We start from the raw sequence: 69257 nt of genomic DNA, 5'->3' as shown, positions 1-69257 counted from the left end.
GCACTGGAAATAGAACCCAGGGGGATTCCTCCAAGCTACACCCCAGCCCTATTTTTTTTATTTATTTTTATTTTTTATTATTTTTATTTTATTTTATTTTATTAATTTATTTTTTAAATTGGTGCATTGTAGTCATATATCAATCACATTGGAGTACAAGACTTGAGAGGATATACAAGCACACATCATCCAATTAGCCCTCCTCCAGCCCCCATCCCATTCCCTCCCCCTCCCTCCATCCCACGCTTCTTTGGTGATTTACTTTGATACATTTGTTTATGTACCTCCTGAGTTTTAAAGAGGCTCCGTCCTCCAGTATTACATACCCTCTGATTGGTCACATTAGTTGCTTCACTATAGGGCCCTTTCTATAGCTCAACTTCTTCCTGTTGCCCTTTTCCTCCTAGTTATTGCTGATTAAGAGAAGCGTCTGATTTATATTTTCTGCGATATTTCTCTGTGCATGCTGCGTTGCAAGTACCCAGCCCTATTTTTTTATTCCTTACTTTGAAACTGAGTTGTGGAGGCTCTCACAAAGTAGCTGAGGCTGGCCATGAACCGTGATCCTCCTGTCCCAGCCTCCTGCATGGTGGAATTAAAAGCGTGTGCCACCACGCCTGGCTTGTCTCATTTTTATTGTAGTAAAAATGCTGCTTACAGCTGCAGTCATCTAAAAGCTTGACTGAGCCTAGAGGAGCCACTTCCAAGATGGCTCCCTAAGACAGCTATTGGCGGGAACCCTATTTCCCCCCACATGGGCTTCTACATGGGATTGCTTGTGTGTCTTCCCAAAAAAGGCTGGTGGTTTCCACCAGAGTTATCCAAGAAAGAGAGACTAAAGAGGTGCAAACCTTTAATTTTATTTACTTTTGTGGTACTAGGGATTGAACCCAGGGGTGTTTTTACAAACTCTGAGGTACATCCCCAGCCCTATTTTTTACTATGAAACAAGGTCTCATGAATTTACAGGGGCCTCACTAAGTTTCTGAGGCTTCTGGCCTCTGGTATTGAACCTGCAACCCTACTATCTCAGCCTCCCAAGTACTGGGATTACAAATGTGCACCACCAGACCCAGTTTTATTTTTTATTTTGAAACAGGATCTCACTTAGTTGCTGAGGACCTCACTAAGTTGCCAAGGTTGGTGGAGAACCTGTCATCCTCCTCCCAGCCTCCCAAGTACTAGGATTACAGGTATGTACTACCATGCTTGGCATGTAGCAATGCTTTTTTTTTTTTTGGTACTGGGGATTGAACCCAGAGGCATTCTACCTCTGAGATACACCCCCACTCCTATCTTATTTATTTAATTTTTTCGGGGTACTGGGAATGTAACTCAGGGGCATTCTACCTCCTCTGAGCCATACCTGCAGCCCTATTTTTTTATTTTTTATTTTGAAACAGGGTCTCATTGAGTTGCAAGGGCCTAAGTAGCTGAGGTTGGCCACAAACCTGGATCCTCCTGTCCCAGCCTCCCAAATGCTGAGATTACAAGTGTATGCCACCACACCTAGCTCCTTATTTTTTAATTTGAAACAGGGTCTTACTAGGTTGATGAGCATGTCACTACTTGCTGAGGCTGTCCTTGAACCTGTGATCCTCCTGTTTCAACCTTGCAAGTACTGGGATTACAGGTGTGCACCACAAAGTCTGGCTGCGGCAATGCTTTTTATGGCCTAATTCTAGAAGTCACACACTGTCATTTCTGCAATACATTAATTGTTAAAGTACTACTGTACTTTTACCTAGTCCACACTGAAGGGGAGGGAAAATAGGCTTAGCCTTTTGAACAGAGAAGTATCAAATTATTTTGAGCCAAGCATAGTGGCACACGCTTGTAATCCCTGTACCTGAGAGGCTGAGACAGGAGGATCACAAGTTCGAAGACAGCCTCAGCAACTTAGTGAAGTTGTTAGCAACTTAGAGACACTGTTTCTGAATAAAAAAATAAAATAGGGCTGGGTGTGTAGCTTGGAAATAGTATGCCTCTGGCTTCAATCCTCAGCACTACAACAAATAAAAATAAAACAAAACAGAGCTGGGGTGCAGTTCAGATATACTATGCCTCTGGGTTCAATATCCAGCACCACAAAAATAAATAAAAGGGGTGGTCATGTAGCTTGTTGGCAGAGTAGCCCTGGCTTCAATCCCTGGTATAGAAAAAACAAAAACAAAACAAAAAAAATAAACAGACTTGTTGGTGGATTGGATATAGGATGTAAAAGAACGAGAGGTGCCCACGAGAACACCAAGGTTTGGGGTAAAGGGCTAGGGGTGCAGCTCAGGCATAGAATGCCCCTGGATTCAATCCCCATTACCATATCCACACTAATTTTTTTTTAAATTGAAAAGGGGATGGGGGTGTAACTCAGAAGTAGAATGCCCCTGGGTTCCTCTGGGCATGGTCGTGCATACTTGTAATCCCAGTACTTAGGAAGCTGAGACAGGAGGATCACAGGTTCAAGGACAACCTCTTCAACTTCATGAAGCCCTCTTCAACTTAGGGAGACCCTGTTTCAAAATAAAACAAACAAGTCAGGCGAGGTGGCACATGCTTATAATTCCAGTACTTGGGAGGTTGAGACAGGAGGATCACAGGTTTGCAGCCAGCCTCAGCTACTTAGTGAGGCTTTCTACAATTTAGTGAGAAACTCTTTCAAAATAAAGAATAAAAAATAGGGCTGGGGGTGTAGCTCAGATCCTGGGTTCCATCCCCAGTACTGCAAACAAACAAACAAACAAACAAAAAAAGAAAAAAGAAAAATAGGTCATGAAGTGTGTAGCTTAGAGGTAGAATGCCCTTGGATTCAACTCCTAGTAATATATTTAAAAAAAAAAAAAACACCTTGGCAAAATTGGCAAAGAAGGCAATAAAGGGGGAAAAAAAAAAGGCCCTAGAATCTAGGTGTTTTAGGAGTGATTACCTGTGTCAAAAGTTGAGACCTATGAAATGACAACAGAGATGGGGTGAGGCTTGGGAACGTAGTTCTTTATGGAAGGGAGGCAGAAAGGGGCACAGGGCCATTCCTCACAGACTTATGCGCTCAGCCTAGAAGAGTTGGGTTACCAGGTGGAAGAAATCCAAGGAGATATGATTTTGCAAACCCAGGGCTTTTGTCAGCCAACAGAGTGGTGGGGTGGTTTGAGATGGCCAACTTGCCTGGGATCCATAGTTGTTCTAATTATTCAGAGCCATACTTTTAGAATTTTTTTTCATCTAGACATTTGATATTTCGTGTGTGTGTGTGTGTGTGTGTGTGTGTGTGTGTGTTAATGAGAATTGAACCCAGAGGCATTCTTACTCCAAGCTATACCCTCAGTCCCCTTTTTTAATTTGTTTTGAAACAGGGTCTCACAAAGTTGCTGAGAATCTCATTAAGTTGCTGAAGCTGGTCTCATACCTGCAATCTTCCTGTCTCAGCCTCTCAAGTACTGGAATTACAGGTATATGCCACCACACCCAGCTGATATTCATTCTTTCTTTCGTTCTTCCTTCCTTTCTTCTTTCTTTTTTTTGGTGGTACTAGGGTTCCTGGAAGCCCTTCTACTTCCAGGCTACACTCCCAGACCTATTTTATATTTTTTATTTGGAAACAGGGTCTGTTAAGCCAGCGAGGCTGGCTCCGGACCAGCGCGATTCTCCTGTCTCTGCCTCCCAAGCACGGGGATTACAAACGTAAGCCACCATGCCCGGCTTTTTTTCTCTTTCTTTCTTCCTTCCTTCTTTTTTTTTTTTTTTGGTACTGGTGATCAAACTCAAGGACATTCTACCTCTCATCTATACCCCCAGCCTTTTATTCTTATTTTTTTTCGGGTCTGGGGATGGAATGCAGGAGCATACAACTACGGAGCTACACTCCCTGCCCAATTTTTTATTCTTTATTTTGAAACAGTGTCTCGCTAAGTTGTGGAGGGCCTAAGTAGCTGAGGCTGTCCGTGAACTGCAATCCTCCAATCTTAGCCTCCCAAATGCTGGATTACAAGCGTGTGCCACCACGCCTGCCTTATTTATATTTTATTTTTGTGGTACTGGGGGTGGAACCCAGGGGCTTTTCTACCTCTGGGCTATACTCCCAGACATCATCATCATCATCATCATCATCATCATTATTTTTTTTTTGTGTGTGTGTGTGTGGTACTGGGGGTGGAACCCAGAGGCTTTCTACCTCCAGGCTATACTCCCAGACCTATTTTCTATTTTATTTGGAAACAGGGTCTCACTGAGTTGCTGAGAGCCTCACTAAGTAGCTGAGGCTGGCTTTGAACCTGTGCAATCCTCCTGTCTCACCCTCCCAAGTACTGGGATTACAGACACGCACTTGTTTCATTTTTTTTTTTAACACATCAGAAATTCTTAATGGAAGTGGTCTAGGCCTTACTCAGCCTCAGAAGAGGGCCAGGATGAGGGTGAGGAAAGCTTGGTGCCTAGGCTACAATGTTAAGCAGGCAGGAGCAGGATCCTTGGGTATGAGTCCACTATAGGCCCCTCTCTTACCTACCCTAATCCTAGCCCTAGCTAATTCCCATACCACCAAGTCTTGTACCTACTCCTACTCCAGAAGTGTTGGTTCTTGCAGAAGGTAGGCCAAATTGGAGGAACTCCTGCTGAATAGGATTGGGTGCCAGACCCCAGGAAAAAAATCAGACTGAGAATGAAGCCTTTTAGCTCAAAAGTGGATGTACACTGCCACCCTGTGGCTGTCCTGCTCTGGATTCTCAGGACTAGTCCCAGAACTGCACTGGCAGAGTAATACCCAAATATATACCTCCAGCCATGGCATGGTGGACACACGCTTGTAATCCCAGCATTTGGGAGGCTGAGACAGGAGGATGGTGGTTCACGGCCAGCCTCAGCTACTTAGGCTCTTTGCAACTCAGTGAGAACCTGTTTCAAATTAAAGAATAAAAAAATAGGGCTAGAGGTGTAGCTTGGAGGTAGAATGACCCTGGGTTCCATCCCCAGTACCCTCCCACATACACACACACAACCCTCCACATCCAAGTCTAAATTTCTTAAATTGTGACATTCACAACTGTGTCTGAGGAGCTTACTACACATACTCATTTCAAGGCCTCAACTCAGAAAAAACTGATCTCTGGGAATGGAGCCCAGTGATCTGTAGACCCAGTGAGCCTCCTAGGTCATTCTTATGCACACTCAAGTATATAGTCCCTACTATAGTTCAAAGTCACTATCTTATAAACTTATTTACAGCATGTGAGAACCCTTCTGAGGTCCCCTGAGAGTTTAGCGACCTTTTCTGCTTCTCAGAACACACCACACACACATAGCTGTTTGACAGGTTTTTATTAACAGACAGATGGACAGAGAATGCAGCAGGGGCTGTGTCTGAAACAGTAACTGGGGTGCATACACACATCCACAGAGAAAGCCTTCTCCGAGCCAGGGATGGCTCCTTCACCATCCTCTCCAGGTTAGCCTACCTCCAGGTCCTCTCCTCAGTGGTGGGCCCTGGGCTGAGGCCGGCTTTCCCATCATACCCCAAAGGAAGAATGAGGGCCTTTCAGGGATGGAAGCCCTTCACTTTAGCATTCTCTACATTCCTCTGGTTCCCCAGCGACTTGGTTGCTGAGGGGGTAGGGAACAAGCCACAGGGGTGCTTGCATAGCAGGGAAGTGGAGTGGGGATAAGGCATATGGTGCGGGCAGGGGGGATGAAGGGGAAGGGCACTGGAGCTTAAGGAAAAGGAGGCCTCCAAAGGGCAGTTCTTTTTCCCCCTTACCACCCCTCCCCAGATAACTGCTGGACCCCAGGGAAAAAAAAAACAAATGAAGAGTCAGACTGAGGCAGAGTGTAATACCCACCCCCATCCTTAACTCCAGAGCCCTGACTGCAGGCAGGAGTCTCTGGAAAGGCCTGAGTTAGTGAGTCAAACTTGTGATATGTGTGTTGAAACATGACTGGCCCCTTGGTATAAGTGGGACTCTCTCTGGATGGGTGAGTGCATGATCCTGTACTACTCACAGGTCTTGGCATCTATATATACATATCTCATTTGTTCCCATGGGTCTTTGTGTCTGGATGTATAAGCATGTGTCCCTCCTCCTGCAGCAGGAACTTGGTATCTGTGTGGTGTGAGAACGTCCCTATCTGCACATGGTCTCCAGCATGTGGATGTCTGTGGGCCTGCCCGTTCCTGTCCATCCACAGATCTTCTTTCAGGCCTGGCTGGTCAGGCATCTTGGCCAAAGAGGTAGGTGGTGAGCTCCAGCCGGAGGCCCCGGGCATAGGAACGGAGGGTATAGAAGAGGGTGAGGAAGTCCTGGGTGCTGAAGACAGTGTCAGCCAGTGCGAATGCCAGGGTGGACGGGATGACGCCCCGGCCATACTCCACCATCCATGTGTTTGGCCCCCATTCCACAGCCGTGGCCTCACCAGGCCCGTGTACCACTGTTTCCCCTGAAGGAAAGGCAGCAGCCAGGTGAGAAGCCCCGCTCTGTCCTGCCCTCCCATTGCTGTGCTTCCCTGGCCACGGGCAGTGTGGCCTTATCTGAGGGTGCAGGAAAAGACAGTCTCAGGAAAGGAAAAGGCCTGGCCAGGTTTCCTATCTGGCAGTGAGAGACCCAGACAGCCTTTTCTTTCTTCTTCCTTTTTTTTTCTTTCTCTACTTTATGCTAGGGATTGAATCCAGGGGCATATATATATATTTTTTTTCTTCAGTAACTCAGGGGTATTCTACTCTGAGCTATACCCCCAGCCCTATTTTTTATTCTTTATTTTGAAACAGGGTCTCTCTAAGTTGCTGACAACTTTACTAAGTTGCTGAGGTTGGCTTCAAATTTCAATCCTCCTGTCTCAGCCTCCCAACTACTGGGATTACAAACCCAGTTAAATCCCAGGGACCTCTTACCTCTGAGTTATACCCCCAGCTTTTTTTTTTTTTTTTAGTTTATTTTTGAGACAATGTGTTGATAAAATTGCTCAGGCTGGCTTGGAACTTCTAATCCTATCAGAAGTACTGGGATTACAGGACTATACGGGGCCCCAAATAGACACTTTTACTAAACCTAGTCATAAGCCCTTGTATGAAAAACCATTATTTCCAAGCCTCACCAATGTCAAATGAAAATTTAGCTAAACCTCAGCTGGGCTGGTTAGATAGGGACAGGACGGGTAGTGAGTATGTGGTTATAAGACTTGTAAGGCTTTCTGAGAATGCCCCACCCCCTACACTTATACTCAACCTCAAACTCATTTGGAAGTCCAAATCTCTACTTTTTATGTAAGTTAATTGTTTCAATAAAATAAAACAGGGCAGGGAACAGTCTGTATTATCTTTTGTGTATGAGAAAGCATTGTCTAGGCAGATGAAAACCAGCCATGTTTAACAGGAAGCTGTTGTGTTTTGTATCCCTTTAACACAGGAAAGCAGTGGGGTCCTTCAGCTCTGGCCCAACTAACCATTTGAGGGGAGGAAGGAAAGAAACTATGGAGAAGGTCCCAACACTCCCCTTCCCGTTCTCTGCTCCCTTCCCCAACTGAGGACACACACCTCTTTGACAAAGCCTCCTTACTCACCTGGATAGAAGACCTCACTTTTGGTGGTACCCTCTCTCCACTGGTGGAAAGTGCCAGAGATGATGGTGTCTGAGATCTCAGCCCAATAGCGCCCTGAGTGACAATCAGATGGACACCGACTATCAGGGTATCCGTACCATCATGAGGCCCAGCCAAATACCAGAACGGAGGGCATGGGCCCTGTACAGCCCCGGCCTCCCAGTCCGACCCGCCGCAAGCACTGACCCGAGTGGCCGCGGGAGCCCAGGGCGGTGCCGAAGAGCAGCACGTACTCAGACAGCGAGGCGTGCAGAAGGCACATGGCACCCATCCAGCCGCCCGCGTTCACGAACACCCACTGCAGCTCCTCGTCCGGCAGCACGTGGCCTGGATGCAGCCGCCGCAACTCCACGATCAGCCGCGAGAAGGCCAGCTCGTGGTCCAGCCCTGGCGGAAACAGAGGAGCGGCGGGGTCAGGGCCAGCTCGGGGACGGCGCCCGCCCTCGGAGGCCGCGGCGGGGCTCCCGGGCCGCCCGCCCCGCTCCCGCCCTCGGCCAGCTCACCGGCGTACTGCCGCGCCAGCTGCGCGATCTCTTCGCGCTCGAAGACGAAGCTCTGCGCACCCAGCGAGAGCCAGACGACCTGGGTCAGCACCGCCACGGCGACCAGAAGCAGCGCCACCCACAACCACCGGCGGCCCATGGCCCACTGCATCCCGGCGGCCGGGCGGGCGGGCGGCCGGGCTCAGCGCTGCACCGAAGGGAGCCTGCGCCCGAGGCCTGGGCTCTCGCCACCTCCGAGCCCGCCGCCGCCGCCGCTCACTCCCCCGCCGCCTCCGTGGTCTGGCTCGCCCCGGCCAATAGGAACCGGCCTGGCGCCGTGGCCCCGCCCCCCGGCTGAGCCACGGCGCGGAGAGGGCGTACGGGGGTGGGGCGGCGCCACGTACGTGAGGTGAGGGGGTGGGGCTAGCATCCCGGCCACCGCCTAGGACCTTAAACCAGGGTCTCTCCAAGCTCAACGCGATGCCAGGTGGGGATAGGCTCGGCCGCAGGGAAGCTCGGGATGGACTGGCCTGCCTCGCCTCACTGCCTGCTAAATAAAGTCTTGGGACTCGTGATCGTCAGGGCCGCCTTTGACAACACAGGCGTGGGAAGGAGTGCAAACGGAGCGGTGCCTTTAGGAGACTAGAGAAGCTGGGACCAGGTGGCACGCGCCCGTAATCTCAGTACTTGGCAGACTGTGACAGAATGATGGCAGGTTGGAGACCAGCCTCAGCAATTTAGTGAGACTCTCATCAACCTAGCAAGACTCTGGTTCAAAACAAAAAGTAAACGGGTCGTGGTGGTGCAGGCTTGTAATCTCAGCATTCGGGAGACTAAGACGAAGATCGCGGTTCACCGACAGCCTCAGCTACTTAGTGAGGCCCTTCCCAATTTAGTAAGACCCTGTTTCAAAATAAAGAATAAAAAATAGGGCAGGGGGTGTAGCTCGGAGGCCAAACACCTCTAGGTTCCATCCCCAGACCCGCAAATAAATAAATAAAAGACTAAAAAATAGGGCTGGGGTGTACCTCGGAGGTAGAATGCCGTGGATTAAATCCCCAGTACCACAAAAACAAAAACAAAGAATAATAAATAGGGTTGGGAGTGTAGCTTGGGATTGTAGCTTGGAGGTAGAATGTTCTGGGTTCAATCCCCAGTAAAACACACACACACACACACACACACACACACACACACACACAGTTGGTTCAAAGTCTGGCTCTTGCCACCTACCAGTTGTGTAATTTGGACAAATTATTTAAACTGTGATTCCGTTTTCTTACCTGTAAAATGGAATAAATAATGTAATCTTCATTGTAATGAAGATTAAAGGAGTTAATGTTTTTAAAGCAATTAGTGCCTGGCACATAGTGAGTATTATATATATATAAGATACATAAATAAAACATAAAGGGATAGGAAGAGAAGCTTCACACATGGGAGATAGAATGAAGGGCCAATGTAGTCAAATGTGATTGAGAGGTTCAATAAGATGATGGGAGATGCTCATTAGATTTCTCAGTAGGGGCATGTGACAGAGACAACATTACATTCACAAATTTCCTCTTGCACTTAGGCAGCCAAAATACATTTCCCAGTCTATTTTGTAGTAGATGGAGCTATGTGGTTGTATTCTGGGCAATGAAATATAGGCAGAAATGATGTATGCCACTTCTAGTTCTGGCTTCTATATTTTTAAATTTCATACCTGGCTCTGTATTTTTACTTTATTTATTTATTTATTTATTTATTTATTTATTTATTTGGTGGTGGTGAAACTAGGGATTGAATCCAGGGGAATTCTACCTATGGGCTACATCCCTGGCCCTATTTTATTTTTTCTTTTGCAACATGGTTGCTGAGGGCCTTGCTAAGTTCCTGAGGCTGGCCACTAACCTGCAATTCTCCAGTCTCAGCATCCCAAGTACTGGGATTATAAGCATGCACCACCATGGCTGGCTACCAGCCCCCCCCCCCTTTTTTATTGGCGGTACTAGGGTTCCTGGAAGGCCTTCTATCTCCGGGCTACACTTCCAGACCTATTTTATATTTTTTATTTCAAAACAGGGTCTCTTAAGCCAGCGAGGCTGGCTCCGAACCAGCGCGATCCTCCTGTCTCTGCCTCCCAAGCGCGGGGATTACAAGCGTGCGCCACCACGCCCGGCCTTACCAGCCCCTTTTATTTTTTGTGACAGGGCCTTGCTAAGTCCCCCATGCTGGCCTCAAATTTGCCATTCTCCTGCCTCAGCTTTCTCAGTAGCTGGGAATACAGCCATGTACCACCAGGCCCAGCTACATTTTCTTTTCTCATCTTTTATCATAGTTATAGAGGATCTAGTAGAGAATTCTGAGGTCACTAGACAGTCAGAGAATAAGTACCCAAATACTGTATGGAACAAAGCTTACCCCATCCTAAATACACTCACAATGGATTGTGGTACGAAGCCACTGAGCTTTGGGGATTGTTTTCCCCTGAGTCCCGGGGGGCTACAGCATCTAAGATAACTGACTAATACAGGGCAGAGGCATACTACAATATATTATTAAGCCTAGAGTAGAGGCTAGGAAGACATACTATTTTTTTTTCTTTAGAAACTTAGTACAAAAAAAAGTGTTTTATGCAGGGTGTGGTGGCACATGCTTGTAACCCCAGTACTTAGGAGGCTGAGACAGGAGGATTGTAGGTTCACCTCAGCTACTTAGTGAGGCCCTCTGCAACTTAGTGAGACCCTATTTCAAAATAAAGAATAAAAAAATAGGGCTGGGGGTGTAGCTCAAAGGTAGAATGCCTCTGGGTTCCATCCCCAGTACTGCAAAAAAAAAAAAAAAAAGCTTTATGACCTTGAGTGACCAGGGGAACTAAGTGACTGAAGGTCACAGCTACCTTTCCTAGATGTCATAGATAGCAGAGATCATACCTATGGGATCTGGGAAGGAGAAAGCTGGGTAGGCCCCATCTAGGCCATTCTTCTCTTCCCCCAAAAAAGTGACCTGAGGACTCACAGAAAAGAGGTATGGAGATGTTCTTGAAGGGGGCAGAGTCAGTTGTAATATTGGAGCACTCATGCTCCTGAGAAAATCCAGTCACTTAAGCAAAGTCACCTGAAAGAGTAGAAAAACAGGTCTCCTATCCCTGCTGCCACCCCTTTTGTACTATAAGAAACCAGTGGGACAGGTAAAACTTTAATCTCAGTCAGCCATGGTGCTGTACGCCTGTAGGAGGATCACAGGTTCAAGGACAGCCTCCGTAAGTAGTGAGACTCTCAACAGCCTAGTGAGGCTTTTTTTCAAAATAAAAATAAAAGCTGGGCGTGGTGGTACCTACTTGTAATCCCAGTACTTGGGATACTGAGACAGGAGAATAGCAAGTTCGAAGCCACTCTCAGCAACTTAGTGAGGCTGCCAGTAACTTAGTGAGACTCTGTTTCCAAATAATAAAAAGGGCTGGGGGTATAGCTTGGAGGTCAAATGCCCCTGAGTTCAATCCCTAGTAACACACACACACACACACACACACACACACACACACACACACATGCCTGGTGGTGTAGCTCAGAGATAGAATGCCCCTGGATTCAATCCCTAATACCATAAAAACAAAAACCAAAAGGGCTGTGTGTATAGCTCAGGTAGAGTTCCTCTGGGTTCAATTCCTGATACTATAAAAACAAATACCTTCCCTCATCTCTTGGTCCCTGTTCTCTGCCCCCAACCTAGTGGCCTCTTTAGATTTTAGTCTGGGAACTCAAGGGCAAAGATCAGGTAAATAACCAGCTAGTCAGTGTTTGTAGCTCAGTTGCAGAATACATAGCCAGGCCTGCCCTGGCTTGGGGGAAGGGGAGTCCCTGTCATGGCCCAGCCCCTTGCTCACTAGGTTTCTGTCCCAAATCCCACTGAGGTCTCACGGCACTGGGAATTTTCTTGGAAACCTGCATTCAAATTTCAGCATATTCACTCATTTTCTGGGAAATCATGAGGATTCTGCTTCCCAATGTAAACTAGGGAAGAAGTTTAGAAGACATTAGATGGCTCTTTAACTGGGATTTGATAGTACAGACCTGTCATCCCAGTACTTGGGAGGCTGAGACAGGAGGTTACAAGTTCAAGCCAATCTCTCTTGAGACCTTGTTTCAAAAATAAATAAATAAATAAATAAATAAATAAAATAGGGTTATGGTGGTGTGGTTCAGAAGTAGAACACCCCTGGGTTCAACCCTCAGCACCAAAAGAAAAAAAGAAAACCCCTTTTTGAAGTGCTAGGGGAGGAATTAATTTTAATTCTATTCTAGTGTTAGCTAATTGGTCTGATAGAAGAAAAATTTGGAGAAGGGAAAGGGATGTGGAAAGGGAACGAAAATCTCTGGTCCCTCCCATATCCTGACTGGAGCTACTGGCAGACCAGACCTCATTGCCTTTCTCTTCTCTTCCTCTATTTCCCCAGGCTGGTCTTGAATTTGGGGGGGGGGGGAGTTGGAGATGAAACCCAGGGGCATTCGACCTCTGAGCTACACCCCCTGCCCAATTTTTTATTCTTTATTTTGAAACAGGGTCTCACTAAATTGCAGAGGGCCTAAGTAGCTGAGGCTGTCCGTGAACCGCGATCCTCCGGTCTCAGCCTCCTGAATGCTGGGATTACAAGCGTGCGCCACTATGCCGGGCTTTGAATTCTTGAACTCAAGTGATCCTCCCACCTCAGTCTTCCCGAGTAGCTGGAACTACAAGGTGTGTCCTCCCTCCCTCCCTTCCTTCCTCCTTTCCTCCTCTCTCTTTTCTTTCTTCTCTCTTTTTGTGGTACTGAGAATTTAATATGAGGGCGCTCCAAACTGAACTATGTCACCACCCCCTATTTGAGACCGGGTCTGGCTAAATTGCCAAGGCTGGCCTTCAATTTGTGATCATTCCGCCGCAGCCTCTCAAATCGCTCCAATTACAGCCGTGCGCCACCACGCGGCTCATTTTTATATTTCTTAACCCTCTTACTCCTCCCATTTCGTGTGTGTGTGTGTGTGTGTGTGTGTGTGTGTGTGTGTGTGTGTGTGTGTAATTTTTCAGTGCGCGAAAATACCGTTACTTAGCTGTAACCCAAAACCTGTTCCTGCTGCATTCCTGCAGGTAACACCTGAGGGGCCGGGGTTCCGCTGTAGCCGATAAAGGCCCACCTGAACCCCCAAGGTGGCCTCTCTTGCATCAAAGCTACGAAGCAGGTGACTGAGGTAATTGTGGGTCCAGGGTCAGAACTTGGCCAGGAATGAAACTCCGAGAGAGCAGAGGCCATGCCTGACGTGTGCACGCGAGGGCACCCCTAGGTTCCACAGAGAGCCTAGCTGCCTGTCACGTGGTAGATACCCAGCAAGTATTTCCTGAATGAATGGCCAAAGGAATAACTGAGTGCGGCAGAGAAGTCTTGTAAGCGGCCTGGAGCAGGACCCTGCAGAGGTCTTCACAGAGGATCTTCCGGAGTAGTAGCTCCAGCCCTGGAAGGTGAGCCGGCCAGAGCCCTGCGCGGAGCTCCGCGGTCCTGAGCCCCGCCCCCAGCGCTGTCACGTGCTGGCGTCTGGCCAATCACCGGGGGGCAGGGCGGGGCAGACAAATGATAGGGTCTGAAGCTGCGCCTTGACTTCCCTGAGGATCCCTCCTCGGTGGCCTCATGTCGTGCGTCGGGACTGACCTTGAACAGCGCCAGCAGGCGTTAAAGGCGGACGCCGCAGCCGCCACCTTCCGGGCCAGCGGTAATTGCGGGGCGGCCGCGGCTGGCTGGGACGCGGAGCGAGCCCCCCTCCTTCCTTGGGAAGTTCTGGTCCGTACGCAGGGTCGGCGCGCCCACCCCAAAGCTAGGCCCTTGGGAAGAGCGAGGGGCTGCGGGCTAACTGGCCCTCGGAAGAGTCATCCAGTCCTGGGCCTTTTGCTCCTGAGTAGGGCGGCGCCTGCTGGTGGGTGAGAGCTAAGGGAGAGGGAGACCAAGAGTTTTGCTGACTGATCTTGACTGTCTGTCCCCAGAGCACCAGCATATCCGCTACAACCCACTGCAGGATGAGTGGGTGCTGGTGTCAGCTCACCGCATGAAGCGGCCTTGGCAAGGGCAAGTGGAGCCCCAGCTTCTGAAGACAGTGCCCCGCCATGACCCCCTCAACCCTCTGTGTCCCGGGGCCACACGAGCCAATGGAGAGGTAAGCCAGTCAGTAGAGCCCACATCCACAGGGTGGGCCAGGAGAATAGCTCCCCCATAGAGTTGTTCTTCCCCCACAGAAACAGCGGACCCTCCTCTGGGTCATATCCTACCTTGCCTTTTGGTTCCCTCCAGTGGACCTTCCCCACCCCTTTGCACCCTGTGCAGCCCCTGAAGCCCACTGGATGGTGCACTGGGGCAGTGGATGCTTCTAGCCCATCCTTGTCAGTAGGTGAATCCCCACTACCATGGCACCTTCCTGTTTGATAACGACTTCCCAGCTCTGCAGCCTGATGCCCCAGATCCAGGTACTCTGGCTCTAACCATTCTTGGGGAGGAGGGAGGCTAAACCTCTTGGGAAATTTTTGCTGTAGAGAGTGATGTCCCTTTCTCAGGACCCAGCGATCACCCTCTTTTCCAAGCAGAGGCCGCTCGAGGAGTTTGGTAACTATGGCTTTCCCCTTTTATATTCAACAGCACAGAGTTGAAGACCAAGCCCCGGAGTTGGGTTGGGTCCAGCCCTTAGCACCGAAGCCCTAGCACCCTTTCATTCCTTCCTCCCTCACCACCTAGTAAGGTCATGTGCTTCCACCCCTGGTCGGATGTGACGTTACCACTCATGTCAGTCCCTGAGATCCGAGCTGTCGTGGATGCCTGGGCCTCAGTCACAGAGGAGCTGGGTGCCCAGTACCCTTGGGTGCAGGTCTGTGAATTCACTTTGTTTCCTAGAAGAGCAGGGAGGGGGTGGTGTAGTTTTGGTTCAGGGGAGTGGCATTCCTGTTTCCACAGGGTGTGGTGTCATTTTGGCTATTAAAGCTCCTTACCCCTACCCAATAGATCTTTGAAAACAAAGGAGCCATGATGGGCTGTTCTAACCCCCATCCCCACTGCCAGGTAAGTATGTCAGGGGAATCCAGTGACTTTCTTGGCTGGGTCCAAGCCAGCATCATAGGCAAAGGAACTCGACTAAGAGTTGGGACAAAGGAAATATGGTAGTGATGTGGGGACATCTGAGTAGTCTCCACATAACCCTGCTCTTCTCCACTACTCCACTTGACAGGTGTGGGCCAGCAGTTTTCTGCCAGATGTTGCCCAGCGTGAGGAGCGGTCTCAGCGGGCCTATCAGAGTCAACATGGAGAGCCTCTGCTAATGGAGTATGGCCGCCAGGAGCTACTCAGGAAGGTAAGAGAGCAGCCCTGTGTCCCCAAGGAGTCCTTAGCCTTCTTACCCCAAAAGAGGTGTGTGAAGAAGGGTAGGAGGGAACTAATGGAGAGACTTGATAGAAGGCACTAGCCATAATCTAAAGGGAAGACGATGATGGCTTAGACTAGGGCCATAGCATGGAAGTGGGGAGAACCCACCAGATTCTTTTCTTCTGCTTCCCCTGCCTCTTTTCTGGACCTCCCCAACACCTGCTTCCACATAGCCACTTTGATGACCTCATTTCCATTCTGTGTACTTAGGAACGTTTGGTCCTAGCCAGTGAGCACTGGTTAGTCCTGGTCCCCTTCTGGGCAGTGTGGCCCTTCCAGACACTACTGCTGCCCCGTCGGCATGTACGGCGGCTGCCTGAGCTGACCCACGCTGAGCGTGATGGTATGTCTCAGTTGGAAAACCAGGGTTGGGCTCCAGACAGGATGGCTTCCATAGGGCCAGAACCTGGCTCCCAGACTGACAGTCAGGTTTTGATTTCAGATCTAGCCTCCGTCATGAAGAAGCTCCTGACCAAGTATGACAACCTATTTGAGACGTCCTTTCCTTACTCCATGGGCTGGCATGGTGAGGCTTTTTGAGTACCTATGTCTATTCCAACACCATTTCTGGGCTCCCTAGCAAGCCTCAAAACACTTGCCTGGGGGCTGGGCGTGGTGGTGCATGCTTGTAATCCCAGTGCTTGGGAGGCAGAGACAGGAGAATCTCGCAGGTTCGAAGCCAGTCTTGCTGGTTTAAAGAGACCCTGTTCCCAAATAAAAGTATAAAAATAGGTCTGGGAGTGTAGCCCAGAGGTAGAAGGGCTTCCAGGAACCCCAGTACCACCAAAAAAACCCCATTTGCCTGGGATGTGTTCTGTGCAGGGATGCTGGCCTTGAGATTGGGGCTGCAAACTTGGTATAAGTGTCATCAGGGTGCTCTCTGGTGGAAGATGGTTGGAAGTGTAGTTTTCATGTATCTAGCCTGGTTTGGGGTTAGGGGTTAAACCGAAGAACTGAGAAGGGCCCTTCCCACCATCTCTGCCTCTTCTTCCTGGCAGGGGCTCCTACCGGACCAGAGACTGATGCCAACTGGGACCACTGGCAGCTGCATGCTCATTACTACCCTCCACTCCTACGTTCTGCTACTGTCCGGAAATTCATGGTTGGCTATGAAATGCTTGCCCAGGCTCAGCGGGATCTCACTCCTGAGCAGGTCAGGATTTGGAGCATCCCAGAGCCCCACTTCCCCTTTTCCCTCCTGCTTATTCAAGGAATCCCAATAATCATAACCCCAAGAGAGCCCCAGAAAACTTAGGTATTCCTAGGGTAGCTCAACTCCATCCTATGGTGACTCCAGCAATCTTGTCACCAGTCTCTCAGTCTCCCAAGCCGTCCCCCAGGGTCTTCTGGGTGCCCACTAGGAGTCATGGTGGAAATGATGAGAGCCACTGAATGGCCCTTACCTCCCCCCATTGTCCCTTTTCCCTTTCCAGGCTGCTGAGAGACTAAGGGCACTTCCTGAGGTACATTACAGCCTGGGGCAGAAGGACAGGGAGACAGCAGCCATCGCCTGACCACGCTGGCCACAGGGCCTTGAATCCTTCCGCCTGAGGGAACTGGGGCCTGGAGTTTTTGCAGATATAGCATTAATAAAACTGTGTTTCTCAAACTTTTACTCACATTTTGATACTGGAGGAGTGTAAACTCTAAACCTCAGGGATCTGGGATTAAAGGCTAAGGGCACATCTCTAGCCACAACTTTTCCTTGCCTCTAAATGTATAAGAACTCCAAATGTGCCAAAATTTGATGCAAAAATTTACCCCAGATACACCCCCACCCCCCCACCCCCGGTACTGGGGATTGAATCCAGGGGCATTCTACCTCTGAGCTATACCCCAGCCCTATTTTATTTTTTTATTTGGAAACAGGGTCTTGCTAAGTTGCTAGAGCCTTGATTAATTGCTGAGGCTGGCTTTGAACCTGCAATACTCCTGTCTCAGCCTCCCAGGTACTGAGATTACAGGTGTGTGCCACCGCTCCCAGCTCCACCCCAAATCTCTGAACAAAATATTCAGTATTGCATCTGGCCTATAGATTCTCTTACTTGTATAAATGACATTCCAGTTTAGAAAACTTATTTTAAACCGGGCAAATTGGTACCGGCCTATAATCCCAGGAATTCCTGTAATCGCAGGAGACTGAGGCAGTAGAATCAGGAGTGAGGCCAGTCTGGGTAATTTAGTGAGACCCTGTCTCAAAATAAGAATAAAAACGCCGAGGATGTAACTCAGTGGTAGAATGAAATAGGCTTGCCATACATGAAGCCCTGGGTTCAATCCCCAGTACTGAAAGAAAAAAAAAAAAAAAAAAAACCCAGAAACTTAAAAAATCTTGTGTTCTTAGCTGTGGCTGAGGCTTTGGAAAGGCCAGAGCCCCCTTTACCACCAAGCCTCGTGTCTATTCACCAATTCTGGGCCTGAGGGTTTGGTGGGAAGAGGGTGAGCAGGATTCTGGTCTCAGTGGTCAGTGGCCAGACCTTGGGCTGCTGGCCAGAACCCTGGCTTTGTGAGTGACTATAGCTTGGCCCTGCTCCAGCCCACAGGGCTGAATGGGTGGGTAGGGAGCGTGTAGGTGGCTTTGGGTCCTTGGCTTCTCCAGACTCCATGTGCAGCCTCAGTACTTAGCTCACTGAGTAGGGCAGAAAACAGCTCTGGCAAGGAAGGCAGGCAGCCAGAGTTAGGAGCCCCAGGGCCTAGAGGGAAGATGTGGCTCTCAGAACGACCCTGTCTGGGAAGGGTCTATCCCACCCTACCCTCTACTCTGCTTCCTTATGCAACAGTGGGGGAAGAGCCAGCTATGGGACCCAGGGGACATGATTCCACCTGGTACCCTCCAAATTTTAAGGTGAAGGCAAGGCTTTTGAGTAATGCAGGGATGGTCAGAATGCTTTTGATCTTTATTCTTTTCCCAGGGGAATGAATCTCTGGGTGGGGAAATCACATTAAGGCTGGACAGTGACTGGACCCCGCCCAGGAGAACCTAGGCTGCCTGCCTTCCAGTCTAGGATGTTTCCCACTGAAACCTTGGAGGGAAGTGCCTGGGGTTTCAAAGTGTTGCCCCAGTCTAGAAGGATTAAGACAGACAGAAGGTATCTCTCTGGAGCCTCCAGGGATTGGGGAGTGTGGATCAGAGTTCTGAGTGGGTGGCAGGTTTCTTAAGGCATTCCCCCCCCACCCCCTCTGTCTCTCCTCTCTCTCTCCTGGCTTTATACCTCTCTCCTCTCTCTCCTCTCCCTCCTCTCCTTTCCTCCCCTCCCCTCCCCTTCTCTTCTTTCTCTCTTTCTTTCTCTCTCTCTCTCCTCTCTCCTGGCTTTACACCTCTCACCTCTCTTCTCTTCTCTTCTCTTCTCTTCTCTTCTCTCTCTCTCTCTTCTCTTTCTCCTGGCTTTACACCTCTCTCTCCTCTCTCTCTCTCTCCTGGGTTTACACCTCTGCTTTGACTGCACTTTGGAATAATCTGAGGAGTTTTAACAATACTGATGTGTAGGTCTAACTTCCAGAAATTCTTAACTGGTATGGGGTGGGGCTTAGCAGTTCTAAAACCGCAAACCCAGCAAAGTTTGAGAAACACTGCTCTAGACCAGCCCTCCTTCCTATCTTATCCGGAGTCAGGGGCACCTTCAACTTCTCCAGTCACCTGCCCAGTGGGCCCTGAGCTCTGAACCTGAGGCCCTCTCTGTGGACGGCTGGGAGGGGGCGCGGCCGGTCAGTCCCGTGGTACCAGGGAGGCCTGGACTTCGGGCGAGATCCCAGGAATCCAGCTTCAGACTCTATCCTCCGGGACGGGACAGGAAGTGTCCGGCGGAGGTGGGGGTGGAAATGATTGGCAGTTAGAGGCTCCAATGGGCCAGGAGCCCCCACCCCCATTTCACCCCTCTTCTTCCATTGGCGCCAGGGCGGAGCCGCCCCCACTGCGGGGCCCAGGGTAGGAGGGAGTAGAGGCCGGGGCAGAGGGCGAGGGCGAGGGTGCTGGCGGCGGCGGCCGCGGAAGGTGAGGCCCGGCAGGGCTGGCGGTGCAGCCAGGGTCCGCGCCAGGAGGGGGCGGGGCAGGGTGGTGTGTAATCCCTGGTGCAGGGAGTGACCGGCGGACAGTTAGTGTGTTTGTGAGACTGTGAGGTTCTGCCTGCGTGTGAAGATGTCAGTGTGTGAGACTGTAACTGGTTATCACTTGATGCCAACAGTCAGCTAATGTGACTGTGTTGTCACAGTCCGCATGGGGTGGTGCAGGAGTGGGATTGTGTGTGTATCTGCCAGTGTGCAGTTTTGGGTGCAGTGTGTGTTTGTGTGAGAGAGGGACTGTGACCACATCAGGGAATGTGTTTTGGGAAAGTCTCTGTGGGATTTAAAACTGTGTCTGCCAGTATGAGAGTGGTGGCTGGGGTCCTGTGTCCCGAAGTGTGACTGGCAGAGCAGAGTGAGGCTTGTGACTACGTGTGTGTCCTACTGTCGACTGTGTGGGAGTGCGGCTGTTGGGCATTGGAGGACCCGCTTTGATGGCCAGAGGCTGACCTTTCTGCTTAGTCTGCAGGTAGCAGACCGTCCCCAGAGCCCTGGCTTTGCCCCCTCTGCGCCCTGGGCCTGGGGGTGCAGCTCAGTGTAGAGGCTCATGTGTGTGAGGCCCTGGGCTTGACCTCCACAACCCTCCAAAAAAGGAAGAGTCCCCATCACTGGTCCGCTGTTACTTTCTGTTTCCTTGCCTGACTCAGTTTCCTTGTATGTTCTTATCTCTCCCTATGACTGTCTTTCTGGTTCTGTTTTTGTCCTTTCACAATTTTATCTCCCAGATAGCTTGTGTATCTGATTTGCTTTGCTTTTTCCTCCCCCTCCTCCTCCTCCTCCTCCTCCTCTTCTCTTTTGTGTGGTACTGGAGATTGAACTTACCTTCACCCTACACCCCCAGCCCTAATTTTGTCTTTATGTTAAAACAGGGCCTAAGTTGCTGAGAGCCTCACTGCTTGCTGAGGCTGTCCCCCATTTGTGATCCTCCTGTCCCAAGCACGGGGATTACAGATGCACACCATCACGCCTGGCTTTGTATTGGCTTTTCTAATTCTGCTGTCCTGTTCTTTGTTCTCAGTGTCCCTAGTCCTGACTTGTCTGTTGACCCTTATCTTTGTAGCCACCTGAGGACCTGATGCAGTTGTTAAGGGGTCCTTGGGGAGGAGGCTTAAACCATGATGAAAGTTTCTTTTAGGGAATGCTTCGATCCCAGCCCAGGGAGAATATATGGACACGTATAAATATGTCTGAGTGAGGATGTCTGAGTATCAGTGTGACTGTGAGTAACTGATGTGAGTCTGAGGCTAAGTATGGGTCCTGTGTACTGGCGCTAAGGAACCAAAGGCATTTCCTGGTGCTGGGGCCCAAAGGGTGAGGGGGGAAGTGAAAAATGGCTGGAACTTCCAGGGGAGGGGGAACTGGACGTTTTGGCCTTTCCTTATACCCCCCAGCCTGGGGCCTCTCTTCCCCTGGAAACCTAGCCAGCGGTGCCCTAAGGAAACATTTGCTGGGAAGTGAAAAGAGCATGAGTTTGTGTCTGGGATTTTATTTGATTGTGTCCACGTGTGTCAAGGGAGTCTTTTTATTAACTGTACCCAGTGATTCCATGCATGAATGTGGCTGGATAAAAACACGGGGAATCTCACACTGACAAGGCTGTGCAGAAGCAGCCTTCCTCTCCTCCTTGCTAGTCCTGGCTGGGTCTGTGGCTTTCTTTCTAGCCTGGGGGGGAAGCCTTTTCCCTTCCCAGGGCCTCGGGTGGGAGGAGGGATGAGGGGAAGGGGGGAGGGAGAAGAAGAAGGAGGGAAGAGGGGGAAGGAGGAGGGGACCTGGCTAGGAGGCTGAGCTTTGGGGCCCGAGGGGGGCGGGGCAGGGATGAGGAAGAAAGAGATGGTTCTGGGGTCTCAGAACTGAGTGGAGCAGGCGCTGGTACTGTAGCTGGTAGGAGGACGCCCTGGAGGCCATGGACGCTCAGCTCCTGGGAGCGGCAAGGTAGGGCAGCACTGAGCAGGGTAAGTATGGCTGGGGACCACAGACAGACACACCGATGCAGAGAAGCCCTGCTCCTTCTGCCCTGGAGGGGTCCAGGGGTCCGTGTGCTTCCTCTTTGGCACTTGTGGCTGGGGCTTTCTCCTCATTCATCTTGTTCTACACTGCTTTCCTCCTTCTGTTTACTCCTCCATTCCCAGCCCAGAATCCTCTCCCAGCACCCGCTGCCCCTCATATATAGACACTGTTAGCTCCTCAGACTTTTTGAATTCCCACTGCCACCAGCCCAGCCCTCCCTCACTGAGCCCCACCACCTCCTGGTCCTGGCCACCAGTGCTGGAGTGCGGTGGCCCCAGGGCAGGCCCTGTCCCTCAGGCTCCGGCTCCCTCCCCTCTCCGCCACCCTGTCTCCATCTCCATCTGCTGGCTCCTCGCCGCCTCCAGCCTCTGGCGGCAGCCAGGGCATCTGGATCCGCTTAACTCTGCAGCCCCAGCCTGCACCCTAGTCCCATCCAGCCTCACAGGCTCAAGACCAATAAGATTCCTAGCCAGCCCCACTGAGTGGCCCAAGTAGCCGGAGCCAGGAGCCAGGCCCGGGCCAGAGGCCTGGCAGTCAGAGCGGCGAGGCCTCACAGTGGGATTACAATGGTTCAGACCCACAGTCGCAGCCCCCTGTCCCATGGTGTGAGGTTCACCCTGGTCAGTCAGAGGCAGTACTTAGCCGTGGACAGGTGGGGGCACATGCCAGAAGTTCCAGCAGCTGGACTGGAGGGGTTAATGGGAGCGGTGGAGCCAGTGCCAGCTCTTGGTGCCAGGGGTGGGCGCCAAAGGCAGTGTGTGTGAGGGGCGGGGGTGATTGCTGGCACAGTCTGTTGCCTCTGGCTTTTGTTCTGGGCCCTAAGCCCAGGACTGAGATTGAGCGTGTAGTGTGTGTGTGTGTGTGTGTGTGTGTGTGTGTGTGTGTGTGTACGCACGCATGTGTGCTCATGCAGTATTGGGTATATGGTGGGAAAGGGGAACTGAGGTCAGACACCCCCTCCCCCCAGTAATTTATGATAGACTCGTCCTACCCAGTGTCTCAGTTTTCCTCCTAGGAAGCCTCTGTTGTAGGGAGGAAGAGCTGGGCTTTAGCCTCCCATCTCAGGGGAGGGACAGGACACCCTGACCCTGCTTGTCTCCCCACAGATGAGCAGCAGTTGCTCAAGGCTGAGCAGGGTCCTGGTGGCTGTGACGACAGCCCTGGTGTCTGCCTCCTCCCTCTGCCCCCAAGCCTGGGGCCCCCCAGGTGAGGAGAATGATGCTTCATGATCCCCAACTCTGACTTGGGACTCCTCACCCTAACTGGCCCTTTCCCATGCCTAACTTGCCATTTTCTGGCCCCTGACAACCAGAGCCCACCCTGTCCTCTGATCTCTGTCTCTGGGTTTAAATGATACTTTGATCCAGTGACCCCACCCAGACTTGCTCCTCACCCTGTTGCTCCCACTAGTGGGGTGGGAGGGAGTAAAGGAAGAGCCTCATCTCAGAGGTGTCCTCCACAGGGGTCCAGTATGGGCAACCTGGCAGGTCGGTGACGCTGTGTTGCCCTGGAGTGAGTGCTGGGTAAGTGCCCCACCTGCCTGCTGCTCTGACCCTGCCCTTCCCCTTCCCCTTCTCCTTCCCCTCCTCCTTCCCTCCCTGCCTCCCTCCCTCCCTCTCTTCCTTCCTCAAACTTGTGATCCTCCTGCCTCAGCCTCCTGAGTAGCTGGGATTATAGGTGTGCACCACCACACCTGGTTGATGACCCTGCCCAGTCCTCATGTTCCCTTCCATCCTTGCCCCCTCTGACTTCAATAGCAAATTCAACCCATATTTATTGAGCACCTGCTGAATGCCTGGTCTTTTCTAGATTCTGGGATACAATACAAAGGCCAGGCAAGGTGTCTTTTCTCACAGGGCTTACATCCTAGTGGGGAAGGCAGACAAAACAAGACTCTTGCCAGAGTTGGACACGGTGGCATACACCTGTAATCCCAGCTTTTGGGAGGTCGAGACAGGAGGATCAGAGGTTTGAAGCCACCCTCAACAACTTAGTGAGACTTTTTCCAAATAAAAAATAAAATAGGGCTGAGGGTTTAGGGCTCAATCCCCAGCACCAAAAAAAAAAAAAAAAAAAAAAAAAAAGAAAAGAAAAGAAAAAAAAAAGAAAGAAACAAAGAGGGTTAGGGTGGAGCTTGGAGGTAGAATGCTCCTGGTGTTTCTCAGGGGAGGTGACATTGAATCTGACTTCTGCAGACCAAGAAGGATGCAGCCTTGCACAGATTAGGAGTAAGTGTTCAAGACAGAGGAGAACAGCTAGTGCAAATGACCTGCAGTGGGCCTGAGCTCAGTACTTCGGAGTCTTGTGGCTGGACTGCAGTGGGGAAGGGCGAGGGAGAGAGGAGCTGAGGGAGGGGAAGGACGCGAGGGCTGGATCGCAAGGGGCTTTGCAAGCCTGTGAATGGAATTTGGGTTTTATCGCAAGTGCAGTTCCTGTGGAGAAGAATGGCGTGATTTAACTTAGACTTTAACTCTGCTCCCTGTCACCACCTTATCTCACCTCCAGGACGCCAGTGTCCTGGTTTCGGGATGGGGAGTCAAGGCTGCTCCAGGGATCCAGCTCTGGGCTAGGGCATGAACTGGTCCTGGCCCAGGCAGACAGCACCGACGAGGGTACCTACATCTGCCGGACCCTGGATGGCGCGCTTGACAGCGTGGTCTTCCTGAAGCTGGGCTGTGAGTTAGGGTGGCAGGGATTAGACGTGGGCTTCCTGAGGGAATTGGGACCTGAGCAAGCCCTCTGCTCGGTCTCCAGTTACATCCTCTGCCCCCAGACCCCCCAGCCCGTCCCGTGGTCTCCTGCCAAGCATCTGACTATGAGAACTTCTCCTGCACTTGGAGTCCCAGCCAGATCAGCGGTTTACCCACCCGCTACTTCACCTCCTACAGGTGTGTACATGATCCATCGGGTATGTGTGCCTACAGCTTTGTGCCTGCGTAGTGTGGGTACGGGAGGCAGGGAGGGAAGTTCAAAGAAAGCCGCAGAGAGGGAGGAGGGCCCTCTTTTCCTTCCTGACTTCAGATGGCCCCCTCTCTGCCAGGAAGAAGATGGTGCCAGGAACTGATGGCCAGAGGTAGGACATAGGGGAAAGGCCCGGGGCTCCAGCTTGCATCCCACAATGGGCATTTCCAGAGCCCAAGAGCTTTCCTTCCTCCTCTCAGCGTGAGCCCATCAGGACCCTGCCCATGCCCACAGGCCCCCCTAGGGGCTGCTCGCTGTGTGGTCCATGGGGCTGAGTTCTGGAGCTGGTACAGGATCAATGTGACTGAGGTGAACCCGCTGGGTGCCAACACACGCCTGCTGGACGTGAGCTTGCAGAGCATCCGTGAGTGCACACCCCAGACACTCCACAGGTCCCCACCAGGAAGACCCCCAAACAGACTCAGTTCCCTACCTGTGGCTTCCAAGCAGTTTCCTCCCAACACACTTCATTTCACATACAACTGGTCCCCTAGAGATGAAAAAGTCAAAGGCATCAGAGCCCAGGAGGCTCTGCTCACACTCTAGGGGCAGCCTCTACTATCTACAGGTCTTTCCTGCAGGCCCAGCCTCTGAGCTGATTCCCTGCATTGAGACTCTTTGCTAAGCAGCAGAATTTCAGGTCTTCCCCGCCCAAGAGAAACTTCTGCTGGCTCCTCCTCATTTTTTTTCCCTTCAGTACTGGGGATGGAAACCAGGGGCATTCTACCTTCAAGGTACAACCCCAGCCCTGTTTTTTATTTTTTATTTTGCAACAGGGTCTCACTGAGTTGCAAAGGACCTCACTAAGTAGCTGAGGCTGTCCATGAACTGCAATCCTGTCTCAAGCCTCCCGAATGTTGGGATTATAAGCATGTGTCACCACACCCAACTCCCCTCCTCCTTCTTTATCTGTGTTGGAAAGGTGAGGGGCACTAAAACTCTGGCTGGAATTTTGGTCAGTTTTTCTTCTTTGGATGGGAAGAATTGCTCTTTTTTGTATTCAACAAACATTTCAAAACCTTGCCACCAGATCTCAGCGTATTTTATAATAAAGATGACAGGCAAGTCCTGAGCCTAATGGGTGATCAAGTTTATGATTACACTGTCCCTCTTGGGAACACCTGGCTAACACACCTTTTTTTAGTACTGGGGATTGAACCCAGATGTATTCTACCTCTGAGCTACACCTCCAGTCCTATTTTATTCTTTATTTTGAAATAGGGTCTCACTAAGTTGAGGAGGGCCTCACTAAGTAGCTGAGGCTGTCTGCAAACCTGTGATCCTCCTGTTTAAGCCTTTCAAGTACTGGGATGCCAGGCATGGTGGTACCTTTAAGCACTCATCTTGGAAAGTGGTGAGAAGGGATGGTGGGTACCTTCCACCTTCCTGACTTTGTGTCTCATCTCCCTCAGTACGTCCTGACCCACCCCAGGGGCTGCAGGTGGAGTCCATACCTGGTTACCCAAGACGCTTGCGTGCCAGTTGGACATACCCAGCCTCTTGGCCTCGCCAGCCCCACTTCCTGCTCAGGTTCCGACTGCAGTACCGTCCAGCACAGCATCCAACCTGGTCCACGGTGAGGCCTGGGGCATGTCCCAATCCTGGGCTGGGGGCCTTATCTCTGGCTTTGTGATCCTGTGTGTTCTGCATAGCTTCCAGGTATTGACAGTTTTCTGAGGAGCTGATGCCTCCTCTACCTAGTGCTCCCTGTGAGCCAGGCTCTGTGTTGGGTTCTGGGGTTGCAAATGGAATGACAGACCCACTCTCTGCCCTGCTGGGTTATAACTATGATGTAAGCCCTTTTTTTTTTTTTTTTTTGGTACTGGGAATTGAACCCAGAGCATTCTACTTTGGAGCTATCTCCCAGTTCTTTTTATTTTTTAATTTTGAAATAGGGTCTTGCTAAATTGTTGAAGCTGGCCTCAAATCTGGAATCCTCCTGTCTTAACTTCCCAAGAACAGGGATATAGGCATGCACCACCATGCCCAGCCAGTGGTTTTTTTTTTTTTTTTTTGTGGTACTGGGGTTTGAACTCAGGGACATTCTACCTCCAAGCTATATCTCCAGCCCTATTTTATTTTTTATTTGGAACTAGGGTCTCACTAAGTCCTATAGGACCTTACACTATTAATTGTTGAGGACAGTCTCAAACATGCAATCCTCTTGTCTTAGTCTCCCAAGCACTGGGATTACAAGTGTGTACCACCATGCTTGACTTATTTATTTTGAAACAGGGTCTCACTAAGTTGTGGAGGGCCTTGCTAAGTTGCTGAGCCTGGCCTCACACCTACAATCCTCCTGTCTCAGGCCCCCAATGAATGAGATTACAGGTGTGCACCACCATGCCTGGATTGGTAATTTTTTTTTGGTGGTACTGGGGATGGAACCTAGGGACCTTCTACCTCTGGTCTACACTCCCAGATCTATTTTTTAAAATATATTCTTTGGAAACAGTGTCTCTTAAGCCAGCTGAGGCTGGCTTCGAACCTGCGGAATCCTCCTGTCTCAGCCTTCCAAGCGCGGAGATTACAAGCATGTGCCACCACGCCCTGCTAGTTTTTAAAAAATAACTTTTCTAAGCTGGGCATGGTGGCACACACCTATAATCCCAGTTCTTGAGAGGCTGAAACAGGAGGATTACAGGTTCGTGGCCAGCATCAGCTGGCCCTCTGCAACTTTGTGAGACCCTGTTTCCAAATAAAAATAAAAAAATAAGCTGGGCGTGGTGGCGCATGCTTGTAATCCCAGCTTTCAGGAGGCTGAGACCTGGAGGATCGCAGTTCACGGACAGCCTCAGCTACTTAGTGAGGCCCTCTGCAACTCAGTGAGACCCGGTTTCAAAATAAAGAATAAAAAGTAGGGCAGGGGGTGTAGCTCGGAGGTCAAATGTCCCTGGGTTCCATCCCCAAACTTGCAAAAAAAAAAAAAAAAGTCTGGGGTTATAGCTCAGGGGTAGAATGTCCCTGGATTCAATCTCCAGTACCACATACACATAAAACAAAAACAAAAAACTTTTCTAGGAAAGGGAGTGTCTCACCTGGAGACATAACTCCACACAACACTTGTATTCAGCAGAAGAGAGTAGTGAATTCCCACCTCTGGAGATGTCAGAGATTGGTTGGCATTCGGTCTGGGGAGCAGCAGCTGCAGATCATGACCTATTTTAAGTGCTGTTTACCCCAGGGAACATGCTACACATTTTACATACCTTATCTTGCTTAGATACGTTCACTTCTATTTTAGGAATAAAGAGACAGGTACAGAGATGCCCAAAAATCACCCAGTAAGTGGTTTAGCAAAGATTTGAACCTAGATGCAAAGATGCCGCAGCCCCTCTGGGTAATCACTGTGCACTGTTATGTTCTAAACACCAGGTGTAGGCTCTGCCCCAACAGCCACCCAGTGTGAGGCCTGGACCCTCCACCAGGCTCACAGGGACAGCACCGGGAGGAAGGGGCACTCTTTGCAGACTGGGGCTGGGTAAGCTTTCAGCCTGAATAATACCTGGAGGAACCATCTTCGCCCTCAGGTGGAGCCCGTTGGCATGGAGGAAGTCATCACTGACGCGGTGGCTGGGCTGCCTCATGCTGTACGGGTCAGCGCCAGGGACTTTCTGGACGCAGGCACCTGGAGCGCCTGGAGCCCAGAGGTCTGGGGGACTCCAAGCACTGGTGAGGGGCAAAACCAAGGAAAAGGGAGGAGGACCCACTCCAAGCATCTGTCTGCCTGAGGGGTTTGCTGAGGGCGGCCCAGTGGCACAGGCCTCCCCCACCCCCCCACCCCACAGGTGTGAGATCGCTATCCTGGGCATCAGCCTTGATGGCCTGCAGCCACACCCTAGCTTAAGCCCTGCTCCTGACACCTACCCTTGCCACAGAAGCTGGCCACACCCCTCAGGCTCTGTCTCCTAGGAGCCCCTAGGTCCAACCCAGGTGCTGGCCCCTGCCCCCAGCTGTGCATGGACACTTGTGGGCGCTTCTCAGATCTTGTCTTTCCTCAGGGCCCCTAGAAAATGAGTTGCCTGCGGGGGGCCGTACACACATGTGGCCAGAGGCTGGACAGGTGGATAGTCTGGCTTCTCCAAGGCCTTCTCTTCAGCTAGACTCACGGCCACTTGGTGAGCTTGGGCAGATGGGGAAAGGTCATAGAGGATGGAAAGTCCTTGAGAAAAGTGGGCACCGAGCTGGGTCAGGTTTGCTCTCACAGTGGTCTCTGGCCCTCCCCCTTCAGATCACAGGGACCCCCTGGAGCAGGTGGCCATACTAGTGTCTTTGGGAATCTTCTCTTTCCTGGGACTGGTGGCTGGAGCCCTGGCACTGGGGCTCTGGTAAGTGATTGCCTGTGATTCCTCAGCCTTGGTTCCCCAAGAGACCACATCCATCTCTAACCCTCATGGCTTCCCACTGAACCTGCTGACTCTGGAATTAACTCTCCTGCCCTGACCCTTCACCCCACACCTCACCTCCTAATTTTGATTCCCCTACTGACTCTTTACTAATAATCCCTTTTGGAGGAGACTGAGATGCCCCACCTTGTCGGGGAGACAGCTGCCTTTTTATTCCCCAGGCTGAGGCTGAGATGGTGTGGGAAGGATGGACCCCAGAAGCCAGGGTTCTTGGCCCCAATGATTCCAGTGAATAAACTTCCAGGTGAGGAGGACCTCCAGGAGGTTTGTCTTGGCAATATATAGTCCCATTTTGAGATTGTCTGGATTAAAAGCCAGATACCCATAAGAATGAGGCCCCTCATTCTTATGATGTCTAGCCTGGGGCTGGGCCTTTCATTTGAGTCCCTGGGCTCACGAGTGGGTCCCTTCACTCTCCCTCTCAGGATCCTGAGAGTCTAGATGGGCTTCCTTTCTCATTTTCAGGATGTTAGACTCAGAGCTGGACATTGGGATGTCTTGTATCAGTGCTTGGTCTGCTATCTCATTCTTGATGTGCCTGGACCCAGAGCTATGTCCGTTCCCTCAGCTTTAGGGTGTTGATGTTCCCCCAGAGTTGGGCTTCTCTATTCCTTCTCAGAGCGTTGAGCTTAGGCTTGGGTCCCTCTCATTCTCAGGATGCCTGGGCCAAGACTTTGCCCTGCTGTCTGTCTTGACTTGCCTCCTGCTCTTTTAGGCACTCCAAACGTGTAAAGATTCCAGAGAACTTCAGCTGATTTCACCGGTAACTCCGTCTTGCTGTTGTGGATGGATGGACAGATAGAACCAGGAAGGCAGCAGATCTTTTTGGATGGGGTCCTCAGCTACTTTTGTTTGGAGCCCATTTCTCCAAGACCCTATATTCCATACTTGCCAGGTGAAAGGTGTCTGGACCTCTGACTTTATTCCAGAGCTGGAGGTCCACCTGAGGAATATGTGTACATGTGTATGTCTGTGTCCATGTATGATCATATGTATGTGAGATAGGGAAGATGTGTGCATTTATATATGTATGAAGGTACCCAAAGAATGTGTGTGGCTACTTGGCCTTGCCCCTTGCGGGGGTTGTGAAAATGCAGAAATAAAGAGAACAAATAAGTTCTTGGATATCACAATCAGAGATGATTTTCCAATCTTTATTATTATGGCTGTCAGGGGCTCCAACCCATTTCCCTTACGGCTCCAGGTTCAGGTGGGGTAGGGTCCCCTTGAGCCTTTTCCCTTGGCGCTCAAACCACCGAGCCAGACTGCGATTCTGGGGATGGATGCAGACACTGCGTCGAGCCAGGTGAAGCCTGGGGAGGGAAAGGTCCTGAGATGTGCCCATAGCTTGGGAATGAGGTCAGGCTCCAGCGCTTGGAGGCAAGGGCCAGATGAAAACCTGAGTTGGCATCAGAACTGGCCACTGGGCTGGGTTTGGGACTGAGGTCGGAGTCAGGGGAATCAAGAGTGGGGTCAGTGCTCACACGAAAGCCTGGAGGTGACAGTCCCCATCAGCCTCCTGCAGTTCCACCCGGATGACCTTCCTCAGTAGCTTGTTTGAAAGTGGCTGTCTGTAGAGCTGAGTACAACAGGTAGTGCTGGATGGCAGAAGCAATGCTATGGGACAGTGGGGTTGTGTGTTCAGAAGGGTCCAGACCCAGAACTGCCCCATTAGACAGTGGGAGGTTGGACGTTTTGGGCCACTTTCCCTCCAGCCCATTCCCCCGACCCCCAACCCCTATGCCCCAGGCACTTACCTGCTCCAGGATCTGTGCTCAGGAGCAACAACAGCAGCAGAAGGATGCTGGTGGGTGGAAGCCCCTTCATGATGCTCGGTCTAGATACTTCTTCTCATTCCTCTTGCTCTCCTACCTTTTATTTGGGTGCGTTTTACCTGGGGCACCAGGTGAGTCAGAGACAGGTGGAGATGTACTGCTTATCTTGTGATACTCCTGAGCCCTTATTTTTGGCCTGTTGCCACAGACCCCATTCTCTTCCAGCACTACCATTTCCCAGGTGTTCCTAAACCCTGGTCAGAGAAGCAGGGACAAGGGGGTAATTGATGATGTGGGGGCTGATAGTATGGTGACTAAGGTCAGCCAAGGATTAGATGCCACTCGGTAGTGTCTAATGACAAACATTCATACACATACCCACAGCCACACATTCACAGTCACACCTTGGTCACTCTGCTTCACAGTCACACCCATAATTGGACAATCACAGACATACAGCCCCAGTTATCCTCAAGGCCCACTCTGGCACAGTTGTTTCCACAGTCATACTGGTACATATACATTCTACTGGGGGTGGGGGGTGGGGGGAGAGCAGCGGAAGGCGAGCACTAGCTTGTTTTCACCTTCTCCTCCCACTTCCTGCCCTGGCCTGCCTGTCTTATCAGGGGGAATTGATGGGAATGGGTTCCTACAGCAAGCCCTTGGGCTGAGGAAAGGTCTTGGCTGGCACCAGCCACAGCTGCCAAGACAGCCCTAGTTGGTAGTTTAGAGGGTGCCCTGGGGATACCAAGTGGACCTGTTTTCCAGGAAGATAAGGAGGAAATGTAAGGTGGATGAGGAGGGGATGATAGAGCTCACCCAAGAAACCTTACTTTCTTGTTTTTGTCTAGTCCTGTTCTAGAGACGCCAGGCCTGGGCTACCAGACTCAGCCCCTGGTTTGTTGGCATCATCAGACCCAAGAGCAAAATTATATCTCTTGTTCTACCCAAATTTCAGACTTTTTGCACAGGGCCTGGAGGAACATTACACCCTCCCCACCAGGGCTCAGCAGCACTCATTTTTCTAACCCCTATACCCTCTGCACGCTATCCTCTCACTACGGACCCAACTATCTCCTGTCTTCAGTTTCCATATCCAAGTCCTCCTCCCCTCTTGTCCCTAATCCCCAATACAAAAATCCTACCCTTTTGGATCTAGTCCTTTCCAGAAAACTGGAAACTGCCTAGGGTGGGGCAGGGTTAGAGGCAGACTGCTGGGCTAGTAGCCTGGGCTTAAGAATATCCCGTGCCTGGTCTTGGTATTTCAGTGCTCAAATCCTGTTCTGTATTTGAAACATAAACTGAGTCATAACCCAGTAATCCAGCCCTTATCTGGATGCTGCAGTTATCCTCTGCAGTGTAGGCTTTCTTTTGAGACAGGACTCATACCTTCTCTGGGCAGCCTTTTCTGCTACAGGGCTTCTTCAACAGCCAGGAAAGACTTCAGCTCCAGAGTAGGATCTAGTTCACCTCACCTCCAGACTATAAACCTGATTTCCTCCTGTCCAGGCAGAGGCTTGAAGACCCCTCCCCAGAGTCTGCCTCAGGGGTCTTCAGTTCTTCTGACAGCATCCTGGTGAGGGATGGGCCCAGAGCTGAACAGAGCATTCCGCATTTGAAGGGGGTCTCTGATACAGACATTGTGAAGAAATGATCGCCTAAGAACTTGGGCACTTTCTTATTTGTGGGGAGTTCTAGGGATTGAACCCAGGGGGCATTCTACCTCCAAGATACATCCCTGGCCCTATTTTATTTTTATTCTGAAAGAGGGTCTTGCTAGATTGATGAGTTTCACTACTTGCTGAAGCTGTACTTAAACCTGTGATCCTCCTGTCTTGGCCTCCCAAGTATTGCGGTTGCAAGCATGCACCACCATGTCCTGCTTTTATTTTTTATTTATTTATTTTTTTGTGTGTGGTACTGGGGAGTGGCACCCAGGGGCTTTTCTACTTCCGGGCTATACTCCCAGACCTATTTTATACTTTATTTGGAAACAGGGTCTCACTAAGTTGCTGAGAGCCTCACTCAGTAGCTGAGGCTGGCTTCGAACCTGTGTGATCCTCCCGTCTCAGCCTCCCAAAGTATTGGGATTACAGGTGTGTGCCATCACACTCAGCAAGTTTGGCTCGCTGCTTCTTTCTTTCTTTCTTTCTTTCTTTCTTTCTTTCTTTCTTTCTTTCTTTTTTTTGTGGTGCTGGAGTTTGAACCCAAGGGTATTCTAACTTAGCTATACCCCTAGACCAAGTATTTTCTTTCTTTCTTTCTTTCTTTCTTTCTTTCTTTCTTTCTATCTATCTATCTATCTATCATCTATTTATAGTATTGGGAATGGAACCCAGGAGCATTCTACTCTGAGGTACAACCCCCAGCCCTATTTTTTTTTTTTTTTTTTGGTGGTACTGGGGGTGGAACCCAGAGGCTTTCTATCTCCGGGCTATACTCTCAGACCTATTTTATATTTCATTTGGAAACAGGGTCTCACTAAATTGCTGAGAGCCTCACTAAGTAGCTGAGGCTGGCTTGGAACTTGCAAGATCCTCCTATCTCAGCCTCCCAAACATGGGGATTCCAAGTGCGGTGTGCACTATCATGCCTGGCCTCCCCAGCCCTATTTTTTTATTCTTTATTTTGAAATAAGGTCTAAGTTGCAGAGGGCCTCACTAAGTACCAGAGGCTGTCCCTGAGGCTGTCCTCAAACTGTCTCAGCCTCCTGTCTCAGCCTCCCAAGTACTAGGATTATAAGGGTGTGCCACCATGCTTATATTTTTGTTTTAAAACATGGTCTTGCTAAGTTGCTGAGAGCCTGCTTTGAACCCATGATCCTCTTGTTTAGGGCTTCTCAAATACTGGGATTACAGGCATTCACTACCATGCCCAGCTAAACTTGGACACTCTCTTGAAAGTGATCAAAACCTAGAGGCCACTCATCTTGAATCATTAGTACCAGGGGCTTTAGGATCCCTATTGGAATATACTTCCAGTCTGGGCTTGTGCCCAGAGCTTGGGTGTAGCGACTGAGGAAATTCTAAGGAATTTCCCCCAGGTTCCAGGCCTTGTCGTGGACCCTTTCCATCAGCTGGCTGCCTGCCACCCTTGTGATCTTCCCTGTACTTGCTTGTGCAGAGACCTTTGGAAGACTGAGAACAAATTCTCCTAGGTGTGCACCTATCTTTTCTCCTTGGGCTCTTTCAAAGATAAGGCCCAGTCTCCTCTCCAGCCACCATCTGCTGTGGCAGGGCAGCCCCAGGCTGAAGTCTTTGGTGCCCTTTCTGGTACAGAGGTCAATCCCTAACTGAAAACAGGCCCATAGAGCAATGCCTGCTTCTCACCACTTTAGGAGTCAGTGGGTCCCAGTCTGGTTTGCGTGACAAGACAAAAAGCATGGGCAGGAGCAATGGCCCATGGCCCCTCCTAGGGAAGCAGCCAGATCTGCCTCCTGAGGCCTCTCATTCTCCTGAGGTAGGTTAAGGAGGAGACAGTTTCTAGGAATCTTCCCCTCTCACTGGCAGCCCACTCCCTATAACCACCCCCAGGAACGGAAGATTCTTCAGACACCTGGCAAAGCCTGGGCTAGAGGGAGTTGGTAAGCGAGGGGCTGGGGTTGTGTGAGATGAGGGGAGAACAGGCAAGGGTTATTTCTCCTCATGTAGGCTACTCATGCTGATAGGTGTTTTGTTTTGGGGGCAGTCACTGATAGCAAATGGAAACCTCACACTGATGAGAAGTCCTTAGGAATAACAGGAGCCTTGACGTGGGCGGACACCTTCCCAGGGAGGGAGGCCCTGTGGTAAGGAAACCCGCAGGTGTGGAGAGGGGCTCTTGGCCCAAATGGCGGCGGTGGCGGCAGAGTCAGGAAGGCAGTATGGTGGGCTTCGCTTTAAATCTTTAATGCACCGGCTGACTGGGCAGCGACCGCGGGAGTGCGGCAGAGAAGTCCACGACCTGAGCGCTGGGGAGCAGGACCCAGGCCGCTCGACAGACAGCTCATCAGGCCCCGCAGAGGCTCCAGCTTCTGCTCCCGGGGGTGAGCCGAGCTGTAGGGCGACCCGACACTGGCATGAGGCGGGGCGGGGGCGCCCGGATCTCCCCCCGGTCCTCCGTGACTGAGCCTCGTGCATGCCCCGGCGGGCCCGCGGACCTCCGCCCCCTCACCTCCGCTCCCTGCGCCACATTCGCAGCCAGGGGAAAAAGTAGAAACAGCCCCAGTAGATCCTGTAGAGAGAAGGCAGCGCCGGGCCGGGAGGGGCGGGGCTGACCCCGCAGACCCCGCCCACCGGAACAGACCCCGCCCCGGGGCGGGCCCGCCCGCAGACCCCGCCCCGAGCCCGTCCTCCCGCCCCGCCCCCAGGGCGTGCCCTTCCCCCACCCGGGCCGCGGCCGCCTCCTCCGCAGAACCCCGCCTCCACTCACTCCTCCTCCGCCTCCAGCGCCACTTCGTATCTCCTCAATCCAGACATGTCCCGGGCTCCGAACGTCTCCTGGGGAGCGGCAAGATTGGATCACATGTTCCCCAGCCCCAGGCCCCCGTCTCCGGCATTCTCAGGACGAGTCTGGCTAGTTTTCAGGTAACCTGAGGCAGGTGCCCTGGGGGAAACCAGTTGCCACTTCGTGACAGAGGGGATGGAATATTTGGGAGACATTAGAAGTTCAGGCGTTAAGGAGGGTGATCCCGGGGGTCTGGGCCTTATAGGAGGTCAAGGAGAGAGGTTTGGTGGTCATGGGACCGGGGTATTCGGGGCCCTGGGTGAGGATTTCCAGGGACTGGGGTCACCTGGAGGGGGGCTGAGGGGTCGGCGCAGCCTAAACTCCCGCCCTCCCTGGCTCCGCCCCGGAAACGGACCGTTGTCGTTACGTCACAGGGCCGCCTCGCACCCCGGGGTGGGTCTTGCCCGGCGCCCGGAAGGGGCGGGGCCATCGTTTCTCCCGGAGGAGGCGGGCTTTAGGACTTGAAGTCCGGCCTGTCACCAAAGGGGCTGAGTTGGGGCTTATAAAGTTGCAGGGCCTAAAACCCTCTGTTATGGGGATAGAGTCAGATTTTGGAGTTACACCCTGGGAGGCAGCAATAAAAGGGCTTTGGGACTCTGTTCAGTACTGTTTTCTCAGTTCCTCCAACCCCTCCCCAGTTGGTTGCTGCCCTGCCAACTGCTTTATTTATTTATTTTTTTTGCCTGATCTGCTCCCCTTTCATAACCCTGGGCTGAGAAGGAAAAGGCTCCCCAAGAGAACCTAGTGTAAAGCACGCTAGGCTATGGAAATACTTGCTAGCTGAGTAGCTTTAGCCAAGTCACTTACTGGTCACAGGTTCATTTTTATTTCTTTCTTGGGCTGATGTGTGATTCTTTTTTTTTATTATTACAGTTATCCAATCAACAGCTGTGTTCTGAGTGTCTACTCTGTGCCAGGCACAGTACTTATGGGGATATAGTAATGAAGACAGGTGCTGGCTCTACCCTCAAAGAGCCTGTCATCTGGGCTAGAGCTGGGAGGGTCCAAAGAAGACAATCAGATCATTACAATAAGTGGAGGAGGCTGGCAAGAGGTAAAGGGTGCTGCACCAGAGCCAATAAAGAACTATTCAAGTCAGGTGAGGTGGCGCAGGACTGTAATCCCAGTACTTGGAAGGCTGAGACAGGAGGATCTCAGGTTCTAGGACAGCCTCAGGAAATGGTGAGACTCAACTGAATGAGACCCTGTTTCAAAATAAAAATAAAATCAGACTGGGGATGTAGTTTGGAGGTAGAATGCCTCTGGATTCAATCCCCAGTACCACAAACACACACACATACACACACACAAAGAGCAATTCCCTCAGTATAGGGGGTTGGAGATAGCTGCCCCAGACCTTTGACATCCCAGCCATGGCCCCAGTACTCACCCCTTGTTGGTTTGGGAGGGGCAGAAAGCCTTGTGGCTAGACGGACTGTAGGGAGAGAGTGACCAGAAATGAGTAAGATGAAAATCTCCTCAGGCTGCAGTGGGAAGGATGGAGCCCCTGCCTCCCCTCCTATCCCGCCCTGTCAGCCTGAGTCACACACAGACAGCAGGCAGATCTGTGGGTGCCAGGCGACTTTATTGGAAGCACTGCATCGGACATGAACAGCTCTGCTCTTGTCACACTCACCCTCTCACTCACACTCACACTCATATTGACACGCCAGGCCCTGCCCTGGCTGGGTCCAGTGAGGCACAGAGCAGCTGGAGGGCTGGTCTTCCCTTCTGGCCCTTGGTTCTCCAGGCCCGCGGCTCCCATCCCTTTGCTCAGCACATGGCTCCCTTGGGCGCTGTCATGGTCTGGATGGGATCTTGAGCCTCTGCTGGAGGTTGGAGCTGGGGTGGTGGAGGGCCGGCCTTCCCTTGGAAGAGGACTTCTTCGGTCTTCGGATGATGCGGGCCACCCAGGGCTGGTCCGGGTGCCCCTTCAGTGTGGTGAGAGAATGGAGCCCTGAAGCGCAGCTTCCTGGAAGGCTGTAGTGTGAGAGGCAGAGAATGGGGACCATCTCTGGAAACCTGTTTTAGGACTTCCTTGTGGAAGGGACTGGACAAGAAGAAAGGTGAGGTGGTGGGTATGTGGAGGCTGGGAAGCTGGAGGAGGGGCTGGGAAAGGAGGGGCCTGGGCACTGTCTACCCCCATCCCCAGGACAAAGGACCCACAGCCATCATTGTAGAGGAGATAGTAAAAGGCACCAAAAAGATTCCCTCAGGTGGGATGCTGGTTTACTAAGAAGCAGAGTCCTCAGAGTTATTGGCGGTTGGGATTTATTATTAGGACATAAGAAACCTCAAAGTGGGAAGACAACAGCTCTGACTGGAATTCAGAACATCCAGAACATGCCTATATTCCCAGTACTTGGGAGGCTGAGACAAATTCGAGGATAGCCTCAGCGACTTAGTGAGACCCTGTTTCTAAATAAATAAAAAGGGTTGTGCTTGGAAGTTAAAACACCCCTGGGCTCAATCCCCAGTACAAAAAAGAAGGTGGGGATGGGCGTGGTGACGCATGCTTGTAATCTCAGCATTTGGGAGGCTGAGACCGAGGATCCCGGTTCGCGGCCAGCCTCAGCTACTTAGTGAGGCCCTTTGCAACTCAACGATACCCGGCTTCAAAATAAAGAATGAAAAATAGGGCTGGGGGTGTAGCTCGGAGGTAGAATGCCTCTGAATTCCATCCTCAGTAAAAAAAAAAAAAAAAAGGGGGGGGGTTGATGTCTGTCCAGTGCCGTAGTTTTAGTGTTGATCGCTCTTCTATGCTCGTGCCCTGTCTTTTTCCTCTGGGAAACCCAGTGGGAGGAGACCAAACCTATAGAGACAGGAGTAGCCAAGGCTCCAGGACTCACCTCGCTGGCTTAAGAGACCCTGTTTCCAAATAAAAGTATAAAATAGGTCTAGGAGTGTAGCCTGGAGGTAGAAGGTTTCCAAGAACCCCAGTACCACAAAATAAAATAAATAAATAAATAAATAAATAAGGCTGAGGGTGTCACTCAAGGGTAGAATGCCCATGGGTTCCATTCCCCAGTACTGCAAAAAAAAAATAATAATAATAATAAAAGAATAAGGGGACAATGGAAGTGCCCAATGGGGCACTGGGTAGTTTTTTTTGAAGAGGGGTAGTAAGCAAATAAGTTTGGGAATCTGCACAGTGCACTGCATTGCTTAGCTATGATGTTTCATCAGGTAAACTGCATTTTTGGCTCAGAATATTACCAACTTAACGATGGGTTTTTAGGAACATAACCCCACTGTAGGTGAGGAGCATCTGTAGTGAGTATCTTTGGTATTTATAAGCCCCTTGGATCATGCCTGAATTATGCAGAAAGATGAGATGATTCGGGATGGTGGCTATTCACTGCAAAGAACAACCCTATGGTTAGCAGGTTAGGACTCTGAGTCAGTGGGACCCTGGGGAAGGAAGAGGGGCTGGAGTTCCAATATGCGACCCACAATTCAATCATGCCTACATGGTGATACTTCAACAAAAATGGGAGCTTCCTGGTGAACACTGATGTGCGGGAAGGGTGTTGCACATCTGTGTCCCGATGGAGAGACGGCACCGAAACTCTGCTTTTGAGACTCCCAGATGTCCTACGCCTCTTCATTTGAACATTCCTGATGTATACTCTGTACAAAAAATTGTAAACATAGCACTTTCTTGAGTTCTGTGAGTCATTCTAGTAAATTATCAAAACTGAGGGGGTGGTGACCAGGCATGGTGGTGCGTGCCTGCAATCCCAGCTGCTCACACATCTGAGGCAGGAGGAGTACAAGTTTGAAACCAGCCTGGACAACCAGTCACAATGGCTACTTAAAAATTTTTCAAATTAATTATTATTATTTCTGCAGTACTGGGGATTGAGCCCAGAAGTGCTCTGTCACTGAGCTACATCTCTAGCCCGTTTTTTTTTGTTTTTGGTGGTACCAGGGATGGAACCCAGGAGCATTCTATCTCCGAGCTACACCCCCAGCCTGATTTTTTGTTTTTATGTTGGAACAGGGTATCACTGAGTTGCAAAGGGCCTCACTAAGTAGCTGAGGCTGTCGGCGAACTGCAATCCTCCTGTCTCAGCCTCCCAAATGCTGTGGTTAAAAGCCTGCACCACCACACCCAGCTGACGTGTGTGTGTGTGTGTGTGTGTGTGTGTGTGTGTGTGTGTGTGTGTGTGAGAGAGAGAGAGAGAGAGAGAGAGAGAGAGAGAGAGAGAGAGTGAGTCCTGCTAAGTTTCCCAGGCTGGCATTAAATTTGGGATTCTCAAGCTGGGCGTGGTGGCACATGCTTGTAATCCCAGCATTTGGGAGGCTGAGACCAGAGGATCGCAGTTGGCGGACAGCCTCAGCTTAGTGAGGCCTTTTGCAACTCAGTGAGACCTGGTTTCAAAATAAAGAATAAAAAACAGGGCATGGGGTGTAGCTCGGAGGTCGAATGCCCCTGGGTTCCATCCCCAGACCTGCAAAAATAAATAAATAAAAATAAAAATAAATAAATAAATTTGGGATTCTCTTCTCTTAGCTTCCTGAGTCATTGGGACTACAGGTGTGCGCCACTGCTTCTGATGAGCACTTTATTTATTTATTTAATTTGTTTTATTGTGGGTCTGGGGATTGAACCCAGGGGCATTCGACCTCCGAGCTACACCCAGCCCTATTTTTTATTCTTTATTTTGAAACAGGATCTCACTAAGTTGCGGAAGGCCTCACTAAATAGCTGGGGCTGTCCGTGAACCACAATCCTCCAGTCTAGGCCTCCTGAAATTACAAGTGTGTGCCACCACGCCTGGCCCCGTTTTTTAATTTTTGTAGTACTGGGGATAGAATCCAGGGGCATTCTACCTCTGAGCCATACCCCCAGCCTCTTTTTTTTTTTTTGGTGGTACTGGGGGTGGAACCTAGGGGCTTTTCTACCTCTGGGGTATACTCCCAGACCTTTTCTGTACTTTATTTGGAAACAGGGTCTCACTAAGTTGCTGAGAGCCTCACTAAGTAGCTGAAGCTGGCTTTGAACCTGTGCAATCCTCCTGTCTCGATTTCCCAAGCGCTAGGATTACAAGCATGCGCCATGATGCCCGGGATTTTTATTCCTTATTTTGAAACAGGGTCTCTAGCTGGCCAGGTGTGGTGGCCCATGCTTGTAATCCCAGCATTTGGGAGGCTGAGACTGGAGGATCGCAGTTTGTGGACAGCCTCAGCTACTTAGGCCCTCTGTACCTCAGTGAGACCCCGTTTTAAAATAAAGAATAAAAAATAGAGCAGGGGGTGTAGCTTGGAGATCGAATGCCCCTGGGTTCCATCTCCAGACCTGCGGGGGGAAAAATAGAGCTGGGGGTATTTGGTTCTGTCCCCAGTACCAAAAAATAAAAAATAAAAAATAAAAAAAAATAAATAAATAAAAATGTAGACTTGAGCCTTCCAGTGCCCACATTTTCTGCTACTAAAAGAGAACCTGTCTGTGACAGCAAGGAGGTGCCTTTACATTTAACGTTTATTTATTTTGTGATACTGGGGATTTGACCTCTGAGCCAGACCCAAGCCCTTTTTAAGTTTTTTTTTTTTTTTTTTTTTTTTAAACTGGGTCTTGCTAAATTGCTGGGGTTAGCCTCCAACCTCCAGCCTTCCTGTCTCAGCCTTCCAAGTACTGTAGTTACAGGTGTACACAGCCATGCCCAGCTAATTTAACAACATTTATTTATTTATTTATTATTTATTTTTGCGGTAATGGGAATGGAATCCAGGGGCATTCTACCTCCGAGCTACACCCCAGCCCTATTTTATATCTTTATTTTGAAAAAGGGTCTCACTGAGTTGCGGAGGGCCTCATCAAGTAGCTGAGGCTGTCCGCGAACCGTGATCCTCCAGTCTCAGCCTCCCAAATGCTGGGATTACAAGTGTGAGCCACCACGTCTGGATTATTTATTTATTTATTTATTTATTTATTTATTTATACTGGAGATGGAACCCAGGGGCGTTCTACCTCTGAGCTACATCTCCAGCCCTATTTTTAATTCCTTATTTTGAAACAGGGTGTTACTGAGTTGCAGAGGGCCTCAGTAAGTAGCTGAGGCTGTCTGTGAACTGTGATCCTCTAGTCTCTGCATCTTGAATGCTGGGATCACAAGGGTGTGCCACCACGCCCGGCCCTGTGTACTTATTTACATAACCATTTTTCAATGCTAAAACACTGAAGTCAATAATCATTCTTGCACTTGTCACCTCCTAATCTGAAGCTGAATCTTAATAGGGGATTGGGGATTTTTTTTTTTTTTTTTTTTTTTTTTTGGTGGTATTGAGGTTCCTGGAAGCCCTTCTACCTCTGGGCTATACTCCCAGACCTACTTTTTATATTTTAATTTGGAAACAGGGTCTCAAGCCAGCGCGCTGGCTTCGAACCTGCGTGATCCTCCTGTCTTTGCCTCCCAAGCCCGGGGATTACAAGCGTGCACAACCATGCCGGGCGTGGGATTGGGGATTTTTTTGTTAAAGGTCCAAATAGTAAATACTTAAGTTTTTTATTTTTAAATTTTTTTGCAGTACTGGGGATTGAACCCAGGGGCATTCTACCTCCAAGCTACACCCCAAGCCCTATTTTTTTATTCTTTATTTTGCAACAGGAGCTCACTGAGTTGCAAAGGGCCTCACTAAGTAGCTGAGGCTGGCCGTGAACCTGCAATCCTCCTGTTTCAGCCTCTCAAATGTTGGGATTACAAGTGTGTACCACCATGCCCAAGCTTAGCAATAATTAAGGGTTTATGGGCAATATGTTCTCTATACTAACTATTTGGCTTTGTTGTTGTAGCACAAGATAATGTGCAAATGAATAAATGTGTCTGTATTCCAATACAACTATTAAAAAATATTGGTGCCAGCTTGGATTTGGCTCATGGGCCATAGTTTGCCAGCCCCTTATCAAGATCAATGGGAGAGACACATGTGTTCTATTATTGGGAACAGGAGTGGGGAAAGGTAACACAGAAGCCTTGCATTTGCCATTACCAATGGAGTAAAACAAACAAACAAACAAACAAACAAACAACCTTTTTGGTATTGTGGATTGAACCAAAGGGCATTTTACCTTTGAGCTATATCACTAGCCCTTTTTATTTTTTATTTCAAAACACAGTCCCCCTAAGTTGCTGAGGCTGAACCTGTGATTCTTTGCTCTCAGCCTCCCAAGTATCAGGACTTCAGGTGTATACCACTGTGCCTGGCTCCATTCCCTTTTCTCATTCTTCACCTCTGCTATTATCAGTAGCAGGAAGCCACTTTTTCAGGTTCTTGGGATGCGGTGAGGACAGAGGTCAGACTGTTGGTTTCAAGAATCCAGTTTTTTTTTTTTTTTTTTTTTTTTGTGTGTGTGTGTGTGTGTGGAATTGGGTATGGTACCCAGGGGCCTTCTACCTCCAGGCTACACTCCCAGACCTATTTTCTATTTTATTTGGAAACAGGGTCTCACTAAGCTACTGAGAGCCTCATTAAGTAGCTGAGGATGGCTTCGAACCTTTAGAACCTCCTAAGTACTGGGATTACAAGCATGCACCACCATGCCCGGCTAGGAATCCAGTTTCTAAGAATAAACTTTCATATAAATTATGTAGATTAGGCTTTTGCAAACTCCAAATTTATCTTTTTTTTTTTTTTTCAGTACTGGGGATGGAACCTAGGGGCATTCTACCTCTGAGCTACATCCCCAGCCCTATTTTTTATTCTTTATTTTGAAACAGGGTCTCACTGTGTTGCAAAGGGCCTCACTAAGTAGCTGAGGCTGGCCATAAACTGTGATCCTCCTGTCTCAGCCTCCCAAATACTGGGATTACAAGCGTGTGCCACCACACCTGGCTCAAATTTATCTTTTTAATAGTTCCACCCCAACTCTTATCTGCACTGTTCAAAACTTAAAATTCAGTCTAGTACCCAGCAATACAAAGGACCCTCCAGTCAACAGGCAGCATGAAGCCTAGACACAAGTTAAACACTCTCTTTTATTAGGTTCACCACTCAGTATATATTCTATTCCCCAAATAGCTTCTCCATCTATTTCTTCTGAATATACCTCTGGAAGAGAAGAGATTTGTCTGTATTTCTTTTTTTTTTTTTTTTTTTTTTTTTTGGTGGTACTGGGGTTCCTGGAAGCCCTGCTACCTCTGGGCTACACTCCCAGACCTATTTTTACATTTTTATTTGGAAACAGGGCCTCTTAAGCCAGTGCGCGCAGCTGGCTTCGAACCTGCGCGATCCTCCTGTCTCTGCCTCCCAAGTGCGGGGATTACAAGCGTGCGCCACTACGCCCGGCGATTTGTCTGTATTTCTGTGTGTGCCCGTGGCTGTGTGTGCACAAGTATGTGTGCCTTGTATCTGTATTGCTATTATATGCTTGCATGTCTTTGGTATGCCCTTGATATGTGAGTGATAGACCGTCACTGTGTGACTGTGCCTGTGCGTGCGTGTGTGTGTGTGTGTGTGTGTGTGTGTGTGTGTGTGTGTCTGTGTGACACTGAAGGTGGAGGAGGGTGTCAGCATTTGTGTATTTGTTTTCTGGTTGTTTTTTCAATCTTATCCCTTTGTGATGCTCAACCTCCCAGGACCTGCAGGGGGCGTCCTGTGCCAAGGAAAAAGAGGATATTGATTGGCCTCTTGGCCTGGACTTCAGCCTGGTGGGGCCTGCAGAGGGCGTCTAGTGTACAGGCAAAATGGGATGTGTGGCTCCTGGCCTGTGGAAGGGGGGCTTTGGGATGAACAGGGTAGAGCATCTTGTTCCAGAAAGGAGCTGGAAATGAGCAAGAAACCAAATGACTCAGCCTCTGAAAGTCCCCGATCCCGGGAGGGGGTCTGTTTGCTTCCGTCCCTCTCTAAATCTGTGCTTGTCAGAGGGTCTGGGCCCGGCAGAGCGCCAGAGCTGGCCCTGCAGTCTCAGAATGTGGGTGGAACATTGCGCAGAGCTTCCGGGGATATTGGGACATTAGGACAGGTGGTGTGTGTGTGTGTGTGTGTGTGTGTGTGTGTGTGTGTGTGTGTGTCTTGAGCAACACTAGGACCTTCCTTCCCTGCCTCCTTCCCTCTGGAGCTTGAAGTCATGCCACTGCCAGGGTTTCTTGTGTACATTTCTCCTTCACACTCTAATTGGGCCACGCTGAGCCCCAGGCTGCCTGAGCCTGGCTGAATTGCTAAGGAGAAGCTCAGGACACTAAGGCCTCTGAACACAAGGGTGACCATGTGGCCAGGGACGGGGAGCTCTGGGGGCTGGAGGTGGGCAGGGAGCTGCTGGATGGCGGAAGCTCTGCAGAACCTTGAGGATGGGTGGGGCATGAGAGGGCGGATCTTCTAGGAGAAGGCCAGCACTAAGGCTCAGAGGAGGGAGAAGGGGGCGGGGTTGTGGTTAATCCAGGGCAGGTGAGGCAGGGGAAGGGCCCATGGTGGGAGAGGCTGTGTGTGGTGTGTGGGGAAGGTGTATGGGGGCTTATTTCAGGTCAGGTCCACCTTTAGAAAGCTTCCTGATGGTGGAGCAGTGGGGATGGCCAGCCGGCTCCAAACCACAGTCCCGAGAAGGTGCATCTAGACTGGCTGAATCACCCTAGGTATAAGAGAGGCCTGCCGGGCAGTTGCTCTGAGGAGGAAAGTTGGAGTCAGGACCGGGCTGGAGCAGTGGGGCTGAGGAGGCTGCTTAGACATGAGAGATACTGAAGAGGTAGGAAGCACATGCACCGGGCACGGTGGTGTCGGCCTATAATTCTAGTACTAGGGAGGTTGAGACAGGAGGACCACAGGGTCGAGGCCAGCCTTAGCAACTTCGTGAGGTCCTCAGTAACTTAGCAAAACCCTGTTTCAAAATAAAAAAGAAAAAGAGTTTGGAGAAACCCTGTTTCAAAATAAAAAAGAAAAAGAGCTCGGAGATAGAATTCCTCTGGGCTCAATTTCCAGTACCAAAAATAAAAATAAAAAGAATTTTAAAAAGAGGTAGGAAGTGCATGAGTCGGTAGCCAACTGGGGGCGAGGGGAAGGAGCAGATGGAGGAAGCGGGACGAGCCGGGGACGGTGAGCAGATAGATCCCCGTCTGGCTTCCAGGCTGGAGAGCCAACTGCCTGTTTGGGATTTTCTCCTGGCTCTCTCACAGATACCTAATTCCAAATCTAAACTCTAGATTCCCAACACTTCCCTCCCAGCTCCTCTCCCTTCCCCCAGCCACCCATCTCTGGAATGTTACCACCATGGCTCCAATGGTTCAGGCCTGGAGCCTGGCGTCATTCCTGGTTTTTCCCTATCCCCTAGGTAATTTCCCCAAATATAATTTCTCAGCTCGATCTGTTGTGTATTTCACAAGTTTGTCTAGCATTCCTATTCCTTTCTATTCTAAACACTACCACCCGGGGTAGCAGTGTCAGCTCTTTCCTAGACTATTAGAAGAGTGACTCCGAATTTCCCACTCTGCTGTCTGTTTTCCAGACCACCAAGAGTTTTTTTAAACTGTGAATGAGATCTCCTTACTCCTCAGCTGAAATCTTTCATAGCCTTTAGAACAAATCCTCACCCCTCTGTGGCTGGCAAAGACCTGGGCCACAGGGCTGTGGCCTCCCTATCCTGCCTCACCTTATACCACCCCCTCCTTGCCCACTGTGCTCCACCACACTGTTGTCCTCGGTGTCTCTTCCTCCTCCTTCTCCTCTTTCTCTTCCTCCTCCTTCTCCTCCTCCTCCTCTTTCTGATGGAACCCAGTGGCTATACCTTCAACTTATTTATTTATTTATTTAGTGCTGGGGATTGAACCTAGGGGCATTCTGCCTCTGAGCTACACCTCCAGCCTAATTCTATTTTTTAAATTTTGAAACAGTATCTAAGTTACTGGGGCTAGCTGTGAGCCTGTGATCCTCCTGTCCCAGCCTGCCAAGTACTGGGATTACAAGTAGGTCTCACCTTGCCTGGTAAAGACTAAATTATATACAGTGTGTGTGTGTGTGTGTGTGTGTGTGTGTGTGTGTGTGTGTGTGTGACTAAGGATTGAACTTATTTTTTTATTTTGAAACAAGATCTTACTAAATTGCTGAGAATCTCACCAAATTGCTGAGACTGGCCTTGAATCTGTAATCCTCCTATCTCCCAAGTGCTGGGATTATGGGCAAACAACATCATGCCCAGTAATCTTTTCTTCTTGAATAGCTGGTGTCTTCTCTAGGCATTAGGTTAAATATCATCTGTCAAAGAAGCCTTTTCTAGGCACTCTTCTAAGAGGTCCTGTGTTATCACCTTCTGTTTTTTTTTTTTTTTTTTCTTTTTTTGGTGGTACTGGGGTTCCTGGAAGCCCTTCTACCTCTGGGCTACACTCCCAGACCTATTTTTACATTTTTATTTGGAAACAGGGTCTCTTAAGCCAGCGCTCGTGGCTGGCTTCGAACCTGCGCGATCCTCCTGTCTCTACCTCCCAAGCATGGGGATTACAAGCGTGCGCCACCACGCCCGGCATCACCTTCTGTTTTTTAATCATTCTTAACTCTTGTTTTATTTTTCATACACATACTCGATTTGGAATTGTCTTATTTCTGTGTTGTGGAAGAATATTGTTTGCACCAGCATTTGTACCCCCTTCCCACACAGAAGCCCAGTAGAACAGTTCCTCATGTTCTCACCCTCCCTTGTATCTAGGGAGGGTCAGCCAACCTGGATGCACCTTCCCTGGACCATGAATTGGAGGTAGAGATGCAAAGGAACAGGGTCCATGGGGAATTCATTTTGACAGTAGAATTGGTGGTATCCTGGCCCTTTGACTAAGCAGTACTTGGGATGTCTTTGACCAACTGCCATGCTGTACAGAGCCCGTGAGCAGGCCGCTCACCTTCCCAGCAAGTCTATTCCTGGGCCATAGTCACCTTGCCCTCAGCCCACACCTACTGCCTCATGGAGAGTCCCTGTGACCACCAACTCCAATCAGTGTTTGAACCAAGCTTACATTATTCTGTGCAATTAGTTGGAAGGAGCTTGAAGCCAGTCACCATAGCATTAAAGTTCCATTAAGGGTGATCTTGAAGGACAGTGGAGAAGAAATTTTTTCTGTGAGCAGAATATCTTACTGTCCTTTTTTTTTTTTTTTTTTTTCCCTGAAGGGGAGTAGTTCCTCGAATTGGAAACTGAGACCAGTCAAGGATCCAGTGGAGACCAGCTGGCTTGGGTTTCTCATGCAGCAGAGTGAATAGGGAGTAAGCACCTTGTCAAGGAGAGTGGATCCTGGCTATGAACAGGCGGCTACGTGATAGGTCATGGGGGGCAGTAAAGGGGTAATTCCTGGGGCACCTCTTGATGATGCCATGTCCAGTGCCCAAAGTTAATGGAAGACCACTGTAACCTTAACAGGCAGAGCCAGCTGGGGCTGGAATCCCTTGGGTGTGAAGGTTTGGGTACCTTAGTGGGTTTAGAATATCAACCAGCTGAAGTTCTAGTCAGGGGTAAAGGACTCTGGGCCGAGTGGTAGAGGAATTGTGGTATAAAAGCCTAAGGTTTCTGTGCCATGTTGTGCCTGCTCTGTGAAATCTCCTCACTTCGGATCTACTTGGCTCCTTGACCTGTGAATATGATGGGATATAACTTGAGTGGTTCGGTATTCTTATATGGCAAAGATGAAGGAATTTTGCAAATATAATAGAAGTTTTTAATTACTCTGAGTTATTCAAAAGAATGATTGTCCTTGGCGGGCCTTGCCTCACCAGGCAAAAGGTATGGAGAGGTGAGATCAGAAGCTGCGCAGATACCCTCGTGTTGGCCTTGAATAAGCAAGTTTCCATGTTGTGGAGAGTGCCGTGGCAGGGAACAGCTGGCAGTGTAGGCTCCCAGGGCCTCGCTCCTACCACCACAGCGGCCAACAGCCAGTGCATTCGAAAGAAGACTGAGCCTCAGATGAGATCGTGGGCCTGGCTGACACCTTGAGTGCAGCCTGGGGAGACCCTGAGCAGAGAACCCAGGCGGCCTGCACATAGGTTTCTGACCCACAGAGACTGTGAGATCATGAATTTGGATTTTAGGTTTCTTGGTATTGGGGCTTGAGCCCAGGGACATTCTACCTCTGAGATATACCCCCCAGCCCTATTTTTTAATTTTTATTTTGAAACAGGGTCTCCTAGGTTGATGAGACTCTCACTACTTGCTGAGGCTGTCCTTGAACCTGTGATTCTACTGTCTTGGTCTCTCAAGTACTGGGATAACAAGTCTGTGCCACCAAACCTGGCTGGACTTAGTTTTAAGCCACTAAATTTGTGGTTATTTGTTAGGCAGCAATAGAAAATCAACACAAGAAGAAAAATAACAAATGCCTTCTAAGTCCTAAGACCAATTCAGTACTACTGACTGCTCTATTTCCTTTCTTATTGTGAAATGTGTCTTTCTGTGTGTGTCTGTGTGGGTGTATTGGGATTTATCCCAGGGGCATTCTACTTATGAGATACACCCTAGCATTTTTTTTATGTTGAAACAGGGTCTCTCTAAGTTGCAGAGACCGGTCTTAAACCTGCAATCCTCTGGTTCCAGCCTCCTGAGGGTATGGCACTGGCCGCTGCTGAAATGTGTCTTTTTTTTTTTTCATTCTTACTGACTTCCCTTTCTTTCACTCTCCTGTGTTCCATTTCCAAATACAGGTTGTCGTGCTGCTCTTATTTCTCTCACTAAGATTTTTTCATTTTTTGTGATACTGGGATTGAACTCAGGGGTATTTTACCTCTGAGCTACTTTTTATGTTTTTATTTGGAAACAGGGTCTCACTAGGTTGATGAGAGTCTCACTAGTTGCTGAGGCTGTCCTCAAACCTGTAATCCTCCTGTCTCAGCCTCCTAAGTACTGGGATTACAAGTGTGTGCCACAGCACCCCGCTCCCAAGATTCTGATTTATTTCTTGGGAGTCCCCCCTCTTGGAGCTAGGCACGGCGGTATGACCCACTTTGGCTAAAGAAATGCAAGCAGAAGTGGCATGTGTCACTTCTGGACAAAAACATTGGAGCAAGTGTTCCTCTTGCTGTCTTTCCTGACTGGAGTGAGCACGGAAGCCTGTGCTGAGATGAGGGAGCGTGCCAGAAGATCAAAGCAGCTGGATGTGGAGCCACATGCAGCGCAGCTGTGCAGATGCCGGGGTCCACAGCAGGCTTGGCAGGCGTGCGTGGGAAACAACTTTTGTTGTGTTAAGCTGCTCAGATTTGGATCTTATCTGTGATGACAGCATTACCTAGTCTATCCTGACCAGTCAGGTATGTTGGTGGTGGTTACCCGGCACTAAGAAACAGAGAGAAAATGAACGAAACTAGAGGGGCGAGTGTCACCCTGAGATCTTGGAACGAGAGTTGGATGCTGCTATGGACTGAACTGTGTGTGCCCCAAGTTCATACGTTGAGGCCCTAACCCTCAAAGTGAGTATTTCTAGAGATATTGCCCTTAAGGGGTAAATAAGGTTAGATGAGGTCATAAGGGTGAGACTCTAATCCAATAGAATGTGGCTGTATAGGAAAAGGAAGATCAGCCAGGTGTGGTGCTGTACACCTGTAATCCCAGTATTAGAGACAGCAGGATCACAGGTTCGAAGCCAGCCTTAGCAGTTTAGTGAGGCTCTCAGCAACCTAGTGAGACCCTGTTGCCAAATAAAAAAATAAAATAGGGCTGGGGGTGTAGCTCGGGGGCAGAATGCCTCTGGGTCCAACAATCCCTAGCACGCGCCTGCATACATAGAGGAAGGGAGGAAGGGAGGAAGGAAGGAAGGAAGGGAGGGAGGGAGGGAGGAAGGAAGGAAGGAAGGAAGGAAGGAAGGAAGGAAGATCTCTTTGTCTCTCTGCCACACAGTGAGAAGGTGGCTGTCTGTCTGCAAGCCAGAAAGAGAAACCTTACCAGAAGCTGACCACCTTGATCCTGGACTTCCGGTGTCTAGAACTGTGGTAAAATAAATGATAAATTTCTGTTAGCCACCCAGTCTATGGTATTTTGTCAAGGCAGCTTGAGCCAATTAAGACAGATGTGGAAAGCTGGGCGTGGTGGTGCACGCTTGTAACCCCCGCGCTTGGGAGGTGGAGACAGGAGGATCGGGCAGGTCCAAAGCCAGCCTGGCTGGCTTAAAAGACCCTGTTTCCAAATAAAATATAAAATAGGTCTAGGAGTGTAGCCCGGAGATAGAAGGGTTCCATCCCCAGTACTACCACCCCCCCCAAAAAAAAGACAGATGTGGTCATTGCTAAGGCTCTGAGTTGTCTCTTCTTTGATGAGGGTGGAATTTTTGTTTGTATAAGCAAAGCTGATATTCTGTAAGGTGATACTGTTAATAGTTTAGGCCTAGGGTTTGGGAAGAAGGATGTGTATACAGGCTAGCCAGACATAGGGTGGACTATGAGATATTTATCTTTTTTCTCCACTGTCCAATAACCCCTTTCTGTGCTTTTGGAATTTCCTACTGTGTTAATCCAGAGGCCTGGCAGAGCTTGATTTGAATCATAGGATCCCCACAGGCCACATGTAAATTTCTCCAGTTCTCTACAGCTTGGACTTAAACACATGAGCTAGGCTTTGGGAATCATAAGTACCTTTCAAGGACTGCGAATAGGAAGATAGCAGTGATATAAAGGGATGGGGTTGCCAGAGAATTCCTTTTGGTCGAGGTAGGAGTGAGAGCAGATGTGATGTTCGTTTTATGGAAGCAGCTGTAGCTGTGACTCCAGAGGTAGCACCTTGCAAGATGACCACCTAACATTTCTGGGGCTTGGGCAATAGTATAAACGATCTAGGAGGCTCACCATCTAGATATTTATTCATTTAATATATATATACATATATATGTGTGTGTGTGTGTGTATATATATATATATATATATATATATATATATATTTTTTTTTTTTTTTTTTTTGGTGGTACTGGGGGTGGAACCCAGGGGCTTTCTACCTCCAGGCTACACTCCCAGACCTATTTTATATTTTATTTGAAAACAGGGTCTCACTAAGTTGCTGAGAGCCTTGCTAAGTAGCTGAGGCTGGCTTCGAACCTGTGCGATCCTCCTGTCTCAGCCTCCCAAGAATGGGGATTACAAGTGTGCACCACCACGCCTGGCTTATTTATTTATATTATTTTCTTTATTTGCTTATTTTGTGCTGGGATTGAGCCCAGGGACTTGTGCAAGCTAAGCACATACTCTACCACTGAGGGATCCCCCCAATCCCTCCATCTAAATATTTGAAAGTTACAAAGCAAGCTAACAAGTTGTCAAATAAAAAATATATGTGACTTCCTAGCTCGAAAAATATACTTTCAAGCCAGGCATGGTGGTGCACGCTTGTAATTCCAGCATTCAGGACAGTCTCAGCTACTTAGCGAGGCCCTTTGCAACTTAGAGAGGCACTGTTTTAAAATAAAGAATACAAAATAGGGCAGGGAGTGTAGCTCAGAGGTTTAATACTCCTGGATTTTATCCCCAGACACCCCACCACCAGACAAATATACTTTCAAAAAAACTTGAAGGCCAGGTTCAAAAGTAACATCTTAGCCATGCATAGTGGTACACATTTGTAATCCTGGTACTAAGGAGGCTGAGACAGGAAGCTCACAGGTTTAAGGCCAGCCTCAGCAACTTAGCGAGACCCTGTTTCCAAAGAAGAAATAAAATCAAACTGGGGGAATAAATTGGAGGTAGAATGCCTTTGGGTTCAATACCTAGCACTACAAACAAAACAAAACAAAACAAAACAAAACAAAAAAATAAACATCTTGGACTCCTGGGAATTCCACAATGAAACGAGGTGGTTTCTTAGTTTATTTTTTGTATGTCGAGGGGTCACATCTGGCGATGGGCTCTTTGCTGCCGGAGTCTTGCGGGGTGGAGCAGCACATGGCAAGAGACAGGCAACACGTGATCTTCTGTCCTCTCTTTCTCTCTTAATTTTAATTTTTTCCAGTACTGAGGATTGAACTCAGGGTGCTCTGCCAATGACTATATTTCCAGCCCTTTCTAAAGTTTTTTTTTTTTTTTTTTTTTTTTTTTTTTTTTTAAATTTGAGGCAGGTTGTTCCGGTGTGGTGGCGCACACTTGTAATCCCCGCGCTTGGGAGGCAGAGACAGGAGGATCGCGCAGGTTCGAAGCCAGCCTTACTGGCTTAAGATAATCTGTTTCCAAATAAAAATATAAAATGGGTCTGGGAGTGTAGCCCGGAGATAGAAGGGTTTCCAGGAACCCCAGTACCACAAAAAAAAAAAAAAAAAAGATTGAGGCAGGGTCCTGCTGCATTGTCCGGGCTGGCCTTGATTTGCAGTCCTCCTGCCTCAGCCTCCTGGGTAGCTGGATTATAGGCACGTGCTACTGTCTTGGGCTGCTGATTGTACGTTCAAGCCAAAGGCCCAGGTGCCTATCTTCAGAATGCTGGCCGTGGTGGTTGTGTGGAGGCAGGGGGCTGGCGAGGAAGAAGGATGTGGTGCTGTTTCTCAGGAGAGAATGGAGGACTAAAGCAGAAGAGGGAAAACAGAGGCAGAGAGGAGGATCAGGTGTGGCGCACACCTATAAGCCCAGTACTTGGAAGGCGGAGGCAGGAGGCTTGCAGGTTTGCGGCCAACCCCAGCAGCTTAGCAAGACCCAGCAACCTCGTGAGACCCTGTTTCAAAATGAAAAGTAAAATAGGGCTGGGGATGTAGCCCAGAGATAGAAAGCCCTGGGGTTCTGAGTTCGAGAACCGGTATCACATGCACAGGCGTGTGCTCCCCTTCCATGAAGGAGAGGAGGAAGCCAGCCCGGCGAAGAGAAATACACTGGCCAGGAATATTTATTTATTTATTTACTTACTTACTTACTTACTTACCAGAAATTAAACCTAAGGGTGTTCTACCACTGAGCTACATTCTCAACCCTTTAAGGAGTTTTTAAAAATTTCTTGAGACAAGACCCCACTAAATTGCCCAGGCTGGCCTCCCGAGTCGGTATGTGCCACCTTGCCTGGCCAGTTCTCTTTCTTTATAAAGCCACAGTATTCAATCATGAGACTTTACCCCGATGAATTCATCTTACCCTAATCACGTCCCAAAGGCCCCGCCTTTCAGTGCCACGGTTGGATGAAGTTTCCACCCTCTTACCGCACAGTGAAGGTTACATTTCAACGTGACCTTCATAGAGGACAAACTGCATTGGGGCCTTCGCAGGTGGACAAGGGCCAAGCTCCAGCCCCACGTGTCCCTTTCCTCCCATCCCCAGTCCTATCTTGTGCCTTGAAGGGTCTCATACGCCTGAGTGTAAGCACTCGAGCCCCATGGACACACGCAAGCCCTTCTACTCCTTCCACGATTCCCTACAAATGGCTACTTCTTGGCCGCCCTCGGGACTTAGTAGTGTGTAAGTCAGTGACACAATACAAACTGGAGGCCGGGTCTGAGAACGAGGCTGACAGTGGGCAGGGAGTTTCCTGGTTTTCATTTCTTGCAATGTTTATCTGGAAGGAGAAGCATGAGCTGAGTGGGCATGCCCCTCGGCTCCGGGGACTCTTTGTCCTGTGTCTAGGATATGACTGGAGGAGGGCCAGAGCAAATGTGGAATGTGACCAGCATGGTGGTTTATGCCTGTGATCCCAGTACTTGGGAGGCTGAGAGAGGAGGATCACAGGTTCAAGGCCAGCTTCAGCAGTTTATCAAGGCCCTTAGCAACTTAGGCCCAATTTCAAAATAAAGAATAAAATAGGAATGGGGGTGTAGTTTAGAGGTAGAATGTTTCTGGTTCAATCTCCAGCAGCATCAGATAAACAAATAAATAAACAAGAAAAATGTGGAGTGCGAGGCAGGAACCCCAGTTGTCTGGATTTAGGATATTACTAGCATTTGGCGTCCCCCTCTGCTGGTACCACCAGGTTGTCCTGGACTGTCTGGACTGTCCTGGCTGTGCCTGCCTTGGGAGTGACCCCAGGCTCCCTCGTTGTCATATGCTGTGCTTTTTTTTTTAGGTCTTTTAAAAGAAATTCCCTTTCTGTTTTAACATAGCTGTGAGTTTCAATGACTTACAAGTAAGAATCCTGACTGATATATTTATCGCTCCTCTTTTTGTGGTACTGGGGATTGAACCCAAGGACATTCTATCTCTGAGCTATACGCCCAGCTTTTTTTTTTTTTTTTTTTTTTTTTTTTTTGGTATTGAGGATGGAACTCAGGGACATTTTCCTCTGAGCTACACCCCCAGCCCTATTTTTTTATTCTTTATTTTGAAACAAGTCTCACTGAGTTGCAAAGGGCCTCCCTAAGTAGCTGACGCTGTCAGAGAACCAGGATCCTCCTGTCTCAGCCTCCCAAATTCTGGGATTACAGGTGTGTGCCACCATCCCAGCTCTACCCCCAGCCGTTTTATTTATTTATTTATTTTATTTTGAAACAGGATCTTGCTAGGTTGCTGGTCCTTCTTTTTCTTTAAAGATGGGGAGCTCTATGAGCCCGACAACATTTATCTTGTTCACATAGTGACATTAGTACCTAGGACGGTGCCTGGCATGGCAGCCAGTGAGGAGGCACCAGACACCGGTTCTGCCAGGCCTGGAGCTCTGTGTGTCGGCAGCCTGGGGACTGCTGCAGGCCCTGCACCAGCAGGTGGAGCCGTCCGCTGGTGCTCAGGGCTGCTGTTACAGGAGGTGCCCTTCACTTAGGCTGTAGGGAGAGCGGCGCCCCAGGACTGACATGCGCTGCTGTCCTGCTGGACAGACTTGGGTGTTTCTGACAATGAGAGGATTTCCTGAGTGGAATGGTGGCCTGATAGTAATGGGGGTCCCTGACGTTAATGGTGATCCTCTGGGCGATGAGGATACATACACGAGGTATTGGGATGTCCTGTCAGGGAGGGGTATTCCTGAATTGATGAAGGCTTTTCAGTGTTGGGGCCTGATAGGAAAGGCTAACTTCTTTTGAGGAGAATTCTTGGAATGATGGTCTGATAGATATGAAGTTTCTTTTTTATTGGAGTTTTTTTTTTTTTTTTTTTTTTGCGGTACTGGGGATAAATAAAAAAATACAGCCCTATTTTTTTTTCTTTTTATTTTGAAACAGTGTCTCACTGAATTGCAGAGGGCCTCACTAAGTAGTAGCTGAGGCTGTTCGTGAACCACGATTCTCTTGTCTCAGCCTTCCAAATGCTGGGATTACAAGTGTGAGCCACCATGTCCGGCTTATGATTGGAGTTTTGATGATAACAGACTCAGATTTCCAGGGACAGAGATTCTGAGAGCCAAAGCCTTGGGGATCTAGTTGTTTCAGAACTGCAGTGTCCTGTGGTTAAAGCTCTCCCACTTGGTTAGGCTGGAGCCCAGGATGGCTCACATCTTTTTCTCCACTGAAACCACAATGAAGACTCCAAAATCCTAGGCAGAGAAGCAGGGCAAGGAGGTCTACCTCTCCCCTGTCCTGATTCTCAGAGTTTCTGCCCTTACCCTTGTCGCTGGTCCTTCCTGGCCTGTGCCCTCCCCTCTTCTGATGGAAGTGGCCCTTGGAAGAGGGTCCTTCAGGAGCCTGTCCCACCCCTGCCGTCTCTGAATGCTTTGCCCTTCAGGCTGAGTCCTGGCCAGGTTGGCTCAGAGGCCCTAGAATCTTCTCCCACAGGACCCTATAGTCCACAGTTTACCCCACCCTCCTTATCCTCAGACCCACCCTTCCCCTTCCTTCCTTCCTTCCTTCCTTCCTTCCTTCCTTCCTTCCTTCCTTCCTTCTTCTCTTTCTTTCTACTGGGGATGGAACCTGGGACATTCTACCTCTGAGCTATACCCTCAGCCCTATTTTATTTTTTATTTTGAAACAAAGTCTCACCAAAATGTGGAGGTCCTCACTTAGTTGCTAGGGCTGGCCTTAAACCTGTGATCCTCCTTTCTCAGCTTCCCAAGTACTAGGATTATAGGCATGCACCATCAAGCCAGGCTCCTTTTAAATTTTTGAAGCAGGGTCTCAATAAGTTGCCTAGATTGGTCTTGAACCTGTGATCTTCCTGTCTCAGTCTCCCAAATACTGGGATTACAGGCATTCGCCATCACACCTGGCTTCTGATCCACCTTCCCTTTCAGCAGGGAATCAGAGGTCCAGGCCTCTGATTCTTCCCTGGGAATGGGGATAGAATAGACATTGTTGTGGCCTGGTCCCTCCACTGTTGGGAAAACTGAGGCCTGACCAGACTTCCTCCATCTCCTGAAGAAGCCTAGGGAGCCTGGGCCCCCCCAGGAGGCATCTCCATGTCTCAGTTCAAGTGCCAAGGTTTCATTTGGGGCTAGCAGCTTCCTCTACTTTTACTTTTAATTTTCCTAGCTCTCTCCAGCAAGCCAATCTTTTCTACCCCGGCTAGACACCCTGGCTCCTAGCCCCTCAGTTCAGATTCTACCAGCAGTGTAGACTTGGGCTACAATCCCAGCTCTGTACTTGCTAGCTTAGTTACTTGGCCTTGGGAGGTCACTCTATCTCTGCATTTCAATTTTCTTATACATGAAATGGTACTAGTGGTTCCTACCTCATAAGGTTGAGAATGAAACGATGTAATGTAAATAAAAGACTCAGTTTGGAGACTAGTACATGGTTAGCACCCCAAAGTAGTGGTTTTCTCTATTCCCTGAAAACCCATTTCAGACCTGGCCCTACTGTACTGTTCTCCATTTTTATTAGATACTGTGTGTAATAGTATCGTGGAGCCAAGCTGCCCTATAGGAACCTCAGCTCTTCCATTTTCCTAGCTGTTCAGCCTGGCCAAGTTACTTTGCCTTTGTACCTCAGTTTCCCCATCTGTATCATAAATTGCAATACTGCTTAAACCAGTGCTCAGCACTTGAGAAGCCCTAGAGGCCATTTGTTCTACAGAGCCATATTCTCTCATGAGAGCAGAGTCTTAGGGGCTACCTAGAAAGTTCTCTGATCCAAGAAGTGCTTTCCTATTTCTTCCAAAGGACTCGTGGAGGAAACGCCCCACTTGGGTGTCCCGCTCATTTGCAAGACTGTTGTTTTCAAGATTTTCTGGCTGTTTCTGACTTTCTCGTAGGCCAGGAGACATGGGGTGGGGGCTTGCCGAGAAGTTGAACATGAGATGATCAAAACATGATCAAAACCGTATGCGGTTGGCTCCGACCAACCACTCAATCACGCAGGAGTAGGCTCCAAGTGTCTTGGGAACTGGATGTGCTCCAGGTGTGTGTGGGCATCGTAGGGAAGGGCCATGTTCAGTTCCACTTCTTGTTAATTGAGTATGTGTTGGGGCTTATTCTGTGCCATCCACTGTGCAGAGAAATGCTGGCTGGCAATGGAGATGGACAGGACTCGCTCCCTTCCTTGGCAGCTGCCAACAGTCAGGAGAGGGAAGTTTTTGTCCAGAAAGGCTAGGAGCGCTCCAAGTGGGAGATCAGATACTTTTGGGGAGATATTAGTTGCAGGGACCACAAGTCTTCAGAATAGGAGATGTCATTCAGCTACAGACCTTGAACCTAAAGCAGCAGGTACCCTGTGCCCTAGAGAGGAAGGTGTAACAAGGTCTCCGTATCCTGGTTGGGGAGCTCAGAGTCCACTCTACCTAGTAGACAGCTCGCAGCCTCCACGTTGGCAGAGGCAGGCAGGTCAGTTGGGTGTGGTGGCTCATGCCTGTAATTCCAGTGCTTGGGAGACTGAGACAGGAGAAGCGTAGATTGAGGATAGCCTGAGCAACGTAGTGAGACTCTCAGCAATCCAGCGAAACCCTGTTCCCAAATAAAAAATAAAACATGACTGGAGGAGTAGCTCAGAGATAGAATGCCCCTGAGTTCAATCCTCAGTAACACACACACACGCACACACAGAAGAGAGAGAGAGAGAGAGAGAGAGAGAGAGAGAGAGAGAGAGAGAGAGAGAGAGGATGAATGAAGATGCAAACTTGTCAGTGAATTATAGTGAAACAGGAAGCTGACTGATTAGAACGTGGAGTCACAGGACTGAGAATGCTTGAGTAGGAGCGTGTTTGTTTGCTGGGCTTGTGCACCTGGAGGGTGATAAGGGGAGAAGATCCAGTGCCCAGGAGCAGTGGTATGGCTGGGGCTGGGAACAGCAGAAGGGAGAAAACTAGGGTGGCAGGTAATGGCAGGAGAAGGGGTGGGAGTCGTGTGCCTGCTCCTTGTGGGGTCCACCCAGCCCAGACTTCCTGAAAAGTCTTCATTTCTCAGATTTATAAGGTCAAGCAAAGGACTGTTCAATCTAAAGCAGTTCACTAGCCCCTAGATTATTAATATTTTTCTCTCTGAGTCTAGCTTCCCCCTTGTTCCAAGAAGAGGACCTCTGAGGACCCAAGAAGTGGGGGAAAGTTTCTGGATGTGCCTGACTCTGGGGGAGCCTGTGAAAGTGCTGGGGATTTGGTATGAGGGCCAATGATTCAGAAGTCAAGTCTTTGGAAGGACTTTCAGAAATCAAGTCCTGCTGGACATGGTGGTGCACACCTATAATCCCAGTACCTGTGAGGCTGAGACAGGAGGATCACAGATTTGAGGCCATCCTCAACAATTTAGCAAAATGCTGTTTTTTTTTTTTTTAAAAAGCCAAACTTGGTGGCCCATGGCTGTAATCCCAGTACTTGGGAGGCTGAGACAGGAGGATTGCAGGTTTGAGGACAGCCTCAGTAACCTAGCAAGACCCTCCTTGTTTCAAAACAAAATTAAGCCGGGAGTGGTGGCGCACGCTTGTAATCCCCGGGCTTGGGAGGCGGAGACAGGAGGATCGTGCTGGTTCGGAGCCAGCCTCGCTGGCTTAAGAGACCCTGTTTCCAAATAAAAATATAAAAATAGGTCTGGGAGTGTAGCCCAGATGTAGAAGGGCTTCCAGGAATCCCAGTACCACCAAAAACAAAACAAAACAAAACAAAAAAATTAAAACAGAGCTGGGAGTATAGCTTGGAGGTAAAATGTCCCTGGGTTCAATCCCCAGTAACAACAACAACAACAACAACAACAACACCACACACACACACACACACACACATCTGGAGATGTGAGTGGGAGGTAGAAAGCCCCTGGGTTCAATCCCTAGTTAAAAAAAAAAAAAAAAAAAAAAAGGTCTCTCCTTGCCATCTGACAGATGGGAGCCCTGAGGCTCTGGAGCCGGGAATGTTGAAAAGACTCATCCAGAGTCACAAAGTGGTGGGCAGAGACAGGTTCATGAGACATGGGGCAGTGGCGTGGAGGGAGTGAGTCCCAGGGCCTCCGTCCCGGTGTCACCTTCCTCAGGCCTCCACCCTTCCCTCCCCTCTATCTGTGTCCATCTGAGGGTCCAGAGGGAGGGCTTCTGTCTGCTTCTGAGGCAGGCTGACTTCCTCTAGGTCTCACTGGGACCTGAGAAAAATTTGAGGCAATGTGCCCCCCTCACATATGTGTTTATTCTCTGCCTATGGGGTGCATGGCTGACTGGCTTGATGGATGGGTTAATGGCTGTTGGGTGGGAAATAGGTAGGCGGGTGGGTGGATAGATGGAGGTCTAATGGATGCAGGGGCAGTTGGGTGGATGGATGCATGGATGCATGAATGGATGGATAATTTCCCCCAGGCAGTAGAGCCAAACTTTCTAGCTTTAGCAGCTGTTCTTGAAAACTATCCCCATCCCTCCCACCCCTTATGACTCTGAGACCTGGGATACTTGAGGTTTTTTTTTTTTTTTTTTTTTTCTTGTGGTACTGGGGATTAAACCCAGGGACATTCTACCTCTGACCTACATCCCCAGACTGATTTTATTTATTTTACTTTGAAACAAGGTCTTATTAAGTTGCTGAGGGCCTTGCTAAGTTGCTGAAGTTGGCCTTAAACCTTCAATCCTCCTGTCTCAGCCTCCTAAGTACTAGGATTACAGGCGTGCACCACCATGCCCAGCTATACCTGAGGTTTTGAACACAAGCTTGTGGAAGCAGAGAAGAGGAAGCGGCTGCCATACTTTCATCCTGGGGAGGGGGGCTGGCACAACCCCCTCGCCACTGCTGCCCATATACCCCAGATATACCCCCGCCTGCTTAGGCCAGTAGGCTGGGGTATATCTGGTATAACGACGGCTTCTCCTCCCAGGCAGGGACGGGTGGGCTGGCCTCCTGCCTGCCATCTGACCCCACTCTCAGCTAGACAGATCCGCAAAGACCACAGTGTGGAGGCCGGCAAGCTTCCCCGAGGGACTCTGAAGTGCAGGGAATCACTCTTCACAGACTGCCCCGGGTGGGGGGCACGTCACAGGGCTTTTGTCCTGCAGACCCGAGGCTCCCCGGGTCTCAGTGTGGCACTGAGGGCTGAGTAGAGCTCCTCCCCACTGAATCTCCTGAGCTACTCTGGTTCCTTTTTCTAGTGTGGGCCCATCTTTGACCTCTGGCCTCCTGGTTCCTGACTCTGAGACGTGTGGCCCCCGGAGTGCTCAGACAGAGGGGGCTGGACCTTGCTCTGACAGTCTGGGTGAGAGAGGAGGGCTAGTCTAAGATCAGATTCCTTTTTTTTCTCAGTAGAACCCAGAGACATTCTACCTCTGAGCTGCATGCTATGGTCTCACTGAGTGGCTGAGGCTGGCCTCAAACCTGCACTCCTCCTGTCTCAGCTTCCAGAGTACTGGGATTAAGGACAGGCATTCAGGACATATTGCAAATGGGCAAAATGGACTGATGGGGTCTTCACCCATGCTGCTGAGATTTTCCTCACAGATTGATTTGTTCTCTAAACAAGTATTTATTGAGTGACTACCTTGTGCCAGGTGATCCTTCTCCAGGAAGAATACAGGCTAGCCAGTTCAGGTCAGTGTGAGGAGTGCTGTGAGTGGGGAGGGGCTGGGGAGGGAGGGAAGCTGCCTAAGCCAGTCTGGGGTCAGGGGAAGCTGCTGGAGGAGCATCCAGGCTGGGGGTAGAGGAGGGAGGGGTGTGTGGGAGAGCATGGCATGATGGACCAGTGTCCCCTCGGGGCTAGAGCTAGGCCCTCTGCCCTGTTCCTTCCCTCCACCAACACCAGGTCACCGAGCACCTGGATGCCTGAACACCTGCCTTGGAGAGCAAAGACGGAGGCCTAAGAGCCTGGTGTGTCCAGGAAGCGATGCCAGTTAGTGACATGAAGTGTGGTGGACGGAGGGGAGGCCTGAGCTGGGGCCCGCCGTGGGGCTGGTCCCGAGAGCACGGGGCGTTTGGTGGAAGTTGGGGAGAATATTGCTCCCCAATCTTTCTTCGGGGTTTGGTGGAAGTTGGGGAGAATATTGCTCCCCAATCTTTCTTCGGGGTGGAAAGTAGCTACCATCCTGTCTCCTCCCTCCCCATTCCTGTCCTCCTGGGTCGAGAGCCAACAGAAAGCAGACAGACAGATCTGTGGGTGCCAGGCGGCTTTATTGGAAGCACTGCGGTGGGGCGTGAAGAGCTCTGCTCTTGTCACACTCAGCTCGTATCGACACTCCAGGCCCTGTCCTGGCTGGTCCAGCCAGGCGCAGAGCAGCTGGAGGACTAGTCCTCCCTTCTGGTCCTCGGTTCCTCAGGTAGTGGCTCCGGTTCCTCCACTCAGCACAGGGCTCCCTCGGGCGTGGCCATGGTCTACCTGCTGCGGCGCTTGCTCTGGAGGGGAAGGAGAGGCCGGGTGCTGGGGGGGCTCTTGAGCCTGCCTTGGGGGTGGGAGCCGGCATGGGGGGGGGCGTACCTTGGCAGAGGACTTCTTCAGTCTGTGGATGATGCGGTCCACCCAGGGCTGGTCTGGGGGTGCGCAGAGCTGGCGGCCCCTCAGTGTGGTGAACCTGGAGTCAGAGGTCAGATAGAATGAAGCCCTGAAACTCAGCTTCCCAGAAGGCTGTAGTGTGAGAGGCAGACGGGGGACCATCTCTGGAAACCCGTTTTAGAGACTTCCTTGAAGGAGCTGGGCTTGGCCAGGAGAAGATGGATAAGAAGGTGGGGGTATCACCAGGGGTTGATGGGAGGATGGGACTAGACTCTCCCCACGACTCACACAACAGCGGGCACCCTGCAGCCATCCTTGAGGAGGAGGTAGCGGAAGGCTCTCACGATGTTTCCAGGTATGGGTCGCTGGGTCACAGACAGGCAGCAGTCTTCCGCATCATTAGCACCACCCCGAGCTGGGGCTGGGGCGGGGGAGAAGGTGACAGAACAGTGAGGCAGTGAGGAGGGGAGACCACAGCTGAGGACACCGCACATGGGTAGCAGGGGGACGGCTGGACTTGATATTCAACCAATAGGCGCCAATATGGCCCCACGAGCTGATACATACATCGCAATTCTTCTAAACTCGTTGGTAAAGAATTACTGCCTGGAGCCCCACAAATGCTTCCCCACCTCCGCAGTCACTCAAGCCCTCTTCCAGGAACTCTCAGCTTCTCCACATTCCAGTAAATAAAAAGTTAATGCTGAGCTGGGCATGGTGGCACATGTTTGTAATCCCAGTATCTGGGAGGCTGAGACGGAAGGAATGCAGATTTTGGGACAGCCTCAGCAATGTAGTGAGACTCTCAGAAACCTAGTTTTTTAAAAAAGCAAGGTATGCTGGTACACTTCTGTAATCCCAGTACTTGGGAAGCTGAGACAGGAGGATTGGAGGTTTGACCACTTAGTGAGACCCTGTTTCAAAGTAGTAAAAAATAAAATCTGGCTGGGGGTGTGGTTCACAGGTAGAATGCCCCTGGGTTCAATTCTCAGTACCCCCCAAAAAAGAAAAGGAGGGGGAATAGAAGAAATGAATTAATAAATATTTTTACCATCAGCTCTACCTCAGTGTCTCCCATTCTCCTACCTTAAGTGAATACATTCTGTCCCTTCTACCCAGGATGCAGGCAGCAGGAAATGGAGCCTTCAGAGACAGGGCCGGCCAGAGGCCTTACCGCTTTGGAATTCAGGGGTACACATGTGGCACAGGGGACCCCCAGGTTCACAGAAACATGCAGATAGATCTAAGTGCTCCTCTGAACTTGCAGTGTCCCTCAAACCTTTGCCAAGCAGCCCGAGATCTAAACATCGCGCCCCCCTCATTGTCCCCGCACCCCAGCCCACCAGTCAGCCTTACCTGGGGAGGTCCACAGAACCAGCAGACCCAGGGCCAGTAGAGGAGCTGCGCCGGGTGCCATGGAGGGTGAACTGAGGCCGGCAATGTAAGCGTGAGCGTGTACACCTGAGTGTGCAGGAGTGAGCGTGAGGCTGAGGCTCGGTGGGTGTGCAGGAGCACTATGGCTGCACACAGGGTCTTTGTGGGGTGAGGGGACCTAGGAGTGCAAGTGTGTGAGCCTGTGAGAGGCTGCGGTTCCCTCCTATTTATGGCCTGGAGCTTTCACTTTCTCTCCCAAATTTCCCTCCATGTCCAGTTCCAGGGATTATCTTTTACCCGGCTCTTTCTGGAAACCTCGACCCTGCCCCCCCCCCCCCCCCCCCCGCCCGCAGGGGCTTCCCCTCTCTTCTGCTTAGCTTGGCTTCAGCTCTGAGAATCTCAGCTGCTTGTAGTCTGGTTAGGAAAGTGGTAGGGAGAGGGTTTCTACCTCATCTCATTGGTGCCATTTGCATCACCAGCCATCGGCCAGGGTTCAGCAGCAGTGGTCAGGTTTGGAGAGCCTAGGTTTACACTTCATCCTTGCTGGGGGCTCTCTCCTTTCTGGTGAGGCTCCTTGGTGTTCTCAGCCCTAAGAGCCTGGGGTGGCCTCCACACGTCATTGCAGTGCCTGCCCATCCATCATGCTCTCCTTTGGGGCAAGCAGTGCTGAAAGGGAAGGTTCCTTGGGAGGAGACCCAGGACCCCCAGCCCACATCTTGGGTCTCTGGGATTCAGTCTCCCGGCTCCGCAAGCACTCCCCTCCCCCATTCATGTCTAACACCTAGGTCAGAGAAACAGCTGGAGGGAGCCTGGCCTGGAGTAGCCCCCTTCATCTTTCCCTCCCTCCATCCTGGGAACCAAGAGGGGATTTCTAAAGAGAGGGGCTGGCCAGCTCATATTCAGACAAATCCCCAAATTTCAAGGAATCAACAGATGGGGAGGAAATCTGATTTCCCATTCTTAATGAGAAAGACCAGAAGAGAAGGCCTCCGAGAGGAATTCATATATGTATGGGAGGCCCCTTTGACCATCCCTAGTCGAACTCTGGACTCTCTTTTGGACTGGGAGGAAGAATGTTTTCCTCACAAGTTTCAGTTGTATCTCTTTCTTTTCTTTTCTTTTCTCTTCTTTTCTTTTCTTTTCTTTCTCTCTCCCTCCCTTTCTTTCTTTCTTTCTTTCTTTCTTTCTTTCTTTCTTTCTTTCTTTCTTTCTTTCTTTCTTTCTTTCCTTTTTTTTTTGAGTTACTAGGGATGGAACCCAGGGGCATTCTACCTCTGAGCTACACCCGAGCCCTATTTTTTATTCTTTAATTTGAAACTGGGTCTCACTAAGTTGCAGAGGGCCTCACTAAGTACTGAGGCTGATTGCAAACCACGATCCTCCTATCTCAGCCTGCGGAATGTTGGGATTACAAGTGTGCGCCACCACGCCTGGCTCAGATGTATCTTTCCTTCTACCCATTATTATTACTGTTATTTTGGGATGCTGGGGATTGAGCCTGGGGCATGATGCATGGTAGGCAAACATTTTATAACTGATCTGCACCTGCAGCCCTCCATCCATGAGCTGTGGTAATAGTATTTCTGATCATTAACTATGTGCAGACTGTATATCGAAGGATTTAACACTGTTACTTTGTGTATGTTCTGAACAGCACCATGAAGTAGTTTTATTATTTTCATATTATTATCCCGGTTTTATACATAAAGAAAAACCAAGGTTCAGAGGACAAGGCCACATAGCTAGCAAGAATTGGGGCATGGGTTGAGCCCAGGCTTGTTGCTGTAAGGCGTGCACTCTGCCTGTCTGCCAAGCGGCCATTCATCATGTACAGAGCACACAGTGCACAGCAGAGGTTGGGACTCAGATTTCGCCGCTTACCAGCTGTGTGGCCAGGTGAAAGTGGCTCAGCCTCCTTATCTGTATCATTTGTCCTTTTCTGTAATGGGGATGGTAATAGATCTTCATAGGATTAAATGAAGTTTACTCTAAATGAAGCCTTTTAGCTTAGAGATTGGCACATAAGATGCCCTCACTAAATATTGACCATCATTATTATTCTATCCAGGTGTCTTTCCATTAATTCCACCTCCCCACCATCATTCTATCGATCTATCCGTCCTTCTACCTACGGTGGTCCTGGTTACTGTTTGCCCAGCCCTGTCCATTCTCTCCTCTTCTCTGCCCTGCTCTGTAGGAAGGCTGGCCTCTGTAGACGCCCTCCCCCAGGGCCCTTTCCTTCTGGCTGTTTAGGTGTGGTTAATGGTGGCAGCCGCAGGCAAGTGAGCAGGAGAGAGAACTTGGGGATCTTAATTTCTCACAGCATTTGTCTTAAGAGCTTCAGTCTGGCAGTGAATAATTCTGTCTATGGTAATTGTTCTCAAAGAGTAGTCTTGGGATGGCAGGCGAGCGTTGCCTGGGGCCCTGTTAGAAATGCAAGCTCTCAGATCTTTTTAGACCTACTAAATCAGAGACTCCAGAGGTGGGTCTAGCAAACTATTTAACACAGCTTCCGTTGACCGATGTATGCTAAAGTTTGAGACCCATTGATCTACAGTTAGATTTCCTCTGGGGCTATCTCAGGTTCATAGTTCTATCTCTAATTTTTTTTGTGTGTGTGTGTGTGTGTATGTGGCACTGGATTAAGCCCAGGGATTGTTGTTGTTGTTGTTGTTGTTGTTGTTGTTATTATTATTATTATTATTACTTTGCTGTACTGAGGATGGAACCCAGGGACATTCTACCTCTGAGGTACACCCTCAGCCCTATGTTTTTTTTTTTGTGTGTGTGGGTCTGGGGATGGAACCCAGAGGCATTCTACCTCTGAGCTACACCCTCAGCCCTATTTTTTATTCTTTATTTTGAAACAGGGTCTCTGAGTTGCAAAGGGCCTCACTAAGTAGTAGCTGAGGCTGGCCTTGAACTGTGATCCTCCTGTCTCAGCCTCCCAAATGCTGGGATTACAAGTGTGTGCACCACCACACCTGGCTATTATTACTATTTTGAAACAGGGTCTCACTAAGTTGCTGAGGTTGGCCTGTGACCCTGTCGCAGCCTTCCAAGTACTGGGATTACAGGTGTGTACCACTGCCCCGGGCTTAACCAAAACTCTTGAAATGCCATTTCCTCCTTTTACCCCTTCCCGCTGTGGTACCGCAGTAGCATCTCACATCGCTAGACCCCAGTCCTCACTGATCCACGTTGGTTCTTTAATTTTGACCCCACCCCTTAAACTGTCCCTTTATTAAAATCTTTCTGGTTAAATTATTTTGAGAGTATGTGGTTTTGTGAAATACGTATTTGACCTTCCTATTCTTTTCCTGACATAGTTTTGAAAATTCTTGGAATCCCTGGAGTGATAAAAATGTCTTTGTATGCTAATGAGATGACTAGTGAGGGGGGCTCCCAGAGAGCCTCAGGGTGGGAGTTGGTTGCCAGGGGAACCAACCTTGTGATAAGAGTATTGGAATTTTCAGTCCTCCCTACCAGGGAGGGAGGAGGCCCTTCTCCCCATTGAACTGATAAAACAATATCAGATCATGTAATTGATTATGGTTACATAATGAAGTTTTCATAAGACTACAAAAGGACTGCGTTCAGAAGACTTCTGAATACCTGAACAAGTGGAGGTTCCTGGAGGGGGCTCTGGAGATGGCAAGGAAGTTCTGTGCTCCTCTGTGCTCCTCCTATCCCTGGCCCTGTTATCTCTTTCATCTAGCTGTTCATCTGTATCCTTTGCTTGTAATAAATAGTATGTTTCCTGGAGTTTGCGAGCTGCTCTAGCAAATTAAATCCAAGGATATAACAGTTTGAGATGGTGACATGGGTTCTTGTTCTTAGCTAGTTTAGAAACAATAGCCAGAACTATACTGCTGCAAGCTTAAGCAATTTTTATTATTACAAAGGTAGAAAGAAGAGACAGAACCATCTAAGCACTGTGTCAGAGAAAAAGCAGTGGAGTGCACTGAAAGTAAGACAGTGAGGTCTCTGAACATGTAACATTTTTATAAGAATTCATTATCTTCTTCCTCCCATCCTCCTTAGCCAATAGTCCTCCTTTCCCACCAAAAGCAGATGCAGGCTTGCCAGTTATCTCTGCTGTGTAAGCCTTTCCTCACAGGGACAGACGAGGAAAATGATTGAGAGTGTTACTTGGTCAGGGGGCTGCATGGAAGAAGCCCCCTTTGTCTTTGGTTTTAGTTTTAAAGCATGCATTGTCCACCTGTGTCCTTGGTGAGTTTTTAGCCTTTCCTATCTCTGTCTGCTAAAAGTTGCTTATTAGGTTAAAAACTTGTCTTACAATAAAGAAAAGAAAGGCACAGGAATATAGTCTTTTAAAGTATGAGGGTTGGGGGCTATAACTATTTTGTGTAATTACTAATTACTATCTGGTTAATATAGCTTGCTTTTCCTCTTTAACTTTAGCCGAAACTATTGTAAAAATCCATATAATTCTAGTGTTCATTTGGCTAATAGCCAACTCTTAGCTGACCAAGGTCAATCCTGGGTACAGCTCTTGGCTGAAAGGTTAGAGGCAGAGAAAGGGATTTTATTGTTCTGCCTAAGCATGAAAGCTTGTTCTTTTTGTCAATGAATACAGATCTTATTAGCAATCAATACAGGCTCATTCCCCATCAAAGGAGAGAGTCATGGGAAACTCTGGTTGGTCAGAAGCACAGGCATAACGGAAAGTTTTGTGGGATGGAGTCCTCAACTCTTGGCATCTGATGTTATCCCAAGGTAGATAGTGTCAGAATTGAATTAAACAAAAGGACACATGGCTGATGTTTGTCAAAGAATTGCTGGGTGGGGAGCACCTCAAGTATTGAGTAGTGAGAATAATAAAAGTGTTTGATTTTTCCCATATCTTTACAATGTCCCATCTCTTTCCTACCAGGATCCTCACTGATAGAGTAAATGGCACCAGAAAAGATCCCAGAAGCAGATTCCCAGAGTGGAATCCTAGGATTGGGTTGCACATATATCTGATGAGTGCGTGGGTAATCTTGCATGGAGAAGGTGAACACAAGCAATCAGAAAAATACAGTAGTATCAAATTCAGTGGGACATAAATGGAATATTGAAAGACACAAATTAGGAGATAAAATTACCCGAGGTAATTACCAAAAATGATGATTGCAAATGGTAATTACATACATTGTTGGGTGAGTTGCCTGCTTCTAGTTGTGCTAGTAAAATTACATTACAAAGCCGGGCGTGGTGGCGCACGCTTGTAATCCCAGCATTTGGGAGGCTGAGACTGGAGGTTCATGGTTCGCGGACAGCCTCAGCTACTTAGTGAGGCCCTCTGCAACTCAGTGAGACCTGGTTTCAAAATAAAGAATAAAAAAATAGGGCAGGGGGTGTAGCTCAGAGGTCGAATGCCCCTGGGTTCCATCCCCAGACCCGCAAAAAAAAAAAAAAAAAAAAAAAAAAAAATTACATTACAAAAAGAAAAGGTTAAGATCATGAACTTTGAATTCAAGGCATGGATAGAGATCTAAATAACCTCTATGGAAGTCTTAAGAAATGTTTAATTTATGTGGCCACAAGACAGATCTGGCTGAGGATTAGACCCAAGACCTGACCGTATGTTTTGTAGAGTTGCAATACCAGATGAATGCACAAGGCTACCATATCCTTTATGCTGGAATAAAGGCACTGCTGGGAAGAAACAGACTCCGAGACTTAGGATTGGGTATTGGGGCAGAGATGAACCAGTGAATTTTGAACCTCCAGATACTCCTGGATCTTCCTTTTTGGCAAAACATCATTGCCCCTTCCCCTGAAAACTATGAAGGACCAATGCAACATTCCTTTCTATTAGAATTTTTTTGTGTGTGATGCTGGGGATTGAACCCAGGGGCAATCTACCTCTGAGCTACACCCCCAGCCCAATTTTTTATTCTTTATTTTGAAACAGAGTCTCAGTAAGTAGCTGAGGCTATCTATGAACCACGATCCTCCTGTCTCAGCCTCCCAAGTACTGACTGGTATTACAAGCTTGTGCTACCATGTCTGGCAGAAAATGGTTTTAATAATTCCCCAGAAAAGGGCATGCTTTTCTCCTCAGGACCCACCATGACCACCCCTCATAGTTTCCAGGCCCATAGTGAG

At 49.5% G+C, this 69257-nt stretch overlaps 6 protein-coding genes across 7 annotated transcripts; 2 read left to right on the top strand and 4 right to left on the bottom strand.

Annotated features, from left to right (window-relative positions):
- Positions 1 to 6193: 6193 nt before the first annotated feature.
- SIGMAR1 (sigma non-opioid intracellular receptor 1) lies at positions 6194 to 8232 on the bottom strand (the record flags this gene model as incomplete). Its single annotated transcript, XM_080708828.1, has 4 exons — positions 6194 to 6420; positions 7540 to 7632; positions 7765 to 7965; positions 8082 to 8232. 4 exons carry the CDS (start codon positions 8230 to 8232, stop codon positions 6194 to 6196), a joined length of 672 nt encoding a protein of 223 aa, XP_080564954.1.
- Positions 8233 to 13707: 5475 nt separating this feature from the next.
- Positions 13708 to 16994, top strand: GALT (galactose-1-phosphate uridylyltransferase; the record flags this gene model as incomplete). Of its 2 annotated transcripts, XM_080708821.1 has the most annotated exons (11): positions 13708 to 13789; positions 14058 to 14227; positions 14459 to 14534; positions 14622 to 14670; positions 14800 to 14929; positions 15064 to 15120; positions 15287 to 15409; positions 15691 to 15823; positions 15923 to 16006; positions 16479 to 16633; positions 16914 to 16994. In XM_080708821.1, 11 exons carry the CDS (start codon positions 13708 to 13710, stop codon positions 16992 to 16994), a joined length of 1140 nt encoding a protein of 379 aa, XP_080564947.1. The 2 variants fall into 2 exon arrangements, with proteins under 2 accessions (XP_080564947.1, XP_080564948.1); XM_080708822.1 differs by lacking the exons at positions 13708 to 13789; positions 14459 to 14534; positions 14622 to 14670 and having other exon boundaries at positions 14178 to 14227.
- A 2377-nt stretch (positions 16995 to 19371) lies between these two features.
- Positions 19372 to 29608, top strand: IL11RA (interleukin 11 receptor subunit alpha; the record flags this gene model as incomplete). Its single annotated transcript, XM_080708948.1, has 13 exons — positions 19372 to 19471; positions 22653 to 22752; positions 23009 to 23069; positions 24052 to 24221; positions 24320 to 24434; positions 24587 to 24619; positions 24708 to 24871; positions 25920 to 26083; positions 28038 to 28179; positions 28509 to 28625; positions 28739 to 28835; positions 29075 to 29177; positions 29570 to 29608. Exons 2-13 carry the CDS (start codon positions 22653 to 22655, stop codon positions 29606 to 29608), a joined length of 1305 nt encoding a protein of 434 aa, XP_080565074.1. The 5' UTR covers positions 19372 to 19471.
- Positions 29609 to 30105: 497 nt separating this feature from the next.
- Positions 30106 to 30740, bottom strand: CCL27 (C-C motif chemokine ligand 27; the record flags this gene model as incomplete). The annotated part of the gene is made up of 3 exons (XM_080708829.1): positions 30106 to 30226; positions 30398 to 30530; positions 30671 to 30740. 3 exons carry the CDS (start codon positions 30738 to 30740, stop codon positions 30106 to 30108), a joined length of 324 nt encoding a protein of 107 aa, XP_080564955.1.
- Positions 30741 to 34565: 3825 nt separating this feature from the next.
- LOC308272048 (uncharacterized protein) lies at positions 34566 to 35145 on the bottom strand (the record flags this gene model as incomplete). The annotated part of the gene is made up of 3 exons (XM_080708830.1): positions 34566 to 34722; positions 34841 to 34900; positions 35099 to 35145. 3 exons carry the CDS (start codon positions 35143 to 35145, stop codon positions 34566 to 34568), a joined length of 264 nt encoding a protein of 87 aa, XP_080564956.1.
- Positions 35146 to 36972: 1827 nt separating this feature from the next.
- CCL19 (C-C motif chemokine ligand 19) lies at positions 36973 to 63183 on the bottom strand (the record flags this gene model as incomplete). The annotated part of the gene is made up of 5 exons (XM_080708947.1): positions 36973 to 37153; positions 61653 to 61669; positions 61752 to 61845; positions 62055 to 62187; positions 63123 to 63183. The coding sequence occupies 5 exons, from the start codon at positions 63181 to 63183 to the stop codon at positions 36973 to 36975; spliced, it is 486 nt and encodes a 161-aa protein (XP_080565073.1).
- Between the last annotated feature and the right edge of the window lie 6074 nt (positions 63184 to 69257).

This window comes from Muscardinus avellanarius, assembly GCF_963383645.1.
Source record: "Muscardinus avellanarius genome assembly, chromosome: 13".
NCBI classification, from domain to species: Eukaryota; Metazoa; Chordata; class Mammalia; order Rodentia; family Gliridae; genus Muscardinus; species Muscardinus avellanarius.
Note: the sequence above shows the minus strand (reverse complement) of the source record. Positions and strands in the feature narration are given on the sequence as shown.